At 38.3% G+C, this 54,906-nt stretch overlaps 2 protein-coding genes across 3 annotated transcripts; one reads left to right on the plus strand and one right to left on the minus strand.

Moving 5' to 3' along the window:
* Window positions 1-15,701: 15,701 nt before the first annotated feature.
* msnb (moesin b) lies at window positions 15,702-42,278 on the minus strand. The gene is made up of 12 exons (XM_048179662.1): window positions 42,198-42,278; window positions 42,008-42,103; window positions 28,107-28,381; window positions 27,340-27,423; window positions 27,086-27,232; window positions 26,895-26,991; window positions 26,571-26,734; window positions 22,736-22,866; window positions 22,176-22,336; window positions 18,125-18,217; window positions 17,783-18,013; window positions 15,702-16,076 (listed from the first exon to the last, which is right to left on the minus strand). The coding sequence occupies exons 1-12, from the start codon at window positions 42,258-42,260 to the stop codon at window positions 15,912-15,914; spliced, it is 1,707 nt and encodes a 568-aa protein (XP_048035619.1). The 5' UTR covers window positions 42,261-42,278; the 3' UTR covers window positions 15,702-15,911.
* A 4,323-nt stretch (window positions 42,279-46,601) lies between these two features.
* On the plus strand, window positions 46,602-53,734 carry asb12b (ankyrin repeat and SOCS box-containing 12b). 2 transcript variants are annotated; one of them, XM_048179660.1, is made up of 3 exons: window positions 46,602-46,725; window positions 48,979-49,816; window positions 52,819-53,734. In XM_048179660.1, the coding sequence occupies exons 2-3, from the start codon at window positions 49,000-49,002 to the stop codon at window positions 52,950-52,952; spliced, it is 951 nt and encodes a 316-aa protein (XP_048035617.1). In that variant the 5' UTR covers window positions 46,602-46,725; window positions 48,979-48,999; the 3' UTR covers window positions 52,953-53,734. The 2 variants fall into 2 exon arrangements, with proteins under 2 accessions (XP_048035617.1, XP_048035618.1); XM_048179661.1 differs by lacking the exon at window positions 46,602-46,725 and adding an exon at window positions 46,742-48,583.
* Window positions 53,735-54,906: the final 1,172 nt, after the last annotated feature.

Genomic DNA, 54,906 nt, shown 5'->3' on the forward strand with positions numbered 1-54,906 from the left:
ATAGCACTACTAACAAAATTTCAAATAAGTGCCCCTCCCGCTATGTTTCATGTACTGGTATGCAATTCGGTAGACACATGTAACAGCCAAATGCCTACAAAAAAGTCTCTTGGTACAAAGTCTGAAAACCAACAGGCAGTCAGATGTTTAGCATTTTCTTTTTAGAATTTTTTTTTTTTTTTTTTTTTTTTTTTTTTAAATTTGTGCAGTTTTTGCCATTTCCAGATATTGTACTTTAATGAACTCCTCCTAGAGCTTTAATGTGAGCCCCTATGTATAAAACTTCTCAGAAATACTCTTAATAATTGTCTTAAGCTTTGACTTAAGTGTCAAAAATTCTTAGTAAAAAGTAGGACTTATCTAAGAGTAGGAGACTTTTATAAAGAAGCTAAAAGCAACTTTCAGCAAGGTCTAAAAGACTGACTCTTAGGTGCTAACTGAGTTGACAAAGTGATGCAAATTAAGGACTACAATAATGTCAATCCAAATAGCTGCCCTCAACTTCTGAATCAGCCAGTACTGAGCCTGCAAGGGTGAAGTCACCGCAGCATGACACCAATCATTTAAAGTAATTACAATAAAAATATTTAATTAAGACACTGAAACATTAATATTTAAATTTATGTTAAAAATTTCTTTGCATTGGGCAAAATTATCACAACGTCATGGCATTGTGTACCACATAGCAGAAGTTAATGCTTTTTAGACATACGTCAAATGCATATGGCTGTCGAGCCGGAAGCTAATTTTTTTTTACTTTATGAAGTTTTAAATAAGGATATTTGTCTTACACAAACACATCAATTTGCTTCAGAAGGCCTTTATTAAAAGGGTTCTATGTAAGATTTTTACTTTAATAAATCATAAAAATACCCCAATATTTTTGCAGATATTTAGGAAACATGCTAAGTTCACCTACTTATTTCTCAGAAAAACAATGCTACATCCAGATATTCTACTTTGAAAATGTGCATTCCGTGTCGGAATGTCTGTCTTTGTTTTGGTCTGTGTGAAACCATGTGCTGCCAGTTCATCCAATAGTATTTCGACATCACAGGTTGCCATTTGGCGGAAAACACACGTATTGCAACCATGGAAACCAACAAACAAACTGGGTCAGAGAATCGCAGATTCTACTTGACCTAAAAAGCCTAAGAATCCATCTAAAAATCTTTATAAACAACAGCATATTAAAACAGATAAATCAACTCATCAGCTTACAGTGTGTAAATTTTCTCAGCTTTCATTGTCAATTGCACTCCCTATTGTTGCTGGCAACCGCGTCTTTGAACTAGGTTGGGTGGGCCAAACAATATTTTGAATTTGGACTGCAGTACCTATTTTGAACACTGGGTGTCATTCCTACATAGAGCCCCTTTAACCCACTGGAGTTGTATGGATTAATTTTTTTATGGATGGATGCATTTTTTTTTTTGTCTTCAAAATGTGGCCACCCATTCGCAACCATGATAAACCTTGGAGGACTAAGGATATTTTTAAGGCAGCGGCTATTTACACTAAGTGCAAATAGCTGTAGATGCTATTTACACAAAGTGAAAATAGCAATATATTCTATTTACACTAAGTGACAATAGCAGCATTTTCTTAGCGATATACTATTTACACTAGGTGAAAATAGAGATAGATACTATTTACACCATGTAAAGCATTTGCCAAAGCTATTTGCACTTAGTGTAAATAGACACTCCATATTTTTTAAATATATCTCCGATTATGTTCATCTGAAAGAAGATAGTCATATACACCTAGGATGGCTTGAGGGTGAGTAAATCATGGAATAGTTTAAATTTTTGGGTGAACTATCCCTTTAATGCATGTTTTTTTTTCTTTTCTTTTTTTCTGTGGACTTTTTTGTTTTTCTAAAACCTGTATCTGTAGTTTGCCTTTTTGCCAATACCTTCACTTAGTTTAGTGTTTTGTTCTTCTCTCATATTTGAAAACATTTAAAATTATATATATATATATATATATATATATATATATATATATATATATATATATTTTTTTTTTTTTTTTTTTTTTTTTGAAGGTTTAAGCTAACTTAAAAAAAAAAAAAAAAAAAAAAAAACTTTGCACATCACTTTTGGCCACTACTATATATTTGGTGTTTTTAGTGGATCAATAGTACTATTTAAGACCCTGCTATGCACTGATGGGCCCAAGTCATCACTGGTGCACTGCTGCATTTTTCCAGTTACCAAAAATGTAATTACTACTTTCATTTCTGTAGTCATTTCTGTATTTGTTGAGTGGGAGATGTTATTACATTTAAAGTTATACAAAGTTTATTCAGTGGTATTAAATTTATTAAAATGTATTAATTAATTAATTATTAATTTAATAATATTTGGGTTGTGAACGTGACATGACATTTTCACTGTCACACAAGACAAAAATGAATATAATTAGTATTGTCATCATTTAAAATGCGGTAAATGAGTAAACATTTCTTACACGGACCTGTTGTTATAAAAACTGCTTGGTTTTTAGATTTTAGATTTTTAAATCTCAAAATGTTCCTATGGTGTGACTGTCTCAAGCATGGTTCAATAAATTTCAACTTTTATAAATTAAAAAGAAAAACATACAAATGTTAATAAATACCTCAGGCATAATTTACAAGTGTCTATTTTAGAAAATGGCAATCATTTTTTTTCTTAAATATATTTCTGAAAGCATAGGATCTTGATACATTTTGTCACTGAAAACCATGTCCTCCGGTGTGACACCATATCCTGATTTTAAATCGGGCAATTCCATGAACAACTTTAATTAGTTGAAGGACCCCATTCAAGGTCATGTTACTGATGCCCCTTGTGAAGCCCATGACAAGTGCACATGGGCTGCGTTCCACTCTAAATGTTTATGCCCTTCACTTGCTAACTTCCCTCCATCTCATGAACTCGGATGTGTGTCATTGCTTACATTGCACGAGTGCCCACTACTGGCAGAACTCGTGCATAAGGTTTAAATGAAACGCATTAAGCCCTGGATCACTTGGAATTCACCATGGAGCTGATTTATTATTTAAACCCGTTTTGTACTTATGAATTTGTTTTATGCAACATTCTATATGCTTATAAGTTGTTGGAAAAAATATATAAAATCCTTTAGGTATATGAGCTGTTGAAGTAAAGTATAAGACTATGCGATTAAATCTCAACATAATTAATATATATTATACACTATTATGTGATTAATTCCCAAAATAATCAATATATCATACACTTCAGTTAAGCGTGAGCTGCTGTGACATCACAATCAAGTTGAATTGTGAAGAGCTTGATTGTGAAGAGCTGCTTGAAGTGTACATCAGAGTAGACTCGCTCCCTCGGTCAAAATTGAGGGGTCAAGGGTCTGTCCATATAAACTTCCCTCATCCACTTCACGAAGTGGAACGCACTTCAAAATGGCGGCAGGGATTCCCCCGAGGATAAGTGTTTAGGGAAGTTCACGAGTGTGTGTCTAAAATTGGAGTGGAATGCACCCCTGGTTAGTTTTTGTCTCAGAATTGTTCAAATAATTAACTTTTTTGGAACCACTATAAAAGTGTTAAGTTTTGTTGTCCTTTGGTGTGACACCCCTAAATTATATTTTTAAATTAAAAATCTATGTTAATCTACATAATTATTGAAAATGTGCAGATGTGTCTTGCTAACTGCTAATGACAGGTTAGCATGGAATAGGTCATTAACTGACTCAAAAGGCTGATCCTTTGGTGTGACAGAAAGTGTGAGGACAAAGATGTCACACAAGAGGGCAAGGTCTCTTTAAAAAGTAAAATTTGATTTATAAAATAAAAAATCTTAAAATAAGATTTAATAAATAATTAAGATTTGTTCAACTCCTTTTTATTCTTTTTGGATCATTTTCAGAAGTCTTAAACACAATAATTACATTGAATAAAAAAATTCTGTTGTTTTTTTCCAGAAAATTTGTACTGTTATAAGGTGTCATAAAAATAAGTATAAAATGTGAATTGAGGGAGAGAAATGAGTGGGAGGAAGAGGACACAGAAGTATAGAGAGAAAATGAACAGGGATCCATACAGAAGGAAGTAGATCCTAGAGACCAAACCAAAGTAAATAAATGATGCTTTAAAAAGAGCAGCCATATACTTTAAATAATGTGATTTTTAAAAACATGGTTGATGATGTAACAAAATTAAATGTTATTTCTTCTTTAACAGACAAATTAATTACATTAAAAAACATTTTGGGGTGTTAAAGTTTCAAAAATATTTGCTCTGTCAAGGAGTCACATTTAATTTAGTTGATTTTGTTAAAAAACAAAAACATGTTGATATTGTTTGTATCCAAATTACATTTTCTTTTTTCTTTTACACATTTAACGTTAAATAAAAATAATTTAATCTATTACCCCTCACTCTGTTTAATGAAATAACTACCATTTCTGTCCTTTAGTGTGACATAATGTCCTATGGTGCGACACAAAAGAACCACAGATTTGTTTTTATCTCAAAATATCTTAAAAGAACAGTTGAGTATTGCAGTAGGGGAGATATAATCATCACTCATCTTAAAATTTTATAATTTTCAGCAGTTTTGAAAGGATGACAGGTGTTTATTGAAAATATCCAACAAGTCATGGGGAAAAATAATTTTATTCATAATTTCAAATTAATTAAATAGCACTATATGAAAAAAAGTGTCTAACAATGAAGATAAATCTCTCATGTTATTTGGATGGAGGAGATCATGGAGCTGAGCAGTCGAGCACACACTTTGGTGAGTATGGTGGAGTGGAATAGAGTCCTGGAGGTGAAGATAATGGAGACAAAGACACACAGGAGGATGCTGGAAACAGAGGATCGGGAGAGAGTTCACTATTCACTGATGTTATAACCAAGAAACTGGGTGGAGGATTAGTGGATAGGAGCATTTCTCGGCTTTGAGGTAGAGTTGGTGTTCTCTCAGGCATTGGAGGACCTCCGCAACGTGTTGGAGATGTTCGGCCAGGACCCAGGAGTAGATGTAAATGATCACAAAGCGATGGAGGAACTCCCGGAGCACCTCGTGCATGAAGTCCTGGAATATGGAGGGGGTGTTGACCAGGCCATACGGCATAACAAAGTACTCGTAGTGTCCAGCAGGGGTCACAAAGGCTGTCTTCCACTCATCCTCCTCACGTATCCGGACGAGGATGTATGCGCTGCGGAGGTCCAACTTGGTGAACACGGCTGCTCCACTAAGTTGTTCCAGTGCTGCTGGGACTAGAGGAAGAGGGTACCAGAATTTTACGTTGGTTTTATTGCGTGCTCTGTAGTCAATGCAGGGCCGCAAGCCTCCATCCTTCTTAGCCATGAAGAAAAAACTTGAAGCAGCAGGGGAAGTGGAAGGGCGGATGTAACCCTGTTGAAGACCAACCGCGTGAAGAATAAAGCCCATTTTACCTGTCTAGGGTTGAGATGTTTAGCATCCCGGAGATACTGGAGATTCTTGTGATCAGTGAGAACTGTAACTTCTCCTTGGCTCCCTCCAGCCACTGGTGTCAAAAGTATTCACATTCGTTACTCAGGTATAAGTATAGATACTAGGGTTTAAAATGACTTCTGTAGAAGTTGAAGTTGAAGTATCAACTCAAGCTTTTTACTCAAGTAAATGTGTAAAAGTACTGGTTTCAAAACTACTTAAAGTATAAAAGTAAAAGTAATGTAAGGAAAAAAAATACCATTAAAGCAAACTTACACACACTGCAGCTAGAAAGAGCAGCTGCAGCTGCTATTGCTGAAGCAGAAGTGTTGGAAGCAGCTGCTGATGAACAGCTTGGAGAGACTGACTGTAAAAGTTCCACTTCCAGACTTAAAGGCACTTTATCTCTCATGACCACCATTGCACCAGTGGAAGGACAGTGGTGAGACAGCAAGAAACTATATGAGAAACAGTAATGTACAGTCAAGTGAAATCAGTGACTATGAGTTCTGCGAGTTACCTGCTCAACATCATGTAAAGCAAAGCACTAACTGGAATTCTGTTAGCAATCCCTTTAAGGCAAGCTCTCCAAGAGACCCCTACCAGACCCCAACAGTGAACAGCCACAAGGTGCAAGATTCCAGCATAATGATTTCCAGTCCAGTCAGTGGAAAGCAAACCCTTCAACTCCAATGGACCCAGCAAAATATCTACTATGGCATGAGATGGTAAGCTCAGGCTTATTAAAATTTGATGATCATGCAGAGAATTACTGGGCTTAAAAAGGCATCCTTTCTTAGTGCCACAGAAGATTTGAATCTCTCAGCCACAGAGGAGCTTGACTTGCTTTGTAAATCAGAGCAGTTCATATTCACAACCCCAGAGCTGGTCTTGAAATGGTATGGCAAAGACTAGAAGACCTTTATGGTTCATCTGAAGTCATAGAAAATGCCTTACTCAAAAAGGTTGAACAATTCCCAAGAATCTTAAGCCGAGACAACCTTAAACTGAGGGAACTGGGTGGTACTCTGATGGAACTTGAACCAGCACAAGCCAATGGGTACTTACCGGGCCTCGCTTATCTTAACATATCATGTGGAGTCAACCCAATTGTGCAGAAGCTTCCATTATACCTGCAAGAGAAATGGATCACGTTAGGAGCACAATTTAAAGAGCAAAATGGTGCATCCAGGTCCAGCACCTTGGAAAGCTAGCAAATGTGCCTCGACAGACCAAGGTGGGGAGCAACCAACCACTAATGCCTTGTCAGTGACATCCAAATGCATTAAAATTTGTGGAAGTGGAACAAGCTCAAGATCATGCTCTTATCTTATCTTATCAGAGTATATACTGCAGGACAAAAAGAGAAAGTTATCAAAGCCTTCGCTGTCCTTGATGAACAAAGCAACAGGTCTTTGGTCAAAACCCAGTTCTTTGATAATTTTGGCATTAAAGGAAATGGAATGCCATACACCTTGAAAACATGATCTGGAGTAATGGAAACAGTAAGCAGACGTGCAAGCAACTTTGTTGTAGAGTTATTTGATGGTAAAACCCAAATCTCCTTACCCACCTTAATTGAATGTGACATGCTTCCAGATGACAGGTCTGAGATAGCATCACTCATCTGTGGCAGATGAGATTCCAATAGTTGACCCCTGTGCAGCTATCCTCTTGCTCCTTGGCTGAGAAATATTGCAAGTGCATAAGGTTCTAGAACAGTGCGGCGGCCCTCACAATGCACCATTCGCACAATATCTAGAGCTTGGCTGGGTAATCTTTGGAGAGATGTGTCTTGGAAGAACACATAAAACTGCTGATGTCAGTGTTTTCAGAACCAACATTCTGAGTAATGGTCGCTCATCCATCCTTTCACCATGTTCTAGTAGCATATACAGTATGTGAAGAATTTTGACAACACAGTGTTGCATTGCAGTCCTTGAAGCAACGTATCTACAGTTGTTTCCGATGCAGTGGACCTTGGCAGCAGTGTGTTTCAAAGTACATCCCATGATGACAAAGTAGGAATGTCAAATGAGGACAGAGTATTCCTTGACATCATGGACAGAGAGGTCTACATGAATGATTCTAATTCATGGGTAGCACCATCGCCCTTCAAACCAAATAGGCCTCACCTACCTAATAACAGGTGCCAAGCTGCTAAATGGCTTGAATCTCTTCGACACACTCTGGAAAGAAAACCAAATATGAAAGAACACTTCTTCAAGATCATGCAAACAATGTTTGATGCTGAACTTGCACCCCCAATGAAACCACAGCAGGAATGTTGGTATTTGCCCATATTTGGTGTTTACTATCCTAAGAAGAAGGACCAGATACATGTTGTATTCGATTCAAGTGCTAAACATGAAGGTACCTCCCTCAACGATGTGTTCCTGAGTGGACCAGACTTGAACAACACACTGTTAGGCGTCCTCATCCGCTTTCGCAAGGAACCTGAGGCAGTCACAGCAGATATACAGCACATGTTCTATTACTTCATTGTCCGTGAAGACCATAGAGACTTCCTCAGATTTTTTTGGTTTGAAGATAATGATCCAAACAAACAGATTGTGGACTACCATATGAAAGTGCATGTGTCTGGAAACAGTCTGTCACATGCTGTGGCAATATATGGGTTGCAAAGAGCTGTTCTGCTGTGAGAGGACAAACATGACACAGAGGTGAAACAATTTGTGATGAGGAATTTTTATGTGGATGACGGACTTGTCTCATTTCCATCCAGCAAAGAAGCCATCACTGTGCTTAAAGGCAGGGTAGGTAAAAAATGTATAAAAAACTTTTTTTCAAAATTTGTTTAAACTTTATTTATATATCAATACATAATTAAAATGTAAGTACTCTGAAAAAGAAAGTATAAAAATCGAGTGTCTGTAGACCTCTCACGACTGTTTTAAAGACAGCTCATTATTTCCATTCACTCCACCCCCTCCCTTCTGGGCTCCTTCCAAAGCCACGCCCCCAAAACACATGAACGCGCGACTCCAACCACTGAGCTGGAAGACGCATTATTTACCTGAGACGAGCGGAGAGGAAGGAGCACAGTGCATGTAGTGACATCATGTCAGAATCACATGTAATAAAAATAACTTTATAATTATGAAGATAAACAAACAAGATGTATTTTAGTACTCACTATCAAGCTAGCATATTGATATTGGTAAAGTTTAAAATATATATTTTTTGATTCGCTAACGAGCTAGTTATCTATAAGGCAAAGCTAAAAACAGGTTGCATGATACACGTTTTTCCATTTCCATCATTTACACTGTGATGAAGATGAATTTCGTGTAAGATTCATAACATATACGTTGTTCTGCATGTAAGAGTTTCCATGATGAAAGCATTGTTTACTCTGATGAGACAATTTTATCACATTTATAAAATGTCTTGATTACAGATAAACAGAGTAACATACACTCAAATATCAACTCACAACTGCATTGCAGACACAAAATAATAACACACACATACAACAAAGTGTGTACGACACACACAGATACAAGATAAAGACATCAGTAAACATAGGTAGAGAATATAAAAACAAAACAAAGGCGGAAAAAAACGTGCAGGTAAACTTACAGGTGAACATGGTAAAAGAGTTAGACAGAGGGTAAATATAGTTCTAAGAAAAGTTCCTAGATGCGGAGTAACGTTAGGCCTACTATCTGTTAAACATGTATTTAGTTATCTAAAGCAAAATTATGCACAATTCAACACTATAGCTATCATCTTGAGCTAGGCCTATAGATTATTTATCGTCTCTACTACGGCTCGCTAAGTAATGTTATGTTAGCTATATTACGCAGCTACGTGTGCTAATGACATATGCTTCATGAAAAAATAAACAAAAAAATATGTATGATCAAAATACAAAAAGAAAGATTTACCTGTCCAGCAGAAATAAAGCCATCAAAGAGTCACTTTTCAGCCCCTTGAGTTCCCTCAGTTCTCGCCATCGCTGGAAAGCCACGCCGATATTAACTCGCGTTTTATTTATTTGTTCATCCAAAGACTTTTTGTTCATTGCCTTTTCTTGTACTGTTACTGTCTTCCTTTTTTTGCCTGGTTTGCCTTCACTAACTGCATAGGCCGGTACTGTGAATTTTGCTTGCTGTTTCTCTGCCATTGTTTTGGTATTCCTAGGATCTGTGCCTCTTGAATTCCTCAAATCAAACGTGCGCGCGCAAGTGGGCAGGTCATGTGTGGCAAAAGGGTGGTTGCCATGGTTGCGAGAGAGTGACAGTCGCCTAAGCCAATCCTATGTTTCGTCCCGAATGGAAATAATGAGCTGTGTTTAATACAGATTAAACGGTCTAGAGTCACTCGATTTTTATACTCTTTTTATCAGAGTACTTACATTTTAATTATGCATTGATATATATAGAAAGTTTAAACAAATTTGGAAGAAAGTTGTTAATAAATTTTTTACCTACCCTGCCTTTAAACGGACAAAGAAAATACTTGCAGGGTCAAACATCAGTCTGCACAAAATAGCCTCTAACCGTAGAAAGGTTATGGAAGCATTCTGTCATGAAGACTTGGCCAAAGATTTGTAAGACATTGAGTTACCATCAGACTCCTTACCTTTGCAATGAAGTTTGGGACTCATGTGGAATCTGCAAACTGACACTTTCACCTTTTATGTGTCAAGGGAAGAGAAACCATTTACCAGAAGAGGCATCCTCTCTGTGGTCAATAGTTTTTATGATCCTCTGGGTTTCTTAGCCCCTGTAACAGTACAAGGTAAGGCTTAAGTCAGAGAACTGGCCAATGATCAGTGTGATTGGGATTCTCTCATACCTGTTGAAAGAGAAGATCAGTGGAGAACATGGCTTGATTCACTTTTGAAGCTTGAGCAGATACAGATTAAAAGACCATACCTTCATTTTTCTCTATGTTTTACACAAAACGGAGAACTCTGTATCTTTGCAGATGCATCTACCATGGCCATATCAGCTGTAGCTTACCATAGTTGACACAGAGGGATGCAGCCATGTTGGCTTTTTCCTGGGTAAATCCAAGTTGGCCCCTCGTACTTCTCTGACTGTTCCACGTCTTGAACTTTGCTCTGCGGTTTTGGCTGTTGAAATGGTAGACTTGCTAACCACTGAGCTGGACATTGAACTCCAAAGAGTGAAATTCTATACAAACAGTAGAATTGTCCAAGGTTACATTCACAACACAAGCAGAAGATTGTATGTGTATGTCGCCAACAGAGTTGCTAAGATCAGAGGGTCTACTCACCCAAGTCAGTGTTACTTCGTCAGTACAGACCAAAGTCCCACAGACCATGGAGCATGTCCTGGAGCTATTGACATGACATGGCTTGTCTTGTACGTAAAGCCAGATCTTATTCTGGAAATCCCAACAGATGAGTTAACACAAGCAAGAGTTGTGATTATCAGAACTGTTCAACAAGAAACATTTTCTGAGGAACTGAAACTTGCAAGTACCTTGCAAGAAATTAACTGGTGCCCAAGCACAGCATCATAAGAAAGTTGAACCCCATTTTGGAAGAAGATGGAGTAATACGAGTTGCAGGATGTTCATACATCACTGTATGATCTGTAAAAGGCTTAGAGGAAGGCTGGAAGAGCAAAAAATGTCCAACTTACCTTCTGATCAGGTTAACCCAGATCCTCCATTCACCAATGTCGACGTTGATGCGTTTGGTCCGTGGAACATCTACTCTCGATGAACCAGGGGAGGTCTTGCAGAGAGTAAGCGATGGGCAGTTATTTTCACATGCTTGGGAACACGAGCTGTGCATTTCAAAGTGATTGAGTCCCTGTCCTCAAGCTTTATAAATGCATTGAGAAGATTCATTGCTGTCCGAGGGCCTTGTCATACTACTTAGGTCTGACACTGGAACTAACTTTATTGGAGCCTGTAAAAAGCTCAAAATAAATGCAGAGGATCCAGAGTTTAAAAGTTATCTACAAGATCAAGGGTGTACCTGGATCTTCAACTCTCCCCATTCCTCACACATTGGTGGAGTGTGGGAAAGGTTGATAGGGGTTGCAAATCAAACCTGCAGGTTGGAGATGTTGTTCTTGTTGTGATAAATGCTATCCCTAGTCAAGACCTCAGAGTACACAAAGTGGAGGTAAAAGTTATCAAACAAGGCACTCCCAAAGTATATTTAAGACCAGTTTCAGAGGTGTTGTTGTTGTGTAAAGGGACAGTGGTATAAGACATTATACGAGATGGGGAGTGTCCGAGTGTGCTGACCTCAGTAAAACAGTCCCATAGCGACACCCAGTGGCTATAGTGAAATTGATGTCTTAAGTGTGTGATTCTAGAGTTGCTGTAGTAAGTGTTGCATGAGAAGAAATTCAACTGAATGCTGTATTTCGCTGCCATGCAGTTCCTTGGAGGAACCTGATAGCTATCTGCCAAGCTAGTCAGGCTTGAGCACTTCGCCAATCATCCTAGAAGGGGCAGAATAATGCTACAGAAATGAATACAAAGTCTATTTAAATCTTAAGTTGTAGTTTATTTTAATTATTGTACTTTCAAACAGTTATTACAGCACTTTTCTGATTCTTGATTTCTGTGCATTTGCTGCAGAGCTTTTGTGGTGGAGCAGGGCCTGCAAGGCAAGGCGACAGCGGCATTTGTGAACAAAGAGGGAAAACCTGACACAAAAAAATGTAAAGTAAGATCATTTTGTTACTTCTAATACAGAAATAAATTAGCATTGTGCTGTTAAAATGACTGCATTTGTATTATGTTTGTGATTTTTTGTAGGATGTGAAATGTTCACAGACTGGTATGAGCACTGAGGATGGAGAGCCCACAGCAGCATCCTGGAAATGGTATAGTACCATGGATGAGACCCTCCATCACTCCACCTGCCCTTATTGCCTCATCTGGCCCTGATGTCTCTGTGGTCTCTTCATCCTCAGTGAGCCCAGAGCCAACAAGAGCATCTAGAAAAAGACCAAAAGACACAGAGGATGTTATTTTGGTTAAGTTTGTTCTGCTGGTTTCTGTTCATACAATGTAGCTTCAAAAGCATCATCAAATAATTTCATGAAGCTTCTGGAAGTCAGGCTCCATTGACTGATATTGTATGAACAGAAACCAGCAGGACAAACTTAACCAAAATCACATATTCCCCACAGGGATTGAAGAGCGTGAAGGCGAGTAAATAATGACTGAATTTATGTTTGGGTGAACTAACCCTTTATGCCCCCAAACAGAAATTGTATGAAATGTATGTATGCATTTATATTATAGTACTTTGAAGAAATAAACTTTAAGAAATAAGCTGCTTTATTGAATGTTTGTGCCTGAGACACTTACAAAAAAAAGGATTTACAAAAATCACACTTACATTTATGTATTTGGCAGATGCTTTTATCCAAAGCGACTTACAGTGCACTTATTACAGGGACGATCCCCCTGGAGCAACCTGGAGTAAAGTGCTTTGCTCAAGGACACACTGGTGGTGACAGCTGTGGAGATCGATCCAGCAACCTTCTGCTTACCAGTTCAGTGGTTTAGCCCACTACACCACAAAAGTAATAAAGCTACATCAAAAATGAGCATGTAACGAAACAGAATGAATTGTAAACTGTTAAAATGTTTTAACCTGTTTAAATGTTTTACAGGTAGTCACACTCATGGAGAGCAGGCAAACTAATGTTTGGAGCAGACACAGCGGCAGCCAGATTGTCCAGCACATCTTCACCCACTCTTGCTTCAAGGTTGTGGGGTTCAGGGGGGCCGATGACATGGTTTTCCTCATCCTCTGAATCAACTGTGTCCCCATTGAGAAGAGCAGCAGTGAGGGACATGATGGACGGCATAGTCAGGCAAAGGTGTTCACTGTGGTCAGCCGCAGAATGGGCACAGCTGTGTTGAGATGGCCATAGAATGTGGGGTTATCCGCCTGTAAATATGTGATTGTTAGAACAATAAGTTTGAATAAAACTTTGTTTCATGTGTTGTTGACTTGTATATGTATTTATTTATTGTGATGGTTACTTTTTATTCATTCTTTTACTCATTTGTTCATGTTTCTTATTGTTGCCAGTAAATAAAATATTATTTTAATAATTCATGCATTAATTCATTGCTTGACTGTAAATTGAGATGTATTCACCTTGGCTGCAATTGTCTAGTGTGTATTGCATAGGATGTCATATGACAAAGAAAAATGCATTTTGCTTGTTTTACTAAAACATTTTCAGTAAAAAAAAAAAAAAAAAAAAAAAAAAAGTATAATTAAGTATTGGTCAGAATTTATCATTATTATTGTGCATAAGTGTTAGTGTGGGCTAGCAATGTGAATTGCAGCCCAATTCATTCTGGGTTAATCTTAAAGTAGTGATACTTACATTTTTAGAGTACAAGATCAACAGTCTTCTCTAAAGGTGAGATCTTTGAGCATTGCAAATGCTGAGGAAAACTATACTAGGTAGGGTTGTCGAGTTACTGATGCTATGAGGTGTTAATACACCTGTCACTCATATCTTTTTTTATTGTAGTACTTATAATTGCACAAGATCAGGGTAAATATCATGGTTTTATCTTTAACAATGAACAATAATGTTTAAAAAAACAAACATCATGGGTTTGCGTACATCATGGTACGAGATACACAGAAAAAAAGCACAATGACAAGGTTAAATATCTTTGAATAATTCATCATAATGCATCAATTTAAAAAAAAAAAAAAAATTCTTCTAAGCCTGAGGGATGAACCGAGAGTTAAATTCAACAAGAAAAAGAGGAAAACATAAAGGAGATTTAAGCCACTTTTGTTTGTGGATGAACATTTTTGCATATAAAATAGAGAAATTAACAACATATTCAAGAGATCAGGGTTTTGGGTTTTCGTAATAAAAATTATATCTTTAAGGATAAAACTGTGCATCAGCTTAGTAGGGTTAAATTTATAAGAACTTAAATTAACCCAAAATGTATTGGTTATACTACAATCACAAAATAAATGGACAACTGTTTCTTCAACAAGACCACAATATGAGCAAGTTTAAGTTGGACCTAAGGACTACAGTTGAGAACCCATGATTTTGAAACTCTGCACCAGGCCATGACATCTCCTTTTTTCATGAATAAATGGTTGGTTGTCTGTAGGCCCTTCTGCAGGTACTCATTCTTCTTGGTTTCCGTTATGCGCTGCTCTTCACTGTGGCACAGCACTGCTCTCATCATGGTCATTCTTGTTCTGGGACATTGCCTTTATGTGGACCTCATTTAGCTCCTCAGTCAAATTCTCTTATGTCCTCTCCAAATTTTGGACTACAGAAGGATTTTAGGACAAGCTTTAAAAAAACAAAAACTACACCCAAATCACTGGCCAAGCTCACAATACTCCCTCTATACACTGGAAGTACCATGAAGCCAACTAAAGATGATTGTTTTGGTTTTATGAAATCAAACAACTCTACCCTGTTTAAAGCTGTAAACTAACATGCCCAGTGTGCAAGCCCCCCTCTGTAAACTAAGGGTTTGATACAGACTTTAAAAATAGAGTGTGTGCACATGTTTGATGATTACAGCATGAAAAGAATTATATCCCAACAGCAAACCAAACTCAGACCTAGTTTGAATATCAACAGAATATCGACCTTTAAGGAAATTTCCTGACCAGAACACTAGGATGATGTGGTTGAAACTGGTCAATTTATCTTATAAGCTGCTATAGGAGCACACTGGAGACTGTATATCAGGGGTATGGGTACATAATGGTTTTTGTTTGTTGAATTTTATTTAATTATCATGTGAAACTCAATACAGTCTAATTTGATAAATTCAAACAATCAAGAGGTTTACAACATAACTTCATGTTAAACTTTTTAAAGCAGAACTAAGTAACTTTTTTTACCTTCATAAATAGTTTTCTAAGTCCTTACGATGGTTAATTGACTTGTAGTGGTGTGTTTGAGGCGAGCACTAACCCCCTCTGGCACGTCTACGCCAGAATACAGCACTTGCAACTTGAGCTGCACCGACCCGAAACAATCTCGCCTCATGTTCACGTTCACGCGAGAGTGACAAAATGCTTTACGGTAATTCAAAAACAATGTATATTATGACTTTATAAGACAATTTCGAAAATTACCCACCTCCATCGAGTGTACTGTATTTGCAAATTACCCACCTCCTCTTTCTTGAACTGTATTTGCAAAACAACTGCGCTGGTGAGCGTTGTAGTCGTTGTAGTCCAGAGCTGCGCTTGGAGTATTTACGACCGTGTGATTCACTGAAGGAAACTGTAGGGGGAGCTTTGCAAATCTTACTGAGTTCTGCTTTAATTCACCTCAAAAGACTAAGATCACTTCACTTCAGTATACCTGGCACTGATCTGGACACAAACACTGCAGCTGAAAATGGTATGTAACAGATTACCATACACACCATACACACATACCATACAGACAGACAATCTTTGCAAATGGGAATTCACATGGACTCAAATTCATCAATGCGCTGCTTGGTGTTTCCTTGTCGTATTTGCCGTAAGGTTTTGTATTTGTCCCTCCCCAATCTCACATTCTCAGCATGGATCAGATCATTTGGAGTCTTCTTGCTTTCATCACGGGCATCTGCCAGCTCCGAGCTCAGAGCCTACAAAGACATTAGGAACAAATTGGTTAGCATAAGCATTAAAGCTGCAGAGTATAATTTTTGCTGGACTATCATCATTATTTGTTCTTCAGAATTTCTATTTGTATCTTGTTTAATGAATTTTCGTTATTCGGATTCAGCTAGAAATTAATATATAATGAATTTATTTTTTTGATTTTTCTTATTCTGCTTTCGCAATGTGAAGAAAACAGTAGACACTGAACTCCTATTCTGCTAGTTATCACAGCAGATTAAATCAACAATATTCAATGATTTATCAAATTATTTCACTAGATTACACTTGGATTCTCACTTCTCATTTCTATTTCCGGAGAGAGCCATTTAAAACTTGTTCTCTTGTTTTCTTCACTAGTAATCCCAGATAGAAAGCATTCTGAATGATACATCAAAGTTTTTTTAATTTAGTTAAATGACAGAAATGGTAATACAACCTCTCATGTAATATGTAACTGGGGATTTACATTTTGTGCAGGTAAGTGTGAAGTGTTTATTTTTTCATGTGTTTTTTTTATTTTTATTTTTTTACCCATAGTTATTCCCAATTATAGCCGTTTTTTTATTATTACTTAAACATCTATTCCACGTTACTATACAATTTATGCAGAAGCCATTGACTTTTTTTAATGAATGCAGTACTTTGTTGTTTGCCTTAAAGTTTATTGATATCATCAGTTTATTCTGAACCACACATTCACATGTTAAAAATACAATTAATTTAAGGTATATTTATTTTAAACAAGGAAATAGTATTCAGTATAGAGATGTTCATAAAATAGCGAGAATTTAAGTAAAATTACTGAAATTGTGGTACAAGGTAAAGGTAGAAACTATGTTTACAAATGGGAAATTTTCATCTAGCTTGGGACGGAGTGAAGACTACAATTGAAACTCAACAGAGGACCAACAGTATTAATTTAGGAGGTAAACTTAGTCATGAATTACCAGATGATTTTAATTCATTTTATACACAATTTGCCACTGATGATTTTACATCTGAATTAACTGATTATTGTGGGAATTCAGTGATTTTAGACACTCATCAAATTTCTAATTAATATAGCTTTTGTTTGTAACCGTTTTGGTCACGTTAAGGTTAGAAAGAGTCCAGGCCTTGATCATATTGGTGGTAGACTGCTGAGGAACTGTGCAGAGTAGCTTTTTTATTAGTTAATTTTTAATAAATCATCACAGCTTTCTAAATTCCCTCGTCTTTGAAAAGACTCAAGTTTTAACATGGATGTCTCTTTTATGAAAATATTTGAGCATGAGCAGTAAACATGGATGAATGAGAGGAAAGAGCAGGATGTTCCTGATGATGAGTTACTAAAAGCACAATAAACCACGAAAGAGAAATAGAAGTGCGCCACAGAAAGCCGTCTGTGAGTACTGAATTCAAGGTGCATTAGTGCTGAATTTAATGTATGCCTTTGTGTATGCTGTGTTAGAAGGGATGCCCAATGTCTTTAACTGAAAAACCCTGCTATAGCAATTAGGACAGTGGTTCTCAATCCTCTCTTCCTGGAGCCCCCCCAACAGTGCACATTTTGAATGTCTCTTTGGTCTGACGCACCCATTTTAGGTCTTGGAGGGTAGGAGGAGCTCATGGGACAGTTTAGAACCTCTGCACTAGGCCATGGTTATGACATCTCTTTTTTATAAACATGATGGCTGTCTCTCATATTCACCTGTAGGCGCTTCTGTAGACGTTCATTCTTCTCAGTTTCTGTTATACGTTGCTCTTCACTACGGTCTTGATATGTTCCAGTGGATGTGAGCTCAGCGCTGGCCTCAGCACTGCTCTCATCATTCTCATCATGGTCATTCTCCGTCTGGGACATAGCCTGGATGTGGACCCCAATTAGCTTACTCTTCAACTCCTCTTTTGTCCTCTCCAGGTCTACCTCAACCATAATTGCCTGCCAAGATACTCATACAGAGAAATCTCAGTGAACTATTATGAGACTGTTAATATGTTTGTCTGAGACTAACTGTGTGGAGCAGATACAAAAGTACATTTAGACTCTCACCCTTCTCTGCCATTTCCTGGCTTCATCCTCTTTCTTCTTTTTGGCATCTTCCAGAAGAGAGATTTTGGATGTCAGCTCGGCCAACTCTGTTGCCTTTAAAGATGTAATGAAGCAAACTTATTTCTATTGTCGAAAATTCTTTTCCATACAATGAAAATCAACAGTAACAAGAGCCCTTAAAAAAGGGCATTAAGAACCATAAAAGCACTGCAAAATTTTTACCTGGAAACAAGTAATATAGATAATGATCAAAAATCTGGAAAATAAATGATTTGCGCAGTGACACTGTCTAAGATATTAAAGAGTTCCCATTATGCTTTTTAAATCTTACATTTGTTTTAGTATGTAGTATAGATGTTTGTGCATGTAAACAATCTGCAAAGTCACAAAGCACAAAGTCCATGCCATAGTTAATCAAAAAAAAAAAAAAAAAACAACAACAGAAAACACACCTGAAACGCCTCATTTGTAGTCATTGTGTCCATGATTTAGCCGTCACCATGTTACACATTTGCATAATGTCTGCCTACTGGCTGCTTTGACGTGCCTTCAAAGAACAGTTGTGATTTCACTATTGGCGACGCTAAAGAAATGTACTCGGCTGAGATGCTCCCCTTTGGCTAGGTGGTAAGTGATCTCGCATTTAAAAATAGCAAATTTCAGTGGCGTTTGTTATCAAATGTGGCACTTGCTGGGCACCCCTCAGCGAGCACTCTTAGTGCATTGCTTGCCTGGGCAGTGCCCATGCTGTGGCAGTGCTCGTTGAGACAGATTGAGTCTTGCCTCACCAAAGTAAGCTCACGTCAGCACTTGCTCAGGCCAAGCCCAAAGCAAAGCCAGTCCAGCAAGTCCAGTAAAGCAAGTCCAGCATCGCTCCTGGAGAGTTAAGCGTTACCCCTTCCCAAAGCATCAGGGCTCTCACCCCCAGGTAATTTTGGACCCTGGGCAGCACCCCAAGCAGTCTTCCTGACAAGTCAGGAGTGAAGCAGAGGCCATGAAGGAGGTATCAGACTGGGTCCTTAACATGATCAAACAAGGTTTCTCTCCAGTTTGCTTGCAGAACCCCCCGATTTGGGAGTGTGGAAACCCTGATGCAGATTCACCCAGGGTATTGGTTTTTATGAGTGGACCTGAAAGATGCATACTTTTCATATATATCCAGTCAGCCCATCATCACATCGGTGCCTTTGTACCTTCAAGGCATTTTAAAGGATGTTGCACCTGATGGAAGCAGCCTTCACAGCCATTCCGCTAGGCCTGCTTCATATGTGGCTGCTTCATTTCTGGTTGAAAGCCCGTTTCCTGCACCATACTTGCCAATCGGGACGCTTGAACCTCAGGTTGACCCACGGCTGTATTAAATTCCTTTCACCCTGGAAGGTACTGCAATTGCACTGATTGGGAGTGGATTTTGGGCTGGCTTTCAAAAGGAAAGTGGTCACAACAGATGCCTCCAACACGAGATAGGGCGCGATCTGCGATGACAGGCCAGTGTTTGGCACCTGGTCAGATCCGAAGCTGTGCTAGCACATAAACTATCTGATGATGATGACGATGCACCTGGTACTCAAGACATTTCTGCTTGACCTAAGAGACCACCAAGTCCTGCTCTGGTTGGAAAACATGATGGTGGTTGCATACATAAACCACCAAGGAGGCCCGAGATTGCACCCTTTGAACAGACTGGAAAAACTCCTGCTCCTGTGGGCACAGCACATCCTAAGACTTCACCCCCAGACAGTTCAGATAATCTGAAGTGTCTTCAGGTGAGTGGAAGTGGACCTCTTCGCGTTGAAGGAGGACACTTGTTCTTGTTGGAGAAGGATGACCCATGAGTAGCTGAAAGTGAGGCTATATGAATTTCCTCCGGTGGCTCTGACAATCGATTCTTCTGGTGGCTCTGCTCTGGCAGAGCCAATTGTGGTTCCCCACGATGGTGTAATTGCTGAGTGTGTGGCTCAATCTGGCACCCTCAGCTGGAGCTATGGAGCCTTCATTTAGCCTCACTTTGCACCTGCCACAGAGTGTGCTGAACACAGCAGACTGGATGTTTTGGAAAGGTGGGATTTAAAGAGACAGGAACTAATACAGAATGTTTCAAGTAGTTGGTGAAAAGAGCTGCTGTAGCAATGTACAGAATGAGAAAAAATATGTTTTTTTTTTTGTTTGTTTGTTTGTTTTTTTACTTTAAATCATGCAAGCCATACAGATGCTTGACAGCGTCCATCCCCACTGTATAGAAAAGAGCACCGTGTACAAACATCATAATTTATAATTTTACCTTTTGTGTTCTGCAAAAGAAAGATATTCATGTGTTTAGAATGACATGAGGGCAAGAAAATAATAACAGAATTTTTCTGTTAATTTAAGTTTTCATTTTGTCATAATTTATCCATACTCGTGTCATTCCAAACTAAGGGTGTGCAGCGGAGCCAATATTTGTATCTGTATCTGTAAAAATCTCAAAATGATTTGTATCTGTATATGTATTCGGATAAAACCAAAAGTGGGCGGGACTTTTACAGAAAGCTCATTAAATTATATGAGAAGAACATTTTAAATGTATATCTGTTCCCTTCATAATTATCATTTAAGAAAAATGCCTTGTATAATTTGTATAACTATAAAATAATTATCTTTTATTATAATTATAGAATTTATTTACATATCTTCTAATTGTCAGAGCAATCATCTACAACCTCAAATAAGAGGAATCAGATTCTATATAGCTGATTAGAGAACATGGAGGTTAAAAGAAAATATTTAGCTGTTGAAAATTGCTGAAACAACTGCAATTACTATGCATACAAATGCAAATCTTAAATTATAAAGAACACATAAATGCTTGTATTTCCGAGAATGAGACAGAGAAATATCATGTACTGTATTCCATTTGCAATTGTGGTGTGCTTCGTTCTGTGCATTCATTCGTATATCATATCGTACAATGTTTAAATCATTTAAATAGACATACCTGGCACAGATCTATGTGAAGCTGTTTATTAAATAAACACAAAAAAGATCATTCAAATAAGAAAGCAGAGGCCGATACTCGAAGCATGAAATAAAAATACAGGCAGGGAATAGGACATTAATCCAAAAGAGGGAAATGCAACAGATTTAACACAAGACATGTAAAGACAATGAGCGACAAACACAGACTGAAACATGGGGGAATACATACACAGGTTAACACACGGGCTAATAATCAACAGGTGAAGGTGATTATCTGTCACGGTAATAAACAATGGTAGCTATGGAAACAAAGTACAACAGGAGCTAAACACAGGAAAAGAAAAACAGACAAGGTAAGACAAAATAATATCAAAATAAAAGTCCTAGAACAAGGAAACACAGGGGAATAATGACAATGTCAAATAGTAGAAAATGTGTATAATGTAGTAATTTGGTTGATTCTTGCCAAGCTTTGATTTCTCAGAGACACATGGAGAAGGCAACGTGGCTATTTGATTTGTGCTCATTTCATTCACAGGGTTTACACTCATTCACTTCACGCATACTCATTGCGTAGTGGTTTTGATGTTTATGTATAATATTGTGCTATCCCCTGGCTCACCTGTTATCCAGCAAACACAAGGAGTGTTTTTTTTGTCAGTTATTCAGCAGAATTTGTTTATTTCGAAGCCATTATCTGTGCCTTTTCAAATGAGGCAGAGGTCTTCAACCCTGCTCCTGGGGACCCACTGTCCTGCAAAATTTATTTCCAACCTGCTTCAGCACACCTGCCTGTGATTTTCAAGCAATCCAGAAGAGCTTGATTAGCTGGTTCAGGTGTGTTTGATTAGGGTTGGAGATGGGGTCCCCAGGAGCAGGGTTCAAGACCTCTGGAATAAGGTGTTTGGCTTCTGTCATATCCCTATTCCAAACCATGGTTCTTCAAAATATCTTTGTTTGTGTTTCTGAAGAATAAAATAATCCATACGTATTTGGAATGACATGAGGGTAAATATTGTCAGGATTTTCATTGAACTAACTCTTTAAGATCTTAATGTATCTTTAGAAGATTTTTTGAGTACTTTTTTCTTCATACCAGATTTTCTTGGTTCTTCATCTGGTTCTCAGATTGCTGCAGTAATGTAGATTTCACCTCTTCTGCAATCCTGCGGTCTTTCTCCAGTCGTTCAGCCTCTTCCTGAGCAAATTTCCTTTCCCGTTCCAGCTCCAATGCTCGCTTGGTCTGCTCTTCCAGCTCTGAACAAGAACAAAAATGTCATACAAATAAAATTTCCTGAAATGTAAAAAATGATAGACATATTTAAGGTGTCTCTGTTTGTTTAAGCATCCTGGCCTACAGCAGTGCCTGTTAGCCTGTTAGATTTTCAAAATGTGAGAGGCCACAAACCTGACGATTAAAAAAAAAAATTATAGATTTAACAGTTTGTTCCCTTTGTAGTGTGTGGGTGCCTTTAGTGTGTGGTGGGACTGTGTGACTAATAGCAGACAGGTGTAGTATTTAGAAAACCTATTTTAACAGTTTTTACCAAATCTATCTGATGGCACTAATGCCAAGGACATTACAAGCTTCACCTTTAAACACATAAACTAATAATGTGACATTTGTAGCTCTAGGTAGACATTTGTAGTTCCAACCCTCTTGAGCTTTTTTGGTCTGCTCTTCAATTTGTCGAAGTCTTTCCATGAGCTCCATCGTCTCTCTTGCAATCTTCTCAGTTTCTTTCTCTGCATTTTCTCTTCTTTTTTTCTCATTTTCCAGAAGTGCTCTAAAGTTAAAATGCATAAAAACATTGTCACCTCTATAAGAATGTTACACTCAGTACCAAAATCTAGTGAGCTGTCTTGTTATCTACTGCCTTGTTGTCTATGCCTACTATGTTCATTGTGTGGCCTGTGCAAACTCTGTAGGGTCCATGTATTTCCTTATGCTACCAGTAGTGACACTGATTCTACCCAAATGCAAAACTAGTGAAAAACAGTCAGAAAAGATTAGTAGGAAAAAAAATGTCAGTGGCATTCACCTGTAAAACCATTCCTGTTTTTGGGGTCGCATCCCATCTAGTGCACCTGAAACTGCCAAAAGCAGTTTTGAAACACCAAAGCAGCTGAAACTGATTAACACCACCTCTGCTACTTAACTGATCAGATCAATATCCCAGGAGTTTAAATGACTTGATGTTATTCTCTGATTAAAAGGTGTTCCTTTATTTATTTATTTATTTTTTTTTTTTTTTTTTTTTTTGAGCAGTGTATATCGAGATGGCTTGAAAAACACACATAAATCATATATTGCTGCAATAGTGTGTTTATTGTCTTCATGTCAAAATGTTTCAGCTACAGTGATAGCTGGATGCCTTTGTCCATATAAGGGATTTCCTGGAACGTCATAAGTTATTGCTTCTATGAGTTTCTCATTTCTGACTTTCTGCATGAGAGCACCCTCCGGCTTCCAGTATGAATGAAACATACATTACATGAGAATGTTTAATACTCTATAATGTTCACATCTCCTCATTTTGGATAAGAATAAAATGTCAGGTCATGCATAGACTATCATGTCTCTTTGAACTTAAATCTAGATTTATTCACATTGGCAAAAATGACTGTTAGCGTCTACTGTCATTTCTTAGGGAGAAGCTTTCAGCGATCATGCCTGCCTTTCAACTCCTAACATTCAAAATAGTAGAATTTGATTTCATATAGATTGATTGTGTTCAAGGTCAGACCTTATGCTACTATGGTGACCTCATACTTACCCCTCTTTGCTGTTCAGACTAAGCTACATGAACTGAGCTACATAAAAGATACCCACACTGCTCCAGGGGGTTATTAAAGGCCTTCTAAAGCGAAGTGATGCATTTGTATAAGAAAAATATCCATATTTAAAACTTTAAAAAATAAAATAACTAGCTTCCGGCAGATGGGCATACGCATGTCGACTTACGCCAAAAGAGTAACCCCTGACTCGATGTAGGAGTAGCATAAGCTTTGATGCCTCACGCTGTTCAAACAAATAGGGCAGGGCAACAAACTCAAGCTGCTCTTCTCTTATATCTAAATCCTCCTACATTTCTGTTTAAAAATTCTCATTTTAGACTTCTAATTCATGACTGGTGTTTTGTTTTGCTCTCTCCTCCGTGCCTCCGCGCTTGTCATTACGTCATGCGTTGGCTTAGAGTTCACTCTTTTGCCATAAATCAATGTTTATGGCCGTCTGACAGAAGATAGTTATTTTAGTTTTTAAAGTTTTAAATATGGATATTTTTCTTACACAGACGCATCGTTTAGCTTCAGAAGGCCTTTATTAACACCCTGGAGCCACGTGGATATCTTTTATGATGGATGGTTGCACTTTTTTGGGCTTCAAAATCTCATCCTCTATTCACTGCCATTATAAAGTTTGGAAGAGCCAGGACATTATTTAATATAATTCCGATTGTATTTGTCTGAAAGAAGAAAGTCATATACACCTAGGATGGCTTCAGGGTGAGTAAATCACGGGGTAATTTTCATTTTTGGATGAACTAACCCTTTAAGTGAGTTATTTATATCTTTTGCTGTAGTGTCAGTAGGAAATATCAGTTTACTTTTCCAAACATTCCTTTTGCCATTGATTTTTGTATGCACAAGGAGTCTGACAACAGCCAGTATGCTACACATAAGGTCTGATCTCACCATTGAGTCACCATTGATTACATGAAAAAAATTGAAAGAAACTGAGACAGACTAAATCCAGAAGAACTGTGAGATCTCCAAGACACATGAAGAAACCTACCTGCAATTTTAGCCACTTGTCTAAAAATGCTGTAAAGTGAGTATGCTTTAAAAAATAATGCCATAAATAGATTTAGTTTTTTGTTTTTTTTAATCAATTAACTTCTATTAACTAAATCAAATCAATATTTGGTGTGATCACGCTTTTTTCCTAGGTACACTTGCATATAGTTTTTTCAGGTAGCTTTGCAGGTAGGTTTCCAACATGTCCTCCAACCAATACACCCATATAGGTCGTTTGTCACTTCCCTGAAATACAACCCATTGGAGTGTTTACTAAAGTTTTGCCCCTATCGACAACAGGACACTTTCATTTTAATGTGTTGTACCCTTTTATCTGCATCATATCTTGGGTTTCGCATAGCTCAATTGGTAGAGCATTTCAATGTACAACAGCATGCAATCATGTTATCATGCGATTGTGGGTTCGATCCCAGGGAACGCATTTGCTCATAAAGTGTATATGTACTATAAATCACCAAGGATAGGTTTAGGGTTGGGCTAGGTGTAGCCGTTAATAAAAAATGAGTTTTGCTAAATAGAAATAGGACAAATGATGGGTAAGTGACCGTGTAAAAAGTCCACACATTGCATTTAAATGAACACATATTTTGATTGGTAACAACGGTCATACATCATTTCATGACAACAGACGTAACACGACACTGTCATTATTTTTTCACCAGCTAGAGGCCGCATGACTTTAAAATGTAAATATAGGTCGTAATAAGGTGCTTGAAAAGTCTAGTTTCTTCAAGCATCTTGGAGACATTGCCACAGTTCTTATGGATTAATTCTGGCTCATTTTTTTTTCTTTTTCTTCATATAATCACTTGAAGATGGTGAGATCAGATTTCCATGCGGAATGTGCTGGCTGTTGTCAGACTCCCTGTGCATACAAAAATCTCACTGGATAATTACAATTAATGGGAAAAGGAATGTGTGGAAATGTGGGTATTGGAGAAAATACTAACATGCACTGTAACTTGGAATATTGTTATCTATAGTTATTACAGTTATTACAGTTATTCATTTATTGATTGATTGATTTTACTCTGAAATAAAATAGGGGCAGTCATGGCATAATGTTTAGAAAGTTGAACTGCAGATTTGATTCTCAATACCAGTAGGAAATGACTGAGGTGCCCTTGAGCAAGGCACCTAACCCTCAATCGCTCCCTGGGCGCCACAGCAAAATGGCTGCACACACTTTGTTTACTCAGTTTACTCCTAATGTAACATGGATGGGTAAAATGCAGAGAACAAATTTTAAGTATGGGTTACCATACTTGGCCTTCACATGCCACTTTCACTTTCTTTCACTTTCAAATATGTCACTTTGGTTTTCACTGGTATTACAAATGTTGTAATTTTTACATTAAACATGCAAAACTTCTGATATTATTTATCTTTAATTCACTTCTCTTTTTTTCTTTTCTTTTTTTTTTTTACTTGACAAAAAAAATTAAAAGGGGTGTTTAGAATTTGTATATTGTAACTACACAGCTCACTAGGATTTGGAACAGAACTACTCTGGTAGTGATTTAATTTCATAAAAAATACAGAATTAGTAAATTTGCATGAAAGACATTATCTCCTTTCATCACTAAATAAAGTGACTGTGCCTTTGGTATAAAAATAGCATTGTATATGTTCTGTCTGTGCCGTCAGATATGTTTGTTATAAATGTTCTCACCTCTCTTGTTGTCTCTTGTTCTTCTCCTCTCTGGCCTGTGCTTTCATCTGCTGTACCTCAATGGTGTCTGGTTTGCGCCGTCTCATGTAAAGATCATGGTTTCCCATGCACAGAGCCAGGATACGCTTATTAATGCGCAGACGAGGTGCATAGAACACAAAGTCCTGGAGCAAAGAAAATATCATAACATTTCAGACAGGAGTAATACAACTGTAATACAACAGGTGTAAGATAACTAAAATCCATCTCCAAAAAGGAGTGAATGAAAGAATAAATAAATTATTGAGAAATAAATTTGGGGTTAAGCTTATTATTTTAAGTTACCGGTGACTTTTTATCTATGGGCTTAATGACAAATTTCTTGTCATTGAAAGAAATATTCCGTATCTCACTCCAAGGAAATCCAATCTTAGGGGTCAGCCTGTTGAAAAACAGGAATATTGACATGACACAGTCAACAAATCACATAGAGTTGTAACAAGAGTTTAAAAAAATATATAATATAGATAGCATACTTGTCTGAACGTTCATATATGTTGAGTCCCAAAGCATCAACACCCAACCACAACTCTGATCCTTTTTTGTTTTTGATGCTGAAATAGTTCACTCCATACATCTCCAGATCCTGGGCAATCTTCAAGTATACTATCATTGCATCCTCTCTGTAGAGATAAAGCTGAATTTAACCATACTCAAACAACTAGTTTTAGGTTCAGGACATAGTTGTGAAGTTGTTTTTAATTTTATAAATAGGGCATATGGATTCTACCTGATCATGCCCTTGTGTTGCTGATGCCACACCTGAATTCGTTCTTCCCACTGCTCTTTAGTCAGTTTATGTTGTTCTAGAACTCTAGAGGCAGGTATTAGTATATAAAGCAACAACTTTCAAAACATAATAATGTACTATAAAGTGATCTTAGTGTTAAAAAAAATAGAACAGAGTTGGTCTATAGTTCACCCAAAAATGAAAATGATATCCCATTACTCACTCTCATGCCATCAGGTGTATATGATCTTCTTTCAGACAAACACAATCGGAGTTATATTAAAAACTAGAATAAAAAGTTTGTAGACAAACTTTATGTTGGCTTGAGAAAGCCTAGCCAGAAAGATGAAGTAGTTTTAAAAGCTTGAAATTTGAAGGTTTTCAGTTTGAAGTAGTTTTAAATTTAAGGTCATGCTGTTTGCTATGGCGTTCCGTGTGGATTCAAAGATGTTGCTACATGGTTGCTAGGGTGTTCGGGGGGAGGGGGGGGGGTTGCTATGTAGTTGCTAAGGTATTCAAGGTGGTTGTTAGTTTGTTGCTATGCATTTGCTAGGGTATAAGCACTTTTTTGAACTTCAAAATCAGGAGTGCCATTCACTACCATTATAAAGCTTGGAAGAGCCAGGATATTTTATAATATAACTCTGATTGTGTTCCTCTGAAAGAAGGAAGGTCAAATACACCTAGGATGGCTTGAGGGTGGGTAAATCATGGGATAATTTTTGGGTGAACTATCCATTTAAGCTCTTAAAAGAATAGAGAAACACCTTTGTGGCAGCAATTTGTCTCTGCACAAATATCCAGGTATGTGATATTCTTTACTGTAGTCACTGTATTTCATCTGCACAGCATATGAGGCCAGTAGAACAGCCGTCTCAGGTGGACAGTAGATATCATCATTCAAGATGCCCTCTTTCACCTGGAGGAAGAACAGGCGTTGTGTAGCTTCCTGAATCAGCTCTTCAGCCACGTCCTCAGGGTAGAACTTTGCTCGAAATTTAATCAGCAATGGATTTTCTTTTCTGACATCTTGAGCAGTCACCTAACAAATAAACACAAATGTATTTGTTAGATGCATGTTCTTTTAATGCTATCATTAAAAGAATATGCTATCATGCAAATCAGTATCAGGAGTTCTATTGGCCAAAACTGCACTCACACAAGGAATCTGACTGTTTAAGTCCAAATTTTCCATATTCAAAGAAATATAAATACAATTACATATTTACAGAATTTTCAAACATAACTGATCATTAGTAAAATACAGGTTAATAACAGATAATTTACCAGCCAGTCAGATTTCCTTTCTAATTTGTGCTGCAAAAAGATGTAGTATATAAATGGTACAATATAACTTGTTTGTCCACAATTTTATAGCAGAAACAATGTTTACAATCAATAAATTATAAAGAAAAAACAAAACCATGATCTAAGCGTTAACAGGTCAGAGGTAGCAGTTGTTTAATTGCATCGCCAAGTGCAGCTTTTCTCAAAGCAGTGAACACTCTGTCATGAGACTCAGAGGCAGAGACAGTGTGGTTTATTGAAAGGTTTGTAGTATTGACAGGTTAGGCAGGTAAGTAGGTCGGATATGGAAGAAAAAATGAAAACACTTAACTGGACATTAACAGTTCTTTGTTTGGCAGATGAAATGAGCACACAAGGCAACCAGACAGAATGGAGCAAACACATTGGAGAAGATGATGGAGAGGATGAAGGAGCATTCAGTCATAAATTCAGTCCAGAATATGTAGGTAATTGATGACAGGTGTGTGCAATCAGAACCCCATCCTAAACGTGGCATCTGACACGCCAAAGTCCCCAGGGGAAGGCCACAGGGTATGAGGGACATGGGTTGTGACCAGGGTGTTGAAAGGCCAAGGTGGAGTAGGGGACCACAGCAGCAGAGGGAGCTGGGGACTACCAAGGAGGAGCAGAAAGGGACCATGGTAGAGCAGATGCAACTAGACAAGGGGGAATAGGGATACTATGGGTCTTGACAAAAGAGAGAGTCTCAGCTTCTGTGACTGTGATGGCCTTCCAGGCTGAGAAGAGGGAGCAAGGAGCAGCCTCTGTGGCCGATATGAGGAAGCAAGGAGCGGCCTCTGTGGTCAATATGAGGAAGCAAGGAGTGGCCTCTGTGGCCGATACAAGTGAGAGAAGAGTGGCCCCCATGGCCGAGATGAGTGAGAGAGAAGGATCCATCACAAGTCTAATACAAATAGACATATGCACATTCACACCCTCACTCACAACTATGGGCATATTTGTTACTATAATTCACCTATATTGAACCTGGAGGAAATCCACATGCTGAACTGCAGTGGCCTATATTTCTCTCAGCTTATGTCATTGTGCCATCATCAGTTCTTTCTCAGTTCCATGCAAAAAAATAACTATATATAATTTTTCTGTAACCAACCAAACAGGATTAAGGAATGCATTGACACAAAGGCCGCATTTACACTGCATGGTTCAAGTTACCCAGTTCTGATTTTTTTCTCCCATGCGGCACAGATCAAATATGACCCAAGAACGTGTATGCAGGAAAAAAGCGCATGGATTCCGGCCTTATTCATAGAATGGAAATAAATCTGATATGAATCGTATATGTGCATTTGCGCCTGCCGTGTAAGAGGACAGATCGGATATTCCCCTGTTAATGCAAATCATACGTCATTGAAAACTTTTTTGAAAAATTTTGTGCTACAGATATATCTATAACAAATCTATATATCCATAACAAATCTATAACAAATGAAAAATCTAGTTCACTAGCAGACACTCGTTTCATTTATTTGTGTTATATAAAAGGTGATCTGGCACTGAAATGTGTTGCTTTTGAAATTGCTCGTTGCCGCTGTTGTCAGTGATGGCGACTCATGCACAGACACACGCTTCAGCCCCATTGTGGAGACTCCCAATTCATTCCAGTGAAACCACAAAATAAAATGCACACAAACATGTCCCTGCCCTTTATATACAATCACTGATGAACACATTTGGTTTTAATGAGCAAAAAACCTATACGAGGGCAGATTCAAACCCAGAACCTCAACAAATGACATGCTCAACAAAAGTTCTACCACCTGACACGCATCCAGCAGATCTGTGTACATAATCACTGTCATGAAGAATTTGTACTATATAATTACTTTGATGAAAGAATGAAACTAATGCATTAAAATGTTTCTATGAAGTCCATGTCAAAAAGTTAACTCAATGTACTCTTGAAATTGATTTCTTGATTTCATAATGCTATTTTTTGTTAGTTTTGCCAAGTGTAGTGTAAATGCAGATATCAGATACCGGTCACTTTTAAAAAAATACGTAAGTGGGTTGTCAAAGATATAGTCAAAAAAATTGAATTGGCCATCAAGACCTGCAGTGTAAATGTGGCCAAAATGTACTGGGGCAAGCCCCAGACAGGGTTTTCTTCTCTGTAGGTATAGATTTGGCAACCTACACGTACCAGAGATATATTAGCTATTTATTTCAGAAACATTAATGTTCTTCACATCTGCACCCACATTACCCCTTTAGCCTACTTTTTAGGCTCACTGCTTGTTTTATTTTGCTGTCCAGCTATCAAAACCTGTGTGGCAAAACTGTGTGAACCACTGGACAGGAGCTTTTATGTTATAGTGAAGCTGTAATGTCTTAGCAAGGAAGCAGATGATCAAAAGGCAGCAGTCCTATTAATTTGTTTAAACCAAAAAAGAAGAGGATCTGTGAAAATGAAGAAAATCAGAATAATCAAATGTAACAGATAGCATTTTACTATGCATAGACAATTACAGACAAAGAACTACTCAAACGCAGGTCAATACATATGTAGAATAACAAGGAAGTAAAATAGAAACAGGTGAACATAATCAGGAAACATGGAAACAAATTCAAACACAGGAATAAAACTTGGGAAAAGAAAACAGAAGCACTGAAGTTTCTTACTTCTATTCAGTGATCAGTTCAAATGCCTTTCAAAATAACAGAGAGCACTTATTGAGCAATGTTTTATTATGAATGACTGCTGTTGACATTACTGAATTAAATGTCTAATGATGTGGTTGATGTATTGATTAATTGAAAGGCAGCAATTGCCCAAAAACATAGGTAAATTAATTCACCGATATTTCAGAGATTCTCAATTTATTTAATTATTTATTTTTTTATTTGAAATACCACATATTGAAAAAAAGTAAACACTAATAATAATAATAATAATAATAATATAATGTACCCAGGGAAGGGTACATTCAATTCTTCAAATGAAATCACTATCAACAGAAGTGGCACAGAAGTTGCATCTAAAGTGGCTTTTGTATGTATTTACTGTACACAGTTTAATGCTGCTCAGCAATTTGCTCAGCAATTACAAATGCATAATGTTTTGAGATCAATCTTCACATGTTGAATATAGAAATATGAATAAATGACAAAATAAAACAAAACTTAGATTATGACCACCAGTAGGAGGTGGCAAGTCATTGTGCTAGTGAATGAGTCATTAAGTCATCCATTCAACTGTTTTATTCAAAACATTGATAATAGGTTATTGAATCTTTCACTCAAAAGATTCATTTAGGAATGAAACACCATACTCTGAACCACAATGTAAATGCATCCACTCCGTACTGCAATCAGACAACTGTGCCACAGATTTTGATAGCTGGACAACTAAATAAAACCAATGGTGAGCCTAAGAAGTAGGCTAAGGGGTAATGTAGGTGCAAATGTAAGGTACATTAAATTAATTAATTTAAAATAAATGAATTCTGAAAGAACTATTTCTATGCTTTTAATATTAAACCAAGAATAAATTAATTCAATAAACACTCAAACTGAAGTGGCTCCAGACTTTCCTTAGCAATCTGTTTGGTTTAGTTTTTCTTCTAGAATATTTTAATCTATTAAGGGCATCAATTTCCTGTTGAAGTGTGATTTTGAGCCATTAAAATTAAAGTGCAAATTATCGTCATTTCGTAGTTAGGTATTATTATACTGGAAAAGGTTATATAAGCACAATATTTCCCACATAGTGTTACATGTCTAGTTGGTGTCTCCCTCCTTCATTGTGTTTTTGGTTCATTCCTGTGACCTAGTTTTCTCCTATCTGTCTGATTAGTCATTTAGTTCAATTGTCGTCTTATTAGTTATCTAATTTGCCCCTGTATATTTATACCTTGTGTTCTCCCTCAATCTTTGTCTGATCTCGTCAATGTATGCATCTGTTAAAGTTTTGTAAAGCATTTCCTGAGTTTTGTCATTAAAGATCCTGTTTCCTGTTTATCCTCATCTTCGTGAGCTTCCATTAACATGTAACTTGACAGAAGATCAGACCTAAATCGAAAACAGCATGAACTCACCTGTTGTACTACTGCTATGCCTGAAGCAGGAGCAGAAAAGCCTTGAGGCCCACACCTGTGTGTTCCTCTATCTGGCAAGCCTTACAGACTTTCCCGATCGTTCTCTGTGCACATTCTACCTGGCCAGTTTGAACGAAAGCACAAAGGCTCGCCTGCCTGGTGTGGGTCCTAGGGGATCTTTCGTTGAGTTCGTCGTGTGGGTGCTGGTGAGCAACGTGTAAGTGCTGACCATCTGCTCCCTCGAGAATTAACTCACCAGCCCCGCTCTGACCCCAGTGCCGCTAGAGACCGGTTAACCACCACCGGCAAGTGAATGAACGGAGATGTTTCATGAGCCCACCGCAGACCGAGGAGCAGGCCCGGATTGGCTAATCGGGGGCACCGGGAGAATTCCTGGTGGGCCGGTCTGTATTTTTGGCCGTGAAGGCCAGTGTTGTCATGGCACTGTGTTGAAATATGATCTAGAATATGTCAATGCAGCCAAATGTACTAAGCTGAGTAGCCTACCTTTTTCCTTAAAACCAGTCAGTGGCGGATTTAGGCATGGGCGATATGGGCGACATGGGCAATGGCCCAGGGCGGCATCTTGCCGGGGGCGGCCCGGGGCACCCACACAAGAAAAAAAAAAATGAATGCTCGATCAGGTTTTTACTGTTCAATTGCATGTAACGTCAATGATATCATGTCACCCTGTGGGTAAATTAACCTGGTCGGGAGGGACTCAGAGTGTGCGTCCAGAGAAGACAATGCACTCAAAAGTATATGAGAAGAAGGGATGAGGTGACGTCTGTAGGGAGAGCAGAAGGGGAACGGGACAAGTTCTAAATCAACACTAAATTATGGTAAGACAAAAGGTCTAAACCACCGGAGGCCGATTTAGGTAAATAAATAAAACGGAAGAGGGGAAACTTGCAAAAGATAAAGGTATGCGTGCAGCTATTACTCATATCGTAATAATCATATCGTAATAATAGTATGCAAATAATAAAATATAGGGCAAATCACTTATGTTATTGCTTGCTATATTACACATTGGGCAACAATATTCATTTTACTGTCCAATTTGCTTAAAATGAGATTTTGTAACAATGTAACTTTTTTTAAACAAACATAATATTGTAAAGTTGTGCAGTTTTTGGGGATTTATGATATTTTTTTGTTATTTATTTGCCTTAATTTGTAATAATTTAAGAATATACATTTATATAAAATAGCAAAAATTTTATGTTAAATCCACTTTAAAAAAGATCTGCATTTCTCAGTTTCATTCATAGTGATAGACATGAAAAATGTGCCTGGGTTTAGTGGACGATTGCTGTCATCTACTGAGGGTGTCGTCTTCCACCAAGTCAACTCAACCAAGGCTCCTCCTACCTTTGAGTCCACCCTGGGGCCTTATCCCACCTTCCACACCACCATGGACAGTTTCTTGTTCCCCGGGCTCTGTTTTATTTTATTTTACTCCACACCATCCACCTGAACCCCCACCCCACCCTCAGTTGGATTGAGGATGCACCTTCCTGGGAGGGGGTGAAATGTTACATGTCTAGTTGGTGTCTCCCCCATTCATTGTGTTTTTGGTTCATGACCTGGTGGAGAAGTCTAGTGGAGTAACACATATGGGCTAACCCAGTAGGGCTGTACTTCATACGGCGGTCTCTGAGTGGCTCTCAACTGGATTGGGACAAAGCAACATGGCAGAGACAGAAGGGGCTCTGCCAAGGGAAAGACACAGAGCTTCCGTTCAGGAGCTTATCATGGACATTACACATATGGGATCCTCTCAGGGTCACACATATGGGCACCCAGCCAAGAACGTCTCAAGAATACATCAGACATAGGCCTGATGCCAGACGCTCCGGCACGACCGGCTGCCGAAGGGGGATTGGAGGACTCAACAGGGTCTGCCTTGTAGGGACTCTCTGGAGAATAAAGTGCATGTATTAGCACAGCAAGCTGACACTAAGCCAGGGCCTCTCTGTGTCTCTGACCGGTTGAGGTGAGAGCACAGGTGGAGACCGGCTCGACACAAAGGCTATAGAATCTAGTGAGCGTGTTAGGTGTCGCCCAGCCCACAGCTCTACAAATATCTGTCAGCAAGGTGCCACGTGCCAGCACCCAGTGCCCAACACTTCTAGTAGAGTGAGCTCGCAGCCTGAGCAGGCAGGGCACTCCTTGTGCTTGGTAAGCCAAGGCAATGGCATCCACTATCTAGTTCTCTGCTTGGAGATGGCCTTTCCCTTCTGCTGGTCTCCAGACAACGAGCTGGTCTGAGGTCCTAAAGCTTTGTTTCTGGTCCACATACATTCAAAACTTGCAGGTTCACTACCTGGTCTTTGAAAGGAGTGGTAAGAACCTTGGGCACATAGCCAGGCTGGGGTCTCAGTACCACGTGGGTAGTGCCCGGCCCGAACTCTAGGCATGATTTGTTGACCGAAAAAGCCTGCAGGTCCCCTACCCTCTTGGTAGAGGCCAATGCAACCAGAAGCAAAGTCATCATGGTTAGAATCTTTAAATCAACTGACTGCAAATGCTCAAATGGAACAATCTGAAGTGCTCTGATCACTAGAGTGAGGTCCCAAGAGGGTATGGAGCAGATCCTTCCTCAGAGTAATCGAGCAAGGAGGGGCTGTCGCGAGGACCATCAGTTCGGGGAACCAGGTCCGTTTGGGCCAAAAGGGCACAACTAGCAAGACCTGCTCATCGTCCTCCCTGACCTTGCACAGTGTCTGTGCAAGAAGGCTCACTGAGGAAAACGCATATTTGCGTAGGCCCCGGGGCCAGCTGTGTGCCAGTGCATCCATCCTGAGTGTTCCACCGGTCAGGGAATAAAACAACTGGCAGTGGGTGGTTTCTGGAGTGGCATACAGATCTACCTGTGCCTCTCCGAAACAACGCCAAATCAGCTGGACTGCCTGGGGATGGAGTCTCCATTCTCCTGGGAGCTCAGCTCATGATAGCTCGTCGGCCACACGGTTGAGCATTCCATGAATGTGAATGGCACAAAGCGACCTCAGATGCTTCTGATTCCAGAGGAGGAGATGGCAGGCGAGTTGCAACATGAGACGGGAGCACAGACCACCCTGATAGTTGATGTACGCAACGGCCACAGTATTGTCCATACGGACCAGCACGTCTTTGATGTGCCACTGCAGGTGGGGTTCCGTCCAAACCCCTGAGACTGCATGCCCATTGTTTGTGGCACCCCAGCCTGTGGCAGAGGCATCTGTGAACACCACAGCATGCATTGACACCTGTTCCTTGTACTCCTGCCTGCAAAACCAAGGGGTCTGACCACGGGCTGAAGGATAAGCGACAGGCTGGTGTGATTTCCACCTGGTGAGTGCCACATGAGTGCAACATGAGACGGGAGCAGAGACCACCCTGATAGTTGATGTACGCAACGGCCGCAGTGTTGTCCATACGGACCAGCACGTCTTTGATGTGCCACTGCAGGTGGGGTTCCGTCCAAACCCCTGAGACTGCATGCCCGTTGTATGTGGCACCCCAGCCTGTGGCAGAGGCATCTGTGAACACCACAGCATGCATTGACACCTGTTCCTTGTACTCCTGCCCGCAAAACCAAGGGGTCTGACCACGGGCTGAAGGATAAGCGACAGGCTGGTGTGATTTCCACCTGGTGAGTGCCGCATTGTCACGCCCATCTTGGGACTCATATGAAGCAAACCGAGCTGTGTTACTATCGCTGCGGCTGCCATATGCCCCAGGAGCCTCTGAAATAATTTCAGTGGGACATGAAAGTACGCGTCCTTTAGGTCAGTCGCTGCAAACCAATCTCGGAGAAGGATGCATTTGAAAATGTGTTTCTGTATCAAGATTTTAAATAGTAGCTTGTGTAAGGCTCGGTTAAAAATCCGCAGGTCCAAGATTGGTCATAACCCACCGCCTTTCTTGAGTACAATGAAGTAGGGGCTGTAAAACCCTGACCTCATATCAGCTGGTGGGACCGGCTCTATCACGTCCAGGACTGCGATGTCCATTCGCAAGACATGAGCATCGGCAGCTTTCAGTGAATTGAACTGGATGCCTCTGAACTTGGGTGGATGCCAGGCGAACTGAATCACATAGGGGGGCTCTCTTTCTGAGGCAGCGCATAGTGGGGTCTGAGTGTGCGGTGCAACACCACCTGTTTCCACGGTTGGGCAGAGGGGGCATGGTTAGACTTGATCATGCTCTTGAACTGCCCACTGCTGCCCTTGTGAAATGGGAGCATCGAGTAAGACGAGCTCTCACACCTCTGTAAGGCAAGCAAGGGGGGCGCTTCTGGACCTCCAAGGTGGACATTGTCTGGCCGAGGGCTTGAGCCGTGACTTTGATCATGGTTAGTCAACTCAACCCCAGCTCAGAGCTACCGTCGTGGATTTTAAGAGTGTCTTGGCCTCAGATGCAGGTGAAGGTGAACTGTTTTTCACAGCCACCCCACCAGCGCTCTGACCCCGGGAGGAGATCACCTCTCGCCCCCCCAGCTCACTGATTTATCTAAACTGCAAGCAGAATTTGCAGAAGTGTTCTCTCCCCTGCCGGGGCGTACCAACCTCATTCAGCACCATGTCGAGACTGAGCCAGGCGTGGTTATTCGCAGCCGGCCGTATAGATTACCTGAACACAAAAAAAAGGTAGTTCAGGACGAATTAGAAGCAATGCTTAAGATGGGAGTAATAGAAGAGTCCAGCAGTGACTGGGCGAGCCCGATAGTTTTGGTTCCCAAAACAGACGGCTCGGCTCGTTTCTGCATGGACTAACGCAGGGTGAATGCAGTGTCGAAATTCAACGCGTATCCAATGCCACGGGTGGACGAATTGCTTGACCGGCTAGGTGCGGTTCGATTTTATTCGACACTGGACTTAACGAAAGGATATTGGCAGATCCCCTTGTCGCCATTATCCAAAGAAAAGACAGCTTTCCAAGACCAAAAAGGAGGTTAGACAGTTCCTCGGGCTGGCGGGATATTATAGAAGGTTTGTACCTAATTATTCGGCCCTCACCAGCTCGTTGACTGATCTAACTAAAAAGGATGCACCAGATACGGTCCAGTGGACGGAGCTGTGCCAGCAGGCCTTTACCCAGGTGAAGGCTGCTCTATGTGGTGGGCCATTGCTTCACTCTCCTGACTTTTCTCTCCCTTTTCTGTTGCAGACTGACGAGGATCACTCATTGGTATCTGGCTCTACAGCCTTTTAAGTTCAAGGTGGTCCACAGGCCGGGTGTTCGGATGCCTGTGGCCGATTTACTCTCCAGAAATGGGGGGGGGGGGGCTGCAGGCAGGACGGCTCCCCAGCCTGAGTCGGGCGGTGGGGGTATGTGGCGAGGGGGGCGTGGTTCAGCGAGGTCTGCAACCGGAGAGAATAGTGGGAGACGCTTGGTAAGTGAGTGGGTTGAATACAAATCACGAACACCTGTGTCTCATTCTAGTGATTGGCGCGGAGACAGGATAAGACGCCGTGAGAAGCAGGAGTGTGGGAGAGAGAGGGGAACTGCTGACTGAGGCACAGCGCGTTGCTTGGAGTGAAGCCCTTGTGTATTGTGTCTACTGAATCTGGAGTGAAGCCCTATGTGGATTATTTATGTTGCTGTTGTTGTGTGCTGCACAGTCTTTCTGTTGAACTTTGTTCTCAATAAAAGCTCAGTCAGCAGTTGTTCGTCGACCCAGACCTCTTCCTTCCCACACACAAACTTTAACTGTACTACAGCGTTCCATATTTTGGCACCAATATAGCTCCATACTGCCAAGTTTTCCATGCACATCCGGGAATGACCTGGGGAAGCATGGCTGTCAACTCAATCTGAGTCAGCAAAAGCCCACACCAAAACAGTGGGAACCTCAGCGTCATCCTCATTTCCTCATTTCCAGAGCATAACAGCCCTCTCTCCAATGCAGCGATCGACATCTGATCAGCGATCGAATGAAACGCTAGGTTCCCCATGAGAAGGACCAGCAATCCATCCTAAAGCCCTAGGGGGTTGGTTCCCCCAAAGGAGAACCCCTCCATACTCCTCAGGTCACCCAAGCTATTTCACCAAAGTAGACCTCTCCTGGTGGGGACTTGACAACCCACGCTGCAGTACGGCAGCTAGACGGCACACAACACTCACGGCACACGGCACACTTGCAAGAAGCAAGAGGTTTGTCTGAGTTTTGCCTGGCGGATAAGCTCTCGCTGATCTCCTGTCTCCCAGATTATCAAGCAGACCTGTGGCTGTGCTTTTACACACAAGCAGCGGCTGGCCAAAAGCAGAGGGGACTCAAGCTTTCTGGAAAAAGGAGTCGACTGGTGTACCGACGTGGCTATTTTCTCATGTTAAAACATAAACCACCCACGAATACTGTCTTAACATGCTTGTACCCAGGCATGCGAGACAGCGATCTTGGCCGTCAGTGAGGACAGGAAACGACTGCATCCAGAAACCCATGGGTTGAATGTCATCTTTCAAAAGACTCGAGCTCAGACCCGTGCAAGCTCTTCTAGGAAAAAATGCTTTCATTTAGTGCTGAAGCACACAGAGTAACCGGCCGACATGCCACTGACATGGGAAAAGTGCAGCCTGTTAAGTGTGCTCATTCACAGCTGAATGATCAGCAGCTCATTGAAGGCACTCACTCTCTGTAGCTGGGAAAACTTCTGTTTGTTAAAAACAGCTGGAGAATGGCCACCGCTGAAGTGCTGTCTCACCAACACACAGAAAGAGGTTTCCACCTGAAGAACTGGCTTGAAAAAAATTCTGTAGATTGCAGAGCATTCAAAGAAACAAACAGCTCTAGAATGTTATTTGAGGAATATCGGACATTCAAAATACATGACCTCTTCCTACGCTGTCTTTCAAAAATGTGCATCCCTGTCACTGAGGGCGTCTGCATAATCTAATCTCACCGCATTCGACTTCACGGTACGGGTAGTCCAGGCTACCAAAACTCAAACTACTGAGCTCACTGCAACAATGTTTTCAGCACCTGTTGGGATGAAATGAAGAACTGATATATGTTATCTGAAGGGAAAACATTGTGCAATATCACAGAACATGGAGAGAAGCCCTGTGGCTATAAATTATGCAGAAAGAATACAACAAATCTTAAAGACATCTGAAGGCACATCACCCTGCTGTTTATGCAGCCTCCGTCACGGTAAATAAGTTAACTTTAAAGTCTTTTATCCAACTGCTGTACTTTTCTTTACGTTATATCAGTGTCATGCATCTTCTGTAAAGCTGCTTTGAAACCATTTATTGTGAAAAGCGCTATACAAGTACATGTGAGTTAAACTGAACTGAATTAACGTTAGCTAACTTAGTTAACAGAAGGCTAAAATGTATTTTGCAAGAAAACAATTGCTTCTTGGCTAAGCCAACATGGCTTGCTACCGAATTAACCTATGTTGACACATCCAGTAACACTGATATAACGTTAAGAAAAGTAGTTGGATTAAAGACTTATCAGTTAGCTTCCTTACCATGACGGAGGCTGCATAAACAGCAGGGTGATGTTTTTAAAGGAAGGATTAACAAACTAAAATTGTCCATAAATGTAGTTACTGGAATGAATCCTTCTTTTGTATAAGTCCAAATACAAAGTAAGCCTGTAATTTTTTTTGTTTAAGATTTCAAATGTTATTTTGCTTCCAAATGTGTACACCCTTAATGGATTTATCACATTATGTTTATAAATACAGAACTAGAATTAACAGAACAATAGTTGTAATTACTGTCCTCTTGAATTCACTGGCAGACAAAGGTATGTCAGACTCAGGAATATATGTTCAGCAGCCATTGCACTGACTGCTTTTAAACATCTGTATTCTGTGTTCATTACACTTTTATTTGAATTGTGAACTTTCAAATAAATGCTGTTTTTCCTTTAACAGCCAGAAATTATTTTGTTGTTATTTACTTGATACTTGATTCTTGAATTATAATACCACTTTTATCTATCCTTAATGTGTGATCCTACTTTATAAATTAGCAGACAGCACAGCACTATTTTTGTCTAAAGACTACATATAAAATAGCTACCAAATCTAATGTTGGTAACTGTAGTTTGACTAAAGGTAATGACTAAAAGTTGACAAAAATGCAATGACTTTTCATCGGCTAAAACTAGACTAAAACTATGAAAGACAAAACTTACTAAAATGTGACTAAGACTAATAAGCATCAGACTAAGACTAAGACTAAATAAAAAATGGCTGCCAAAATGAACACTGTTGCCAGCACTTCCATCTCTGGAAAATGCCCTGTGAATCCAAGATCCACTCAATAATTGGAGAGAAAAAAAAAAAAAAAAACTTGGTAGAGGAAGCATCCGGTATTGTGTTGGTCTCATCAAGCTGCAAGTGGACTGTATAGAGAACTTCATCCTACTGGTTCTAGAGAGATCCACCAGTGTTGTCATCCTAAGGCAACCTTGGCTCATGAAACATTCACATTCTCTTGGCCCTTCAGAGACGTCTTGGAGTGGGGTTCCCAATGTTTTCCAGACTTTTTCCCTCACTATCCCATGCCCAAGTTGCCTGAACATCCACTGTTGGCCATGAACTCTACCTCCATTGAGAGTCCATTTGATCAACAGGTTGTGGATATACCACCCTGCTACTCCCACTTCCAGGTTATCTTCTGTTCCAAACTAACCTCCCAAATGCCACTGCACCGACCATGGAACTTACACAATAGATCTCCTACCCAGAGAGCCAGCGCCCATAGGAAATTTTTTTTTTTTTTTTTTTTTTTGCTGCTACTTGGATTTACTAGAATTGTATTAAGTTTTTGTCTAATGAGGCATTTTTTGTAATTCACTCAAGCAATAAAAAAAAAATCCCAACAAACTTTCAGTTTGCAGTTTGCACAGTTGATGTAAAGCACCTGCGGTACCTTGGTCAAAAAATGCAGCTCCTGTTCACTTTTAAATGAGCCTAATGATAAAGTGGGTCACATATATTCTACGATGCACATAATTATGAGTTAGGGTTAGGGTTATGCCATTTGATTGATGTCGCAAAGTGATTGGCCCAGCCAGCACGTGGTGGTCGGCAAATACACCTCCAATTTAAAGTGGGCATTTCACGTTGAATGCACTAACGTCATATGCAGGTACAGATGTCAAACAAAGTGGAAAAATAATACTGTTAACTGGTTAAAAGATAATAATATAGATAGATAGAAAATAATCTTTTTTGTTTACATTCTTGATCAAAATTTCGTTTGTTTCTTGAAACGGTTCAGAGCCCTGTTTACAAGACAGATAGCTTATGGCAAAAAAAATGGTCAAATATGCAAGTATTATCAAGAATAACCCGCTTATTGAGTTTCAGCCATGTAGAGAAGCCCTTGCTGTCCTGATACTGCAGTCCAAAGTACCAGATCTCTCGGAGTCCAATAGTTTTCACAACCTTCAAAAGGACAAATGTAATGATGTCACTAATTGTTCACTCTTTATGGTCTATATGTTGATGTTGCATTTATCGAATTTTGTGAAATACATACTTGGTCAAAAAGTTGTTTACCAGTTGTACTGGGCTGAATGGCAAACTCCAGCTCAGCATCCATTGTAGTGACCCGTACGTTTATCTGAAAAGAGCAAATACATGTAAAACAATGGTCCCACTTTATATTAAGTGGCCTTAACTACTAAGTACTTACATCAAAAAATAAGTACAATGTACTTATTGGGTTCATATTGAATTGCAAAACACTTTTGCTGCTATTGAGGTGGAATACGGGTAAGGTTAGGGAAAGCTTTGGTGGTTTAAGGGTAGGGGTAAGGGTTAACCCTTTGAGCGGTACGGTCCCACATGTGGGATTTTTATTTCTGTGCCCCTGGGCGTACGGTCCCACATATGGGATTTCGAACGTTCAGCGACATCACATAACTGCCAGATTCAAACTGTGCTTTCGCGCTCTGGCTGCGAGACGGACGCGCGCAGCTCTTGTCATATATCACAACTATGCAGTGTTTTCAGCCACATAACGTTTCTTTTAAGGTTTCAGACATTTAAATACACATAAGCACCATTAAAACAATATATTTAGAGTTTATAAAATACACACTGATGCCAGACATCAGTGGAAGGAGCAATAACAATCCATTCAAATATAATTTGCCGACATTTATTCATATCAGACACACATAATGAGCCTAAGTAACTATAAAGTTTACTCTATTATTCTTCCAGTTCACCAGCAACTTACTTGCATATATTTCGGGAGAAACGGATGAATTCACCCGCTGTAAATCCGACTGACAGGACTCTGTGAACTGCAGTGCAAACTAAGATGGCGGCGCCCATCTCGCGTTATAGATCAAGATAAATATCATTTATAAAGGCTTTTAAACGACAAAACACACTCACTTACACATATTTGAGGATCGGGATATCAGATAGTTGATGACATGGTAAGCAAGTTTGTGAATATTTTAAATAAACAAAGAAAAACAAAATAATAGCGATCCATCTGTCATACAGTGTTATTGTGGCTACGTTCCGCGCTCGTGACACGCAAGACGCGTCGCTATGGAAACATTAAAGGCAAACGTTCTAAAATAACGGTCGCCTTAAAAAAAACTCACTCTGGGGGGACATTTAGAATATTTTAAACTCACTGTAATTATAAATGTAATTACAGAAATTAATTACAGATGTAATTACAATTGTTACAATTGTAATTGTTTTTAAGATATAAGTACAATGTAAAAACATGTATGTACACAATAAGTGCATTGTATCAAATGATTAATTTAAATGTAAGTACATAGTAGTTAAGGCCACTTAATATAAAGTGGGTCCAAAATAATATATGCCATTGTTAAAAGCATTGTAAAAAGACCCGTCATAAGGTTAACTTCATTTGATCTATGGATGTTGCAATAACGTGATATTTTAAAAAATGAAATATTATTGTAGTGTTAATTAGGGGTGTCGCACTATACCTGAATTGGCGATAACCGTATTATTTTAAATGAATAGTAGACGTATGATAATATGGCATGTAAATTATCCAGCACCAGTACAGTATCTGGTTGACATCCCAACGTACAGTAAGTGTCGTAATTGCAACCTTAACGCTGGTTGCCACCTGTCATAAAAAACACAAGCAGACACAGCACACAGCTGCTACTGCCGTGTAAAGGATGTCGTCAGATATAACAGACACTCTACCCACACTCCAAAAATCTTTAGCTAGAAGTTTTTTGGATTACGCGAAAATGACTCGTTAATCACCCCAGTCTGCTGGACTTGCCGATCAAAAATGAGCGCAAAAGGGTGCAAAACCACCAACCTCTTCACCCACCTCTGCCTCCGGTATCTTTCAGATTTGGTTATTTTGCTAGTCCTGAAACTGGAAATGTTACATTAACCTGTTAACTGCTGACGCCTTTCTGTGTTTTATTATATTGACATGCCTCGGGGCTTTTAGTCCCAAAATGTGCTGTTTTGGATAAAAACTTTCTTCATATGTTTACTTCAAATATCTTTAGAGAGCATTTTTTACTTAAAATAGGACAATGTGAGCATTATTGAGCACTAAACTCTCACATGTAATTAATGTTTCATTTATACTTGATGCTGGAGGGTGCCCTCATGCAGAAAGTCCACAAGTGAGACTAATAAGTTCCAGGAAATCCCTAATATGGACAAAGACATTCAGCGATCACTGAAGCTGAATGCAGATAGAGACATATTGAATGATTAAACATGAAGATAATTAACACACCATTATCTTTTTTCTTCAACCCATCTTGGGTATTATCATAAGGATAATGTATATGCAAAGCCAATCGACATAGCCTGTATGGAATAGTATATAATTTTTTTTTATTATTATTATTGTTTTATTTGACTGACAGCATTTTTTTTTTCAAGATTTCTACAGATATCGCAATACATCGTTATCATGAATTCTTTTGCCCATGATTATCATGTAGTGAAAAATCAGATACCATGACAGCTCTAATTTGAATAACTGAATATTGCACAAAAATTTCTAGTATCAATAACCCCAAAAAACTAATAACTTCAAAACAAATGGAGATGAAAGTGTACTGGAGATACTATAGTATTCAGAGAAGGTGCATTAAGAACTTGGAGAATTTGTTACAGCCACACCTAGAGTAAATTATGATTAGGATTGTAGCCTTATTTGGTTTATTATAATTTGACACAATTTACAATAGCATCAAATTTAACAAAATGGTGGACACTGGGCAGAAATCCTAGGTTGTGGGGGAAAGAAAAGCTGTGAACCACCACATTCCATTCAATTCAACTAAAACATTTATGCAGCCAAATATACATATATTATTCAGCAATGCTATTCAGCATAAATATATGTGTTAAACAAAACAGTATTTGAAGAAAATAAAAGTATAGCACAATAAATTACTAATTACTAATTTAACAAATTCATAGTTGTGTACTACATGAGGTCAAGGTTTTTAAAAGGAAAATGATCTGTATTATTGTAATAATAAATATATAATCAGTACTCACAGACATTTGAATATATTTTTAGAGCTCCTGACTGCTGTCTTCTTGTAGTGGTCTGTTCTCGTCAGAGTCATATGAAAGGACTTTCAATATTTGCCAGGATTACCCCTAGTTAATATGGTCCATTGTACCTCTAATCCATTGGCAGCCCTGGAATCTCTCTTCAGATTAAACCCTTGTGTAGGAAATTTAACTGCAGGAAGAAATCAAAAAGAAATGAATAGAAACCAAATTACGGTAATTATTTATGCAATTTTAGGAAATTTAACTGCAGGAAGAAATCAAAAAGAAATGAATAGAAACCAAATTACGGTAATTATTTATGCAATTTTTTATTAGTTTTTTTTTTTTTGTTATTGTTTTGTTTTGTTTTGTTGAGGTTCAACACAGGCACACAGACATGTTGTTAGTTGAAGATAGTTAGCAATTTGTAGCATTTTACATGCAAGTATGTATAATCAATATAGTTAAACACTGGAAATCAAAGGCCGAAAGATCTTGGAAAAAATCAAATGTAGAATGTATAGGACATGATTTAAAAAAAGCACAGATGTAACAATTTATCCTTTATATAAAATGAATAAATCTATTTGTTATAAATAAATCTATGATAAATCAATAGATCAATATAGAAATCACTTGCTTCATGAAAACTTGACTGTTTAATGTGTCCATTCTCAACACTTTGAGCAACAATTTTTGTACTGACTGCCTGTCTATATTCATATATATTCATATGTATAGACCCACAGTAGATTAATGTCCCACTGTTGACCCAGTATTTACATAGCCTCATCTTGATACAGCGCTACAGTGACTACAGAATCCAGGGCTTGCTCTATTAAATTATAAACATTGTCATTAAATAATGTTAACATTAACATTATTATATTAGAAACAATTTTATATTAACACTGATTTGGGACAAATGTAATGTAGTTTATTGAAAAAGCATGTGAGTGGGTGGATTTTGAAAAATGGTTTCAAATTAGGATTTAGAACCCAACCCCTTCCCATCAAATCTATTTATAGTCTGTTTAGCAGTAGACATCGGAACTATAAAACAGTAAGAAAACAAAAATAACTTCAGAACATTTGTCTGTCAGGGCCTTAGGTACATCAGCAGCTGACATCATCTATAGCCCCTGACAGCTCAACAGCTGCAACTCACTGTGACAGTTATCATGACAAAAGTACCAAATGACTCTAAAAACACAAACTACTACAGCCTTAATAGTTTCGGCACAATACTGTTGTTTTGCAACGGTTATTGTACATTTATAGATCACATTCCAATGACATTCCGAACTTACACTAACAGCTCGTGTTGTCTGAGACTGTCACAGGTCTATCACCTTTCTAATTATAACTCCATCCCCTGGCCCTCCAAGAATGGAAGTTTGGTCCGATCCATTTGTGGCCTAAACTTAGCCCCTGTGGCTGCTCAGATCTGTATGTGTCACACTGACCCTCAGTGCTACAAAGCTTACATGTGTTTCTCTCTGTGGATACTACACACTGTACAGGTAAGCTACAATTACACAAGAAATTGTACTTTATTAGCAGAAGCATTAAATAACCTGCATTAAGTATTATTTAAAGGACCTCTAAACTTCTCTTGGTGGAATTGTTTGTTGCTGCATTATTAACTGTTGTTAATTGACAGAATGTGACTTTACTTTAAAAATTACACTGGCATAGTTTGTTTTTGAAGTATTTACAGCAGCAGTGACTTATATTGGAATAAATGTATATGTTTATTTTTTAGATTTCTGCTCATGGGTGGCATTTAGTACTGTGACTACACTCAAACAAAAGCTATATATAGTGGACACCAGAGTTAGTTCATATTGGAATCACAGCAGAAAGTTATCAGAGGGCAATATCTCAGTAAATATGTGGTTTTGAGTCAAATTTCTATACACAAATGCTTTGTTTTCTCTAACAAAGATTTCCAACACCTAGCCTTAAATTATGATGATTTTTGTTGGTTCAATGCACCAAATGAAAACTCATCATGACTCTATCATAACTATAATCAACAACATTTGTTGATTAACAAATTAATATCAAAACCATATTGACATTCATTAAGATAAGATTTAACTGCAAAAAAATTAAGGTAGATCTGAATTGAAAGGCATATTTTAATTGAACTGTTCTCAGGCCAAGAATATTTTTCATTAATGTCAGATCATGGCAAATTGTCATGTGTTTTAAATATTGTTATTATCAAATATTTAGTAATTACATGATGATCTGGCATTTTTCTCAGCTGCTTTGTACTTCATAATTGTTATTAGGCTATAATTTGCTTTTAATGTCAGGTTTCCACATCAAAACAAAATGGTAAAAATAGTGTGTTACTTAAACCCAATCCCCCACACATGAAAATATTTTGTTTTTGCAGATATTTACTATAGCATAAGCTTGTACTGGACTATGTATAAACAGTAGCTGTGTATGTTCATTACGTATATAGGATAGACAGAGTACAGTTGTAAAAGGATACATTTTCATAATCTGTGCAGACATTAACATTAGTGTGTAGTCCACATTCCTGCAAAAAGTTGTTTTAAAGGAGAATTTGTTTTAAATTTACTTCCTCCTCTTTCATTGTGAATAGATTGTTATTCCTTTCTGATCATGAACTGTGTCTGTTTTCTAAGTTTTTTGTTGTTGTTGTTGTTGTTGTTGTTGTTGTTGTTTTTTCTTTGGGACATGCTAATGTGTCAGGTAGCTAAGAGAATAAAAAAATAAAAAAATACTGAACTGATATATAAGCATACATTACAAATATTTAAAAAACGATCAAAGTAAAATAAACATATATAATAAATAAATAATACATAAATATATAAAATATGTTAGTATATTTAATTTAAATGTTTACCCAGTATCTAATTTAGCACATTAAAATTGAGATCTGTACCAGGCATGAGGACAGTTCTACCAAAAAGCGTTCCTTATCTTCAAGAGAAATTATACATGTAGGGGGAAAAATCTCTGTTTATTCTGGTCAGTATTTGTTCAGTGCAAAAAAAAAAAAAAAAAAAAAAAACATGTTACAGTTGTACTCCGTCAACCCAAATATCCCCAACAGTAAATATCAGATTTGACTGCCCAGTTGCTGATATTAAATCCAGCAGCATTAGGACTTTTAACTGTTTGTATCACTTCACTTGTCTGTGTTTGGAATACTCCAGATAGATTATCAGTCTCTGCATTTGTAGTGAGATTTTTAAAGTTCAACAAACTTGAATGCAACATGAAATTCACTTTTTCTGCTATTAGAAGTCCAGATGACTGTAGAAGACTGAGATGACTGTATTTTCCCCACAGAATTTGCTGTGCAAGCGTAAATGTGACCGAATCACTACTTCAGTAGGTGGCAACGAGTGACTGTCACTCATCCAATTTGCACAAAAACACTGACTCAGTAATGAAGCACCAATACTTTGCTGCTCAGAGACATTCAACGGTTGATCCTGTTTTGTTTGGAACTAAATACAAATAGAAAAAGTAATCAAAAATAGACAAAGTAACTGGTGATGTTGAGACTAAAAAGTAAGTTAATTAATATTAACTTTGTTTATAAAAGCAATATCTTGCTCTAAATATCCGCAAGGCTGTTAAGTGTGGGCTGTGAAATTAGAAACAAAAGGAAGATTGTGAGTGTTCTTTGCTTTAAATGTAAAAATAATTTTACTCTTTTATGTTGTAGAGCTTGAGTGTAATTTTAATTCTTTCTTTCTTGCTGTCTGTTTGATCGAATGGAGACTTGAGCAGTTTGCTGAAAAATGCTTTTGGATAAGTCCACCAGCATGAGTTTGATGGACATCTCTAAGATCTTTTCTCTTCTTCAACCCAAAGAGGATGAGGAGGAAGACACCAACTGTTGCCAGGAACTGAATCAAGCTGTCTTTAAGGATGACGACAAACTCCTTACTGATCTCCTGTCTCAGGATAAGTACAGGAAATGCATCAACCATCGCAGTGGCTGGGGCATCCCAGTTACTCCACTGCGCACTGCTGCGGCTCAGGGTCACATGCGCTGTCTAGAGGTCCTCCTGGCTCACGGGGCAGAGGTGGACAGCCTGGATGTTAAAGCTCAGACTCCACTGTTCACGGCAGTCGCTGCCAAACACTTAGACTGTGTTGTTGCTTTATTAGAAGCTGGTGCAAACCCTAATGGTAGCCTGTATAACAACTGCTCCCCTGTGCTCACTGCAGCCCGAGAGGGTGACGTGGACATCCTGAGGGAGCTCCTGCGACATGGAGCTGACGTAGACGTCAAGCCCAAAATGCCGGACTGGGCCTCAAACGCCACGACCTGCCGAGGACCACTCTACATTTCAGCTGTTTATGGCCATCTGGATTGCTTCAGATTGTTACTGCAGCATGGAGCGAACCCAGACTACAACTGCACTGAGGAAAAGATGCTGACCAGGATCAAACAGCCTAAAACTGTTCTGGAGATGTGTCTGAGATATGGCTGTGGGCTTGAATACATTAAGCTGCTCATAGACTTTGGAGCAAACGTGTATCTACCCGCTTTAATCATTGACAAAACAGCTAGACAAAATGAAGCAGTAATGCTTCTGCTCAAAGAGAGAGGTAAGTCTGTACACTCATCTGTGGTATCTACACTTATCTCAACTTCTTAAAGGGATAGTTCACCCAAAAATGAAAATTTACTGTTAATTAACTCACCCTCAGACCATCCAAAATGTAGGTCAGTTTTTTCTTCTGTAGAACAGTAAAGAAGATATTTAGCTGCATAGGCCCCCCCGAACCACCAGGGGGACCCCTTGCTCATCACTATATAAAATAAACATGACGGTAATCTACCATAATGTGAATATTTCTTTATAACATGCAAATATATGTGTGGTATCTACTAAATATTTGCAGAGTCATGTTGACATATTTTTAATAATGATTTAATATTTATTCAATAACTGTTTTGGACTCGGACATCATGCAGTGTGGCAGATAATAACATGCATCTTGACAATGGTTATAACAGCTTAATCAGATTCAATTACAATCCCCCAGTTTTACAGACAAGGCTTAAGCTAATGCTGTAAACTATATACAGTGTAGCCCTTTCTGGCACATTACTATATTATTACAGGTTACATTTAACAACAGAGCCCAAACTATTATATTCAGTTGCTATTTATTTTTTGGTATAATAACACTCATGAAAAAATAATAATAATAATAATTAAAAAAATAAAAATAAACAAACACATAAGGAATATTTTGCATTAACTTCTAAATATAATTTTAAAATTATTTTTCAATTATTTTTCTTCAATTGATTTTTGAAATATGTCCATTTACACAGTTACTGTCATAGCTTGTTTTAATAATACATTTATTTAAACATTAAATAATAGATTTTACTAACATGTAATGTAAATATAATGAATATATAAGCTAATATAGTGTATATATTTAGTGAATTGCTCCCCTCTACAGTTTATTTCTCTAGTGAACTAACATGCTATGGAAAAAAGCTGTTTTATTGATGTCTTTCCGTGGTTGAGACACTGGCTGAGAGATTACACATGCACTTTTCTATGCACTGAGGAAAAGATGCTGCATTGAAGATGCTGAAGAAGATTGTCTCTTCTTCTTCTGCAGCATTTTTTTTCTTTTGTGGCGCTTACTAAACAGTGTTGCATAACTGCGCAAGCCCCCTTCTGGATTGGAGTGTGGATCACCTGTGACTGACTGTATTCGTCATCTGACTGTATCCACCAAACCGTGACGTCCTAACCGTGACAATTTGGGACGAATACATGCACTTTTATACCCCTAGTATGCATGTATAAATAATGTACCCTTTTCACAAATTTCGTTCGCAGAAGTAAAACACTAATAGGGTAAACGCGTCAGCTCATGTGTGAGTTTGCTCCTGCGCATACGTCATAATGTGATGGGAAGCTCATGCTCCAGAATGTCGTGAAAGCGCTAAAGACTGTTTGCCAAGGCTGTGGATTACAGGTAATAATGTTGTAAATAATATTCAGTTTCTTGAACAGACTGATCATTTCACTTCATAAGACCTCAAAGTATCATCAGGAGCCACGGATATTAATTTTGTTTTGCTTGTATATGTTTTTTTTTTTTTTTGGACTGTCAAACTGACGGTAGCCGTTGAAGTGCATTTTATGATTCACCAAAGACCATGGTTTCAGCTAAAAATCTTCTTTACTGTTCTACTGAATGAATAAAGATATTACTAAAATAAATAAATAAATAAATAAATAAAAATATTTTGCAACTCCAAATTAAAAAAAGTAAATAAATTAATTTAATAATGTCAAAAAATAAATAATAATAAAAATAATACAATTCTTTCTAAAAGTCTTGTTGTGTACTGTAGCTGAATCTGCTTTGGTGGTTCGTAGCCTATCAGGACAACAGTATTGTTGACTGACAGTTGTGGTGCATAAGTAGATTTTCAATTGAAAGATAAGGCTAATAATTGTTAATTAGATAGGACACTGCATTTTTAACCTCAAAAAATAAATAAATAAATAAATAAAAATGTGGTGGTATTTTTTTAAGCGGTATAGTACATAATGATAGAATTAAATTGTTTAGCAACAAACAAACAAACAAACAAACAACCATTAATAAACTGAACGGTGCTTGCCTCATTAAATATTTACATGTTTTATACCTCATTTGTGCTTTTCAGTAATCCACCCATCCCTCCCATCCCAAATGTCAGTAGCAGTTTAGGGTGGAGCAATTACATAGAGCAGTGGTTCTCAACTCCGGTCCTAGGGACCCATTTAACACACTTGATTCTGATCATCCGCTCGTTGAGAGCTCCATGTGGCTGCGTCCTAAATTAAAAAAAAACAAAAAAACAATGTCTTTGGAGGATTCATTCAAAGGTAAGAAGGCATCAAGGCATGTCCGAATCCAATGTTAGCTTCACTTCCTGTTTTCTGAGATACCTTCATCTAATCGATTTTTGAAGGCAGCATAGATGTATCCTTCACTGCCTTTGATATCCCACAATCCTGTGTGTTCCATTCTGTGACAGTAAAGCAAAAAATAAATAAATAATACAGATGGCATCTGAAAGTTGCGGTTGTTGGTCACTTTGTATGTAAATGTACATTTTGTCCAATGTTTTTTTAACTTTTGATGTCATTTCAAATGAGAAATTACTATTGTAGTAATTAAATATTCTCTTAGTTATCACCAAAGCTCTCTCTATTTTGCTGTAGAACATTAAACTATGTTGCCTCAGAATTCTGTCCTAAATCAGTTTTGTGAAGTACCTTAGCATGCAAACGCTGCCTACAAAGTCACTGCCTGATAGGGCAGTGAGGCAACAAGTCAGCTGCCTACATTTTCAGATGCAGCTAGTGTGTCATGTAAGAGAGACATACAGTAAAAAATGTGCAGAGGACCAGAGTTGAGAACCAGTGATGTAGACCTTAGCTTGTAGTAGCTTAGTATGAAAACCATTGAATCTATAAGTGTTCAATACAGTCTCAAAGATTGTTTGTGTTTGTGTGTGTGTGCTCTGCTTTAATTCTGTCATTCATTCCTATGTGACTGTAACATCAAATCCTCTCTATACACAGTTTGTCCAAAAACACTGATGTCTCAGACGCGACTTGCTTTATGGAAGTTTCTTCCCACGGAAAACAAAATGTGCTCCATAGATTGTCTGGACATTCCCAAAATACTGAAGGACTATTTGAATCATGTATCCTGATTTTCTTGCATTTTCCCTTGGAATACACAACATAAAATCTGACTAATATTATTTTCCCTTTTTGTAAAATGTTGTGATATAAAATATTTGTATTATTTTCTTTATAAAGAATTCTAAATATCACAGATAATGGTTTATACAGGAATGGCTTTATTATTTTTAACATATAATTTATGAATATGTGGATAATGCAACAAATGAAAAGACTTTCAGATTAGTTTGTTTCTACAGTAGGTTAGGTTCTTGTTTTGTTGATGTAATGTAGAGTCAATTAATGTGAAAGATAAACTCTGCCCTTTATTGGTTGAAATGATTACTGTCTTGTGGTGACCCTCAACAAGATGGTTATACTGTTCCATGGTTGAACCAGCTAGTCAAGGTATGTAAACTCCTTAATTCTGGCTGGTGGCAGGACTGTGGCCCTCCAGGAGCTGAGTTTGACACCCCTGATCTACACTGAAGTATAAACACTTTAGAAGATCTCCAAAAAAAAAAAAAAAAAAAAAAAATTCCAATAAGTGGGACTGAAATCTCTTTATTAAGTCAGTTATATTGCTATATGGGCCATTCTGCAGAACTGGTTCAAAGTCAGAGTTGGAAACATCTTGAAAAAATTTGTCTTTTCCCACAAATTTTGTATGTATGCAAATTGTATAATATCCAAGGTATGCATTTCTAGTAACTGCAGTTAATTCTCATATTGTATTTTCAGAAAGTTTTGGAATATTTTTCCTTTCCCAAGTTTTTTCACTACCAAAACACAATAAATAATTTAATAAGAAGGGTTACATTGACCTATTAAAGGATTAGTTCACTTCTGAATGAAAATTTCCTGATAATTTACTCACCCCCATGTCATCCAAGTTATTCATGTCTTTCTTTATTTAGTCGAAAAGAAATTAAGGTTTTTGATGAAAACATTCCAGGATTATTCTCCTTATAGTGCATGTCAATGGTCTACAAATGGTTGAAGGTCAAAATTAGTTTTAGTGCAGCTTCAAAGGGCTTTAAATGATACCAGACAAGGAATAAGGGTCTTATCTAGTGAAACAATCTGCCATTTTCTTAAAAAAAAATACAACTGTATATGCTTTATAAACACAAATGATCACTTTGCAAGTGCTTTTTGAAGAATACGGAAAGCGGAAGCACTTGCAAGGCGATCATTTGTGTTTATAAAGCATATACATTTGTATTTTTTTAGAAAATGGCAGATCGTTTCGCTAGATAAGACCCTTATTCCTCGTCTGGTATTGTTTAAAGCCCTTTGAAGCTGCACTGAAACTGTAATGGAGTTAATAAACTGTCAACCATTTGGAGACCATTGAAATCCACTATAAGGAGAATAATCCTGGAATGTTTTCATCAAAAACCTTAATTTCTTTTCGACTGAAGATGGACTGAAGACTGAAGACATGAACATGGAATGACATGGGGATGAGTAAATTATCAGGAAAATGTTATTTGAAAGTGGACTAATCCTTTAAGATTTTGTTTACATCTACCTTGTAAATATATTTGTTTGCTATTTTTTTAAAATGTTTTCACAGGTCATTCAACAATTACAATTTTAACAATATTTCAAATGTAATTTATGATATTTGTTGGTCAGTTTGTATGATCTTTCTTTGTAAAAGGGATAAAGTTTATCATAGGCTACTGATTTCAAAGTTAAGGATTCATTAGTTTGAATATCCATTAAACCAAACGATATAAAAACATCTATAGTTGATAATTCAGTATACTTTATTTTTGACAAAACGTCCCTTGTTTCGGTCGTGACTGCACATTTTCGGTAGTGTGTTCATAGCCACCACATTACATTACAGAATTTTAACTCACATACTAAACACTACTAAAACATTAAAATACTAATGATTTGCATAACTGTACTAAATTGTCTATTTCCCCAAATACATAATTATGTGTTCCCTTTTGTCACTACCAAAACATG

The sequence above is a fragment of the Megalobrama amblycephala genome, unplaced genomic scaffold, assembly GCF_018812025.1.
Source record: "Megalobrama amblycephala isolate DHTTF-2021 unplaced genomic scaffold, ASM1881202v1 scaffold265, whole genome shotgun sequence".
NCBI lineage: Eukaryota > Metazoa > Chordata > Actinopteri > Cypriniformes > Xenocyprididae > Megalobrama > Megalobrama amblycephala.

Bases quoted from the DNA above. Each gene is read 5' to 3' on its own strand.
- asb12b (XM_048179660.1), top strand. From the start codon at position 49,000: ATGCTTTTGGATAAGTCCACCAGCATGAGTTTGATGGACATCTCTAAG. The intron at 49,817-52,818 runs GTAAGTCTGTAC...CTCTATACACAG, and splicing joins GCTTCTGCTCAAAGAGAGAG to TTTGTCCAAAAACACTGATG.
- msnb (XM_048179662.1), bottom strand. From the start codon at position 42,260: ATGGATGCTGAGCTGGAGTTTGCCATTCAGCCCAGTACAACTGGTAAA. The intron at 22,867-26,570 runs GTGAGAACATTT...TTTTAACTTTAG, and splicing joins AACAAGAGACAACAAGAGAG to AGCACTTCTGGAAAATGAGA. The intron at 18,218-22,175 runs GTATGAAGAAAA...ACATCTTTAAAG, and splicing joins TGAAGAACCAAGAAAATCTG to GCAACAGAGTTGGCCGAGCT.